Source organism: Falco biarmicus, chromosome 14 (genome assembly GCF_023638135.1).
Source record: "Falco biarmicus isolate bFalBia1 chromosome 14, bFalBia1.pri, whole genome shotgun sequence".
NCBI lineage: Eukaryota > Metazoa > Chordata > Aves > Falconiformes > Falconidae > Falco > Falco biarmicus.
Window position 1 is genome coordinate 9613070 of NC_079301.1, and position 70730 is coordinate 9683799.

The following is a 70730-nucleotide window of genomic DNA, read 5'->3' on the forward strand; positions in this document are numbered from 1 at the left end:
CCAGGGCCTGCTGGAAGCGTGGGGCGGGCACAACAGAGATAGACGGCAGACTTGCAATCAGACAGGTGATGCACAGAGGAAAGGGGCATATCCTGCAACTCACACGTGTCTGCTGAAATTCTGCAGCCTGTGAGAAGCAGCAGCCCAGTGCTCTGAAACAAATTTGGTTATACTAGAGGGTAGCTTCTCCTAGGGGTGGGCACGCTTCATGCAAATGATCGAGGCAGGTCTGAGGCTACGGAGGGATTTTCTTTCACCAAGAAAACAAACGTTTATTCTGTTTAGTTACTTAACAGCGGGGGAAACGCACCGGGGCGGGGTGTGTGTGTGTGCGGGATGACACGCCAGGGCCGTTGCCGAAAGCGCCCGGGGCCGCCGCGGGTGGATGCGCCGTGCCCGGCCCCCGGCTGACACCTGCTGTCGGCCCGCAGCAGCGACCGAGCGCCCCGGCACTCGGTGCGGGTTGGGGCGGGGGGGGGGGGGGCTTGCCATGCAGGGAGCTGGGAGGGGAAGAAAACAGAACAAAGCAAAACCTCTGCGAAAGTACATGACAGGCGAGGTGTAAGGGTACAGGGCAACGCTCATAAGTGAGAATGTCTTTTGTAAGCCCACTTTGCAGGCTTTCAGGCACCTGAAGGAATGCCTGGAGAAATACCTCACACGGCAGGGGGTCCCGTCCCTCCCCACCCCCCGGCGGCCGCTGCCCGTGCCGCAGCCCCGCCCCCCCCCCCCGCCCCTCTCCGCAGGGATCGAATGTCCACCAGGAGCTGCCCAGCGCGCCCCTCGGGAAAACTGCCTCTTAATGGAACTTCAGCCGCGAACGAAACGAAGGATGGCTTCCAGGCTGGCAGGCCCCGACAAGGCCCCGGTGCCGCCGGACTCGGGCAGCAGCTCGGCCCCACAGCAGGCCCAGCGTGGGCCCCGATCGGTGGCGGGGCCTGCGCCCCACCCCCGCGGGCCCGCCCGCCCCCCCGGGCCTAGCTGAGGGACAGCGAGGAGCCGTGCGTGGCCGCACAGCGCGGGGGCCGCCCGCCCGCCCCTGCGCCGCCTTCCCCCCAGCCCGGGCAGCGCTCCGCCATAGCGCCCGCGGGCCGCCGGCCGCCGCCATTGTTGGGCGGGCAGGGAGGACGCCGCGGTGCCACACGCAAAGCCGTCCCCCCCGCCCCCGGGGCCGCCGCGGTGCCACACTCTAACCCGTCCCCCGCGGCGCGGTGACGCAGCCGCGGGCTGGGCCCCGCCTGCGCGGCCGGAGCTCCGCGCCGGAAGTGACCGGAGCGGGCGGCGGAGAGGGGCGCGCCCCCGGGTGCCGCAGCATAACCCTTCCGGGCGGGGGCGGCCCTGCCGGGCGGTTCCCGCGACTGAGGCGCGGCGGGATGGAGTGAGGCGCGGCGGTAAGGAGCGGGATGGAGTGAGGCGCGGCGGTAAGGAGCGGGGTGGCGGGCGGCGGTGGGGCCGGGCCGGGCCCTAACGGCTGTCTCTCCCCCTCAGGACGGCGCGGGAGCAGCGGGGCCTCGCCCTTCTCCTCAGGCGGGCCGGGGCTATGCGAGGGCCGCGCTGCCGCCTGCCCTAGGCCCGGGCCGCGGCGGCGGCGGCGGGCCCGGCGGGGGAGCGGCGAGTGGCTGCGGGGCCCGATGCGGGAGTACAAGGTGGTGGTGCTGGGCAGTGGGGGGGTGGGGAAGTCCGCCCTGACGGTGCAGTTCGTCACCGGGACCTTCATCGAGAAGTACGACCCTACCATCGAGGACTTCTACCGCAAGGAGATTGAGGTGGACTCGTCCCCCTCGGTGCTGGAGATCCTCGACACGGCGGGTACCGAGCAGTTCGCCTCCATGCGCGATCTCTACATCAAAAACGGGCAGGGCTTCATCCTCGTCTACAGCCTGGTCAACCAGCAGTCCTTCCAGGTAACCTCGCCCGGGCCCGGGGCGGGGGCGGCAGCTCGGGCGGGCGGGGAGGCGGCGGCCCCGGCGGTCCCTCTCTGGCCGCAGCCGATCCAGCCCTGGGGAAGGCGCTGGGCCGAGGAGAAAGTTTTAGGCTTATCCACGTGTAAGCCCTTGATCTCTGAAGGGGCAAAAGTGAGAATGCCCCCTCGAAAGTGCGTCTACCAGCCCTGCTTCCTGTTGGAAAACTGCTTGCTTTGCAGGTACTTATCAGGTTGCCACCATTGTTCTCCAACACTGCCTGGGATTTAACAAAGACCCGGTCCCAGTTGCCCGACAGAAATCTTTTGGCAATCCCCTTTCACGAAGAAGTCGGTGGATATTAAAATCGAGACTTCCCTTTTTTCTTTATTCCTAACCCCACCCCCACCCCACCCGCCTTCTTAAAAGGCATATTTCTTTATTTAGTCTTGAAGAGAGTCTTATTGTTCTGCAGTTGTGACTTGCTAAGTAAGCTGTTTTTTGCCCCCTTCCCCCAAAATTTGTTCCTGTCCAGCATAAACTCGATGCTTTCACAGCGTAGGTGGTGTACTGGAGAGGAGAAGCAGGCCATATGCGATAATTTGTGGGTCTGGATTTCATTTCTACTATTAAAACTCTCAAAAGAAATAGAAGTATCTCTCTCAGTAATTGGTCAAAGCTGCCTGTAGAAGTGAGGCTTTATTTGTGAGAATAAGTAGATTTAGCAGCACTGCATGCAGCACAGGGATTTGCAACTACTGCATTGGCTTCAGTTGCTGAGTTGGGTGTATTCCAGCTGCTTGGCAAAGCCTTGCACACCCCCACTGAATCAGTATGTTTGCTTCTGCTGAAGGCTAAACTTTATCTTAGCAGAGGCCTCAGAATAGCACAAGCACAAGCTGAAGACATACTTTCTTTGGAAAACAACAGCAATGACATTGGGATGCTTCTCCCCTCATTTTCATTTATCTTGGGGACCAGTGAGTCCCCATTATTTGAGGGATGGACATACAGTTAGTAATCTATCCTGTTAATATTTAATTTTTCTTGTCTGTCTATAGCATGTTTACTTTGAGGCCTGTAGGTGTAAGCCGTTCTGCAGTTCTTTTACACAGTGGTAACTTCAAATGCTTAAATTGCTTTGTCCCAGAGCTATGCAAGAATTTGTAGAACTTAGTAGTACTGATAGTAACTTAAAACACTCAGGGGGCAGAGGAGGCTGACTCAGCCTTTCAAGTGTAAACTCCCAATGTTAGCTCAGACTTGAATAAATGAATCTCTAGGTAATAAAATCTCTTTACAGCATCTAATTTGGTTACTTACATGTGATTAAATGTGCTCACAATGAATTATTCTAAGCATTCCAGAAGTGAGAAGACTATTTAAATGACTGGCTTTCTCAAGCTGTAAACTAAACACAAGCTTCCTAAATGATTGTGTAATGGATGCTACTACTAATGTTCCAGGTCGCTAGACAATTTTTTTCAGAAAACTGAAATCAACTTTCAAAGCAGCTATACTGTATCTTCCTCTAGCTGAACTGAAAGTATGTCTTAGAGTACAGTAGTAATTTTCTGTTTTATAAATGCATACACATTTATAAAATGTATGCATATATACTAAAATAAAAAATAACTTGTATTAAAAATTGGTAGTAAACTTTCTCTGAGTTCTGAATCTGCATGAATATGAATTTAAGAAGTCTTCTGATGTATTTTGAATGTTCAGTTGCATGTGAGTGTTATTAAAATGTTCTTCTGTAGTGATTGTATAGCAATTTCTTGTGATTACTTACATGTACTAACCAGTGGGATTGTTTGATCAGGACATCAAGCCGATGAGGGACCAGATTGTCCGGGTGAAGAGATACGAGAAAGTTCCTCTGATCCTAGTGGGGAATAAAGTGGATCTGGAGTCGGAGAGGGAGGTCTTATCTGCAGAAGGCAGAGCCCTGGCTCAGGAGTGGGGCTGTCCCTTCATGGAGACATCAGCCAAGAGCAAAACAATGGTGGATGAACTGTTTGCTGAGATCGTCAGGCAAATGAACTATGCCTCCCTGCCTGAAAAACAAGATCAGTGTTGTACAACTTGCATCGTCCAGTGAGAGAAATTAAGAAAAACCTCAATCATGGCCATACAGAGCAGGTTGGTGGAACAGTCATAACTAACCGAGGTGCATAAACATGTTGTTTAAGCAAGCAGATAAAGCGTGACAGGGAGTCTGAAATAAAGTAGTCTAATGTGGAGGTAGCCTTCCTCTGAAAGAGATGGAAGCTTGTGTGTTTGGTTTCACATGATTACTCGACTCAAATGGACTTGTGTTACTTCAGTAGGGTTACTTGGGGAACATTGCATTTACTTGCAGCAATTTTGCAGTGAGACAAAGCGTGTGATCTCATCTGCACTTTCTTTTCACTGTCAGTGCTGTATTTGACATTACGTTATCATTAATAATGTTTTGTGATGCAGTGGGTTTCTTCATTGGTTGTAGTTAGTACCTGAATTATTTTTGAGTAGCGGGAATTACCTTGGAGTTTGATGGGATTATTGTGACCAAGTTTCTCAGTAGTTTTGCAGGGAAGACTTTGAGCTTGTTTAAAAAATAAATAGATCAGTTCTATGGTACAGAAACTGAATGTACTTAAGAGTACGTTTCTGCCTTATCAGTGAAATAAGTTTGAAAGAGAACCACCCTGAGTTGTGAGGAGTGGCTTGAAGTCCTCATGTACTAGTCAAGGATGTGTACAAAGTGCTCTTCATCTGAAATCACCAGAGCAGAGAACACGCTGTAAAATGGCTTCCCAATGCACAACTCTTTCCTTTCCTGGTGACTCATAAGAGGTGTGGCAAGAGCGCAGTGTTCAGAGGGGCCCCTGTAAAGCTCCCCCTGTCTCGGGTATTGCTTTGATTTTTATTTTTTTTTCCTCAAGGCTAGCTGCTCTTGGCCCTTCACACACATGGCGGTCTTTTTTGGTACCTTTTTCACCTGATTTTATAAATGGTTCTGTTCCTCCCCTGCACACTGCAGCGCTGTCATTCCTGTGCAAGGTGGTTCTAGACATCCCCCCCCCCCCCCCCCCCCCGTTTGAATTTCTAGCCATTGCAGGTCTGGTTACAAAATCGGCTTGAATCCATCTTACTGAGAAGTGCTCTTCTACATCATTGGCACGCTCTGTGTGCAGCTAGCTGGTCCATCAGACCTTCAGTTGTCTTTTGGACTTGCCTTGACAAATAACTCGATGTGATCTTCGAGGGCAAGTGCAGAGATGAGGGAGGACATGAAAATTCACGGGAAAGAACTCTTCTTCTTGACAGCTACACTGATTGAGGCTTAGGCTCTGACTGCCATGCTAGTAACTCTTGCTTGAGTCAAAGGAGCTTTTTGTGTCTGAGTGACAAGAGGGAAAATAGGTTATTACTGGAAGCTTTGGACCATGTATCCTCTTTAATCTTGAGTGCAAGGTCAGAGAGTGAAGTTTCAAAGCTTGGCTTTGAGATTGTTATCAAGTGCTTTGTGGATGTAAAGTTTTCGGTACTCATGACCCTAGCACTGTCATACTAAAGATAATACATGATGGTTTTATCTCCAGTTCTGTGAAATTAGGAAAGGCTGCTGTCACCTAAGGGGTACGTCTAAGTTCAAGATTTGCTCGCTGAAAGGCAAGCCAACTACTTGTATTGGAGCAGAGAGAAATACAAATGAAGTCTTTCCTTGTACACTAACACCTGCAGAGCCTTTTAGGATTATAGGAAGGAGTAAATCAAAGCAGTTATTGCTTTTTTAACAGAGTGCTGCAGGGTTAATATCTTAAATTATATATAGTAATGCAGTGTTTCAGCTATTTCTGAGGCATTGCACAAATAAGAGTTTGTGGACTTGAAGTGTCATATCAGAGATGGCAGTAACCCCTGGGTTACTAGTGGTTCAACTTGTGCAGGTGGCTGTCTCCAGCTCCGACAAAATCAGGCCTTTTATCCATGAAACTCACACTTCCAGAATTGGTTACTTATAAGGGAGGGTTCTTTGTAGCCTGTCCTATTATGAATTTAGCATTAAATTTCAAGTTTAATCTTAAAAAGTGACACTGGGGCAGGAGGCAGGGCTATATACGTATTATTCCTTTGAATCATAACTTGCATCTAGATTTGATGAGTTTCCTAAGCATGCTCTTTCTTCAGGAGAAACATCTGTATTCTTATGCCTTTGTGACCTCTTGAGATAGAGGATCCTAAGCTTTTGTAATACAGATTGCCTTTCATTCTGCCTAGCTCATAGTGTCACATCAAGCCTCCAGCAGCAAAATACTTCCTTGCTTCTAGGAGATGTTGCTTCTGCCCAGTGTAGTCTTGACACCTGTGCCAAACAAGTCAGTCTTTCCTGCCTGAGCAGCTTTCTATTCAGTCCGGGTCTCACCATGTCTGGAGCTTCTATTACTTGTCCTGGCTCTTTCCAGGCTTCATGCTCCGTATTTTTCACTTCAGCCTCACACGGTTGGGATATTTTCTTCTTCCTGGCTCCCACTCTGTACTTGTTCTTTGACTGAGTAGGTGTAGGGTCTCATTAACTTTATGATAAGCTTTTGCTGCCTGATAATTTCTGTCTGATGTGCTCTAGTGTAGGAGAGCTGACGGTGTCTTGTGATAGCTGTAATCAGCTTTGTATTCTTCTGCTTATCTGTGATCCAGGGAACAATTGCTGCTTCTCAGACATCGCTTTAGCAGTGACCCCATCCTAGGTAAAGTGAAACTGAGGAAGTGGAACCAGCTGTCTGAAAACCTGTGTGTAGGAAATGGGCCTGAACTGTAACTCTGTCCTAGCATAACTGTTGTCACCTCTGAGTTCTGTGACCTGTCTGCATCCAGGAGGAGTTTTAGGTCCAGATCAATTAGTTCAGAATGAAGTACACGAAACAGTTTGTGTCAAGTTCTGATGGAGAAACCAATGAGAGGGATGGGGGATGGATTATATGCTGGACCTGGTTCTAAGGCATCTGAAGCATTTAGGGCTGTTTCCAGGTCAGTTTTAACTAGCAAGTACCACTTACTTTTTTGGTACTGATACCTCAGCTTATCTGTCAAGTATGATGTTGTGTAGGTTCTTTCACAACACTTTTGAGTAGCAGTTGCTTAAATTTACTGTTCCAGTCAGTTGCTGTGGGTGAAATGAAGGATAGAACATAACTACATAATTGAGATAACCCATGGTTCCTTTTAAAAATGTGTGTTGTTCTTGCATCCTGTCCCCTCGCCCACCTTCCCTGCTTCTGCAGTGGTTTCTGTCATTTCATTATTACACTCAGAGATGTGAGATTTCCAGTAGCTGCTCTCTGTTCCTTGCTCTAGTGTTTCTCTTGATATTTCAATATCACAATATTTCGTATTTTAAATCTTCTTTAAAGTATGGCACCTGTTACAGTGTTGCTGCGTTAAAGGTTTTCTGTAGAGGTACTAATGGGATTGGGAAAATCTTAATATTGGGGTGAAAGACTGACGCTGACTAGTGATTTCTGTCCCCTTTATGAGTAACTGATATTAGCAAGTGCTGAAGGAAGAGTACTCTTCTCTGGAGATAAAACCTGAAAGTGTACCGTCTTCTGGTCTGTGTGGCTATGTAACACAGACAAATTTGCTTTACTAAGTTGTCTAACATCCCCTTCTCTCCTGCCTGTTCAAAGAAGAGACTAGACAGCTATAGAAATTTCATAGGCAGGTGAAGCGGATAAGGTATATATGGTGCTAATTGTAGTAACTAAGCACAGATTAAATGGAAAGATGACAAATTGGAATTGGGAGGTCCCTAACCTGGAAATATAAGGATGCTAGAAGAGCATGTGGAGGAAAATACTATTACTTGCTTTCTCTGTTCATACTATCCCCAGCCACAGCACTGGATACTATATTTAGGTGGAGTTTTGGGATGAATGTGACTGGTAGGATGAGGGGCCTGCACTGTAAATGGTTTGCCTCTCCTGTGCTCTAAGCAAAGATAAAACACGTATTAAGCAGGTCTAATCCATCCCCATTAAAAGCTAGATGTTTGTTTGCTGTTTTGACAATACAGGGACTCTCCCCATCTAAAATTTGTGGACTGGCAATGGGGTTGGGGGGATGGGGGCGGAACGAATGACAAGGTGACATGGCACATGCTCACCCGACTGGGGGAGAATTGCTGTTGGTTGGAAAACATACAAACAAGCAAGCAAAACCTGGCTGTTGGCTCTTGTCAGTGGAGGAGTACTGCTCCTGAATGTTGGGGGTGGCCAGTTCTCAGGCAAGAAGGGGAACCCTATGTCAGAGCATTCTGTTGTGCCAAACTGTTCATTGAGCACATGCCAACAGCTAAAAAGAAGTGGTACAGTGGGAAGTGTAAGGTCCTGACTTCTCTGAAGAAATGACTTTAAGAATAGAGAAAACTCACCAAAATCCCGGAAAAGCCAAGGATTAAGCTTCAGTGAAGTGCATACATGTGCATGTGAAGGATAGGTTTGTACAGACACTGAGCTTCGACTGAGGCTTTTAGGATGTCTCTGCAGATGAATCTTGTGAAGGGCAAGGAAGTTATCAGAAATAAGAAGGTGTGTTGGTCCCTTTGGTTACATTTCTGTGTTTTGATTGAGAACAGTGGCGTACGGTTCTCCCTACTGATGCTGTCTGAGTGCTAAGGGGTTTTCTTGGTAGTAATTTAGAGGATCTGAATGCTGAGAGCCCAGATGTCAAAACTGAATTAGTTGGGTCATTTACCTGTTATTAGAACTTGTGCGGAATGCCACTGCTTCACGTTACGGGCTGATATGGTGCCTCCTCACCACCAGTGCAAAGCCTAGTGTATGTCTGTCTGTACAGGAAAACTTGAATTTCCTAGCTGTTTCGGATCTTTAGAAGCAATTTAGTATCCCACAGGGGCAACTGTTACAAAGTTCATAGCAGTAAGTTGTTTGCCTGCTTGTCTCTTGTATTACCAGAATCAGAGGAGGGGAACTTAAAAATGCTGCTGTGTAGAGCAGTGCTTTGGAGCTCAGTATGGAAAACCAGGTGTTCCACGCTGTGGGAGAAGCAGAGTTCACTTGGAATGTGTATTGAATATGGCTTTCATTAGTTATTTTGTTTAAATTGCAGATAAAACTCAGAGGAAACTTGCACAGATGCTGCTTTGGAGAACTTTCAGCCCAGGTTGCAGAGCTGAGCCTTGGTAAACCTGTCTCTATTACAGCACATTGCCATACATCTAAGTGCATAAGGTTGGTGGCCTCCAGGATCCACACACCTTAATCAGAATGCTTAGCATGTTTACCATAAGTTTAAAAATCTGTTCTTTATCTATCAGTCCTTTTATAGCTTTCTAAGTTCATATAATGGCTAATATGCAAGAGTTCATTTTTAATATTTTAATTGATTTCTTTAATCAATTTCTGAACTTGTATTTATTAAATACTTAAACTCAGTATTACCTACTCAATGCCTTTTAAAAGAAGAGAGTTTTAATGGAGAATAAATTGAGCCTTAAACAAATGGTTACTTCTGTATATTACCTCGCATCAGTGCTTATTTCTGTTTGCAAAGTTTTCTCCTCCAATGTAGTTGGTCATTCTTTGAGACTTTTTGTTTACGTGTGACAGTGTCATGAAAAGATACTGAAGGCACCTCTGTTGTATGGATGTAGTATCCCTTTTCTTGGCAAATGCAGCTGTGACATTGTGTTTTTGTAACTGGTCTGATCTGACTGTAGGGATTACTTGGAACGGGATGTGAAGTCCTCAGCTGATACTTCTTTTCTTGCAATCGTGGGTTTCTTAAACTCATTCAGTCAAAAATGACAATTGTAGCATTGAAAAATGGCGGCATGCTTTTCCTTCTACTGAGTTTCTAAACTTGCTTGTTTACAAATAGCTTCTTTACACCTTTGAAAAGGGATAATGTATCCTTCAAAATGGGCTGTATGTCTAGTCCATCAGCTCAGCTTTGCCTGGCACATTAAGAGACATCTAGTAGACTTCTGCACATGTAAATCTAATGCAAATAAGATCACTTTACATTTTATAGTTCCTAATATTTGTCTTTCTGAATAATATTTTAAAGCAATATTTGTTAAAGTTTTTCTTGCACTGTCACAAATTGCTTTTTAGTTTGTTTTTTTCCCTAATAAACAAGTTTAATATTAGAGACAAGTTGGTGTAACAAGGGGAAAAGCACCAGGTTTCAGTGATACTAACTGCAAGCGTGCTTTAAACAGCCATTGCCTTCCTTATTGTTTACCTGATCAACATTTTCTGTGAATACTTGAAAATTTTAACAATAACGCAGGTATAAAGAGCAGAATGAAAATGTACAAAGAACAGATGAAATCTTTTTGTTCAGTTTTATTAACATGTTGCATACATGAGAGCTTTTTCTAGCAGTGGTTTAAAATGTGTCATTTTTTTTGCAGAAACTTAATAACTGCAGCTCACCTACTGCACCAAAGTTCTAGGTTTTTAGGAGCCCAGCTTTAGTCATTTGAACATGCTTCTAGAAATGTACATTCTTTCCCTGTAATAGCTAAATAACTTTGAGAAAAGCTCCAGTAAAAGCAGTGATGGATATATGAGGTTAAGCAGTTGAAAACTCACGAATTGTATTGTGGATGATGGCATTTAAAACAATAAAAGATCACCGGTACAGTATCTCAACATTAATGTGTTTTATTGGTAATGATGCAGGCTGGCTTTACAGTGTTAGTGGAAATAAAGGTTCTGAGTCTACATTCAGTGTTGAATTTGAATCCTGAGAAGAAGAGGACACCAGGTTTTCTGCTTGGGTATTGAAACACCTGATTTATTTTCCTGTGGGGTTACTTGAATTTTTTTTCCCCCCCTGTTTGTACAAACTTTATAAACAGGCTGAGGCTAATACTTAGGTTTGCACTTTAATATCAGAATTAAACCAAACCTTGTATTCAAAGTAGATAATTTTTTTTGTGATGGTTGTTGATCTTTTTTGTAGGTTGTAAGGAAGTAATAGGAAATAAAAGTAATTCATAAAGATCTTAGTTTTCCTTTGTCTAAGGGGGAAAAAGTTGGTTAATATTAATCAGTGGTTCATTCCTATGGGTAGTTATCAAACCAGTGTTCATTGTCATTGACCTCAGCGCAAAAAAAAAAAAAAAAAGAGAAAAAAAAAAAAAACCCTTAAACTTGAACTAGCTTAGAGTGACAGGACTGGGAAAACGAGAGATGGTTTCTTCAGCACACTTTGGGGGGAAAAAGGGACCAAAAGTTATTTTAGGCTTCCTCAATAGATTGCATGTGAAGTTGCTTATTAGAGTAAGAGGCTAATAATAAATGCAATATGTATTGTCTTTACTATGGCATCTGTTTAGGAGTTGTTCAAATCACTGCAGTAGGGCTCTACAAATAAAAATGTAACCTAACATCATGTATCTAATGTACTGTATCTTTATCAGTGATAGGTGAAATCTGGAATAACAAGTGCAAAAATGGAACAATTACCTATAATGCTTTGTAAAAATTTTTTCCAGTAGAATTCATTCTTGTCATTTTGTAAGACAACCCTACAGTCCACCTGTTTGTAACTTTTTTAATAAAATAGATACCTGTATTACCAAACTGGGGTGACTAGTCTGTGTTCAATTTCATCTTCTAAAGTGAACTAACAAGCTGCTTTTTTTGTTGTTGTTGTTTTGAGATACTGTTTATTCTAAACCTAGTTACCACATCTGAGTTGTCGTGAGTGACGACTTCTGGCTTGGGGAAACAGGGTGTAAAACTGTGCCCAGACTGGGTGTAAAGCTTGCAGTCTCAGGTACTCTGGAAGTAAGGGGAGCAAGGACCATGCATTATCTTCCTGTGCAAGGCAGGGAGTCCTCTGAGCTGGGGAGCCTGATCAAAGCAGCAATGGTACCTCTACTCGGATGGTACGATGAAGCTTTGTTCAAAAGAAGTACCTCTGTTTGTCTTCTCAAAGTCTTTAATGTTCTTATTTTTTCATGTAGGCTTTTGTGTGTTTGAAGATGGCTTTGAGTCCTGACATCTTGCAGCGTGTCTGTAGCTGCTCTCCACCGTAGTAATCCGGGACTGGCATCTCTCCACCGCACTAGCAGAGTAAGTGTTCTGTTCTTGGAGCTCTGCTGCAGGAGAGACAGAAGATTTTTCTAAAAAACCTTCCAGCTAACCAAACTGCCCAAAGCTATTTGATAATAATTATCTTAAATGCTCAGTAAAAGCCTTGAGTTTGCAAAGTCGGTAATTGTCATCTGGGCTCTGTAACAAAAAGTGCATCTTCCTCAGAACTTAGTCTTGGTACTGACCTTTAATACAGCATTTGCAACTAAAGCCGTGTATTAATGCAAAATGTGATTTCAAGTTTAGAAAATCTTGCTACCTTAGTACCTTCAGTCCTCAGTGATGTCTCAACAGGCAAAACCACCTGGCGTGCTTACTGCCCCTCCTTCAGCTAAAGCAGCGTTAGCCTTATCTTGTAGGCAGGTTTCTATGCTGTTCCTTCTTTGAGCTCACGCTTCCTTTACTGAGACGGAGGGCTAGCTTTCGTCTTGAGGGGAAAATGACACAGAAGGACAGACTGCCCTTGTAAGTGATCTTGGACAAAATGTGTGCTTCCCTTAACCTCACTGAGAGGCTGGGGGTGAAGCATGCCCTGTTCTGACTGGTGTCAGTGAGTGTGGTAGCTGACACGTTAGGACTGGTCTGAGTCTTGATTTCTCGTGCTATTTAAAAGAAGTCATAATGGAGCAATAACATTCCTGGTTCCTTTATGGGACTCGGTGTCGCTACGCAAGCTGCTTCCTGCTCCCACTTGGAGGCTGGGAAGTGAATGGTACAGCTAGTAAGTCCCTTTGACTTTACACGGCTGGTTTGTTTCAAAGTGCCAGTACAGTGTTGTCTGGGTTGGGAGTTTTAAGGAAGCATGTAAGATTTATGTTTAAGGCCGTTACCTTTCAAAAGTCTTGGTGCTGAGCGAGCTCTGCTGCTGCTGTACAAATAGTTGAGTAGTGTCCTTGGTAAAATAGGTGTGACAATGTCGAGGTGCTTTAAATCAATGAAACCCTGTCTGTAAACCCACAGAAAAGAGCTAGCCTGGATTTAAGTTTGTCGTGGTTTAACCCTGGCCAGCAACTAAGCCCCAAGCGGCTGCTTGTTCGCTCCCCCCACAGGGGGATGGGGTTGAGAACTGGAAGAGTAAATGTGAGAAAACTCATGGGTTGAGATGAAGACAGTTTAATAGGTAAAGCAAAAGCTGTATGTGCAAGCAAAACAAAACGAGGAGTTCATTCACTGCTTCCCATCAGCAGGCAGGAGTTCAGCCTGCTGTTAAAGTGCACGGGCCCTGCAGAAAGCTCCCCAGTGTCCCACCACCCAGCGCAGTCAGAGGACAGGTGTGTCCCCAGTGTGTCTGGAGCTCAGGAGCGAGCTGCAGCACAGAGCAGAGGGCTCCTCCCTACCCCGCTCCCCCACCCAGCACGGGTGGCACGTAACTGGATTGTGGAGGAGGCAGAGCTGGGGCTGGCTGTGCGGGGTGTGAACCACCGACCGCGCAGACGCAGAGCCTGGTGGGGACAGCCCTGGGAGGAAGGACACGAGATGCCCTGCGTGGGTGGTGGGTGAGCTGCCGGCCACACCTCACGTGAAGCAGGATGCTGTTCTCTGCCCTAATAGGCTTGGCGGTAATTACAGTTTGAAACTAAGTGGAAGTGTCTAGTCTTAATTAAAATGAGATACGGGTTCTGAAACAAGATGTGTTGACCTGTTTGAGTTATCTCTGCTGAAAAGTCAGCAGTCCTGCTAGCTTGGGTTGCTGGTAGGCACTTCGGTTTGGTGAGTCACTGCTTGCTCACTCTGGAGCTTGCAGCTGGAGGAAGTGCGTGTAGAGCTACTGTAGCTGCAGGCGAGCTCTGTCAAGAGGTGAGGTGGCCCTCTGCTCTGTGAAAGTGAAATAATGTGCCTTTTAGGGTTTGGTTTTTTTTAAGTAGGGACATCTATCTCTGCCTGGTCAATACAGCTGCAAGGAGCCGAGAAGATGGACTTCCAGCTGTAAGTCAGCCACGGTGTTCAATTCAAAGGTCACATCCTACCTGTAGTAGTTTGTTGGTTCTGCTGAGGGCAGCATTGAGCTTGCGATGGCTTGGCTGTTAGCTATCCCCGCTACTAGCGATGATACAATTCCATTACAAGATCGTAGGGGATAAGATTCGTTGTTCTCCATGAAAACTATTTAGTACGGGATCAAGTTGCTTGCCTCTGGTGCTCTCTTTCAAAGGTTCTCTTCAAGTCCCTCCAAAAAGTCTGGAGCAATAGTTTCATTAACTGCAGTGATTGATGGGAAAGAGTCTCTCATTTTGCAGGAACCTACAAAATACTCGCTCCCAGGCAGGCTTTGCTGTTTGGTTTGCGGTGTGTCCATGCTCCTCGGTGTTCTGCTGGTTCTGAGTGTGCTATGACAGCTTTCTAACAGTGACTGACTTCCTCCAAATCATATTTCCCGTGATTAGGCTCACACGGAATTTAAGGCTCCGAGTTGCTGCTCGTTACTGGGTGACCTCAATTGTTCTTGCCTCGGAATAAAAGTGGTACTTGTAGCACTTCCCTCCTGGGGCATAATGTGGAAAGCTGTGTTAAAGATGAGGAGGGACTTCCCTGGAATGAGATGCACCAGCATTGTAGCATAATTTTGAAATTGGCCTTCTTGCATGTAAATAAATAAGTAGGCTAAAACCTAAAGAACAAAGTTATGTTTTCAGATTTATGAAGAGCGTTAGTAAATTTCATACATTTGTGATGCTATAATGTAAGTGGTTCAGACTTAGATTTCTTATGCTTCTGCTAAAAGGTGTAATTGATAAATGACTGCAGCTCAGTAAACCAAACAGACCATCAGCTTTCTGGGAAATTTCTGGCTCTTCAAGTTAATTTTTTTTCTTTTTTCCTGCCTCTAGGCTGACTAGTTCATCCAGTTTTATGTCCTTAGAAAATCTGCTTTGACGTTAGATTTAAATTATCTGGTCAGCCCAGAAAAGAGAAAATATGTTTGCTGTTTGTGCCATTCCTTAAGGGCTACTTGTCTTTTTGGGAACTGGCAGATAGGATGATTAATCATCAGCTTGGGATTCACCCTAGTGCTGTAATAGACCTTAGACTTTTGTTCTTAAAAGCAAATTAATTATGGTCGTGTAATCAGCAACAGCATGGCTGCTATGGGAAAATAAGAAATAAACTGAATTTTCAGCAAAGCTGATTTATGTTGTAAAAAAGAGAAAGCTGCTCGCAGAGCACAGCTGAAGTGCTGGAGCAAGCTGCAGATATGTGGAGGTGGCGGAAAATTTTCAGAGATGACATCAGGTAACTGCTGCTGAGGAAGGAGCACGTGTGGTGTCTGTAGTTCCTGCCTCCGTACATGGGGTGGTCGTGTGTGACCCCCTGAAGTCCGTTGCAGCCCCGTGTCTCTGCGACCGCTGTCACGTTACTGATCCTGGCATTGATTTCCATTTGTTGTTCCGGGAGTTAGCATGGACCTGCCAAATGCCCTACATCTAATTTCAGTAATGCAGGTGTATTTTTTTATGGGTTAGAAGAAAGATTCTTAGCTTCAGGGCCTATGGTCAGAAGTACTTGGAATCCAGCTGTTCTTTTCCTTTTAGCTATCTAAGCTGTTTCTCTGTTAGTTGTCAGCACGGTATCTCAGGCCATCTGATTTTTTTCATCTTGGGGTCCAAATCACTAACTTAGGAAGGTTTTATGAATGTACCTCTGAAACTTTGGGACAGTCATGATGTGGGAATGTTTCCTGTTCTTTGAAACACATCTGCCTCGTAGCCACTACCATCTGCCAGAAGACCCTGGGAGAGGAACCATGAGACGGGGATTACCTTGGATCACTACGGAAGTACCAAGGTCCCAGCTTCAGGTGGATGCTACTCTGTTGCCCTCCACTGCCTGCTATGAAGAATGGCTTTGACACAATTTTAGCTCTGCTTTGAGCTATATACTTGGTATTTGGCGGGCTTTGGTAGGACTGAAGTGCGGTAAGGGTCTTTTAAGGAAGAATGAAAGGTAAAGAAGGGAGTGGGAGAAGAGAGGCTACCTGGGTGGGAAACATGTTAACAAAACTTGGGATGAAGATCCATGTGGTGAGACAGGTCTGATCCATCGGCCTGGAGGTACCTGGATAACACGTGCCTTTCTGTGCCTAGATGTAATGAAGGGCTTACTCAACCAGAGCTAGTTGTCTTGAGCCAAGAGGGAAACCACATCTGCCATGAAAATAAGCAGTATAGTTCCTTAGAACTCCATCCTTTCCACTAGGATTCAGTCTCTTCACCCAGCTTTGCAGACTCAATTTGGCAGATTCCTCAGACGAAGCCTTTGGCTGTGGGATCCTTCCTGATGATGCTCAGCAAAGGTTTTCACCATCCTGGCCTTTAATTCCCTTCTGAAGAGGTGCTGCTGCTTCTAGTCTCGTAACCCTCTGTTGCCAGAGCTGTGTGAGCAGAGGAGCAGGCACTGCCCACCAGTCGTTCATATTTCTGCGGTGTGGTATGTGGGGTCCGTGGTGATTTCGCTTGGGGCACGACCTAGGGAAGACCTGCCCGTGACTCACGGAGAGCTGTAGCGAGGGGGGTTGATCGGTCTGACTCCCGGACAGCGCTTGCGAGGACAGAGAGCCTGGGCATCTGGAGACCTCGTCACAGGACTGCTGGATTACTGGTAAGCTGGCAATCCTTTTAGCTTGTTAGTGTGGGGGTGTGCAAGTGAACCTGGGACAGTTCATGCTTGAAACAACTTAAGGACAGCATAGACAAGTCCTGTGCTTTGCACTTCCACGTAGATGCAGTGAGGTGCGTCTTCCTAGCTAGAAATGACCGAATGCCAAGAGGTGCCTGCGTCTTTGGAGGCACCAGCGCTCCTTTGACTTGGTGTGTTCACAAGGCTTTCTTTTTCTGTATAAATTGCTTTCTCGTGTCTTTGAAGCGATCTGTTGGAATTAAGCATCACAGAGTGCTTTTTATATAGCTGTGCCAACACCAGAGTGCAACGGGCGTATTAAAAATGAGATAATGTGTTCTGGATGATATCAGACTATTATTTAGTTTCTTGTGTAGCTTGTTCTGGCATTTGCATTTGCTTACAGCAAACTGCCTTCTTCAGTGCCAGGTATTAGTTCTTACATAGCATATAAAATATGAAAAAGGAAGAAAAGTCAACCATATACACCGAAGCACGCCAGGTTGTGTTGCTGCTGTTCCTGAACCTCTCCTCCCTGCGAACTGGTCTCCGGTGTGTGTCGTTGGGCACAACCTCCAGGAGAGGGAGCGTGGAAGCAAGGATCGGGCTCGCGTGGCCGCAGCATCCCTCAGCCGCGGGGCTCTGCTCCATCCCTCAGCCGCGGGGCTCTGCTCCATCCCTGCAGATCAAACACGGTGCTGCACAGGTTGAAAACAGGAGAGAAATGGGGGGGCGGGAATCAGATTTCAGTATTTCGGTAGTGTGGTGTGAGTATATCTTAATAGGACTTCAAAGAAAAATTGGCACTTCTGTTTAATTTGTCTGTCAGTGTCTGGAATTGCAATCGCGTTTGGAGTCTTTCATGCGTAATCGAGGTTATTTGCGATTTCCTACTCGGTTATTACAGGTAGGTAAAAAGAACCATTTACCTCAGCTGCTGAAGCTGAGGTAAAACTATAATCACAAGAGCAAGATTTGATATGACTGCTTCCTTGACCACTGGAAAGTGTTACTAAACAAAAAAATAATAATACTAATGCAGGGTGAGTCAGGTGATTGACTTTTAATTTGGCTTACTGCTTAAACTCAGCTAAACCTATTTCTTTTATTATTAGTGCAATTGGGTCCCCGTGCTTCCCACTATGCCACGGCCACGCTCTGCTCCCACACATGTGCCTGCAAGTTGTGCTGGACTGGGGTCTGTTGGTTTTGCTGGGATGCCTGCGGGCGGGAGAGCTGCCCACGCAGCAACCGAGCTGCTCCCAAAACCCCCATCGCTGTCGATCTGGTAATCCTCACCGGCTGAGCAGCAATGCAAATAATTTGTATAGCTAGCATGTAATCGTGTCATCGCCTGTCCTGGACCCACCCGGTGTGAGACTGTCAGACAACGCAACTCATCTTTAAACTTGTCTTAATCCCCAGTCTAACGCTGGGGATGTTCACCTTCGCTCCTGCCAGCGTTCACGCGCAGAAGCTCGCCCCTCCTGTCGGTCTCATCATTTTGCAGAGTTATTAATGCTGATGAACGCCAGGGTGTCTGTGGAGCTGCTCTCGGGGAATAGTATTTGTGATGTTGTGTTGCTGTAAGTACGGCTCTCGGTGGGAATGTGAGCGAGGAGGAGAAGCACCACTGCAGGATGTTTATGGGTAGGACTGGGGCAAACTGGAGAGGAAAAATGCTGCTGCTTCATGTTACCTTTTGGTATCAAAACAAAATGCTGGTCAGAGAGCTCTTACCCCGCAGTTGGATGCTAATGGGCAAAACCCACCTAAACAGAAATAAAAAATGCATTAATTTTCATTTTCCCAGCAATTACAAGTAAGTAGTTTCAGCAGAGCGATGTCAGACTTTTGCTGATGTTCGGCAGGCAAAACTTGATGCAAATGCAGATGTATCGTTGCTTATTATATTCAATAAATAGAATGGTTCTGAGGCAGAAGTTTTTAGAAGAGCAGGATGTGGTGAGTCAGCTATAACTGTTGAGATATGCTCGAGATATAATGTGTCTCGTGAAGTCAGTGAAAAATGATAGTCATTGTTAAAGGTTTAAAGGCAGGTCCAAGTGTGCCTGGGCTGTCCCTGACAGACGTGTGTCTGAGTCACCCCTGGATTTACAGCCTGTTCCAGTATTTCTCCTGCCTCACAGCTTAAGGGTCTTTCCTAGGACCTAACTCAGATCTTCCCTGCAATTTCTAGCAATTTCTTTGTTTTCCCCATAGCTTGGGAACTGCTGATCCGTCCTCCTGGAATAGCCCTGCATGGATCAGGAGACTATTGTCGTTCCCTCCTTCTTCTCTTTTTAAGCCAAACTCAGTACTTTCAGGCTCTTTTTTTTTTTTTTTTTTTTTTTTTTTTGAAAATACTTCTTATGTGTCATATTTTATAAAAACTTAAAGCAACTAGAATGTAAGCCAGGGCTGTAGCTGAGAGTGAAACAGTTCCTTCTGGTGTGGCAGCAGGAATGTTGTAAGTACCCTATTCTGGAAAGAATTTTCCCTGTTTTGCAGTATTCATGCCGTGCCTTAGATGTAGTACCCAGCGGACGATGCTCCTGTTGTCTGCCTAGCGTGTTCAGAAGGGCTTTGGCTCTGCCCTGATCCTGCTCCCGGCGCCGGCAGGCGAGCAGCCGTGGTGTTTGCTGGCCCTGCAGTCGGGAGGGTTATGGCTGGGTGAGGAGTGAACGTGGATGTTCCCCTGGCAGCCCCGGCTGAGGAAGAGGAGGTCTAAGCTGCATGTATGAAAGGCCACCACAGACCAAAGGCCACCGAGGTGAGTCCCAGTCTCCAGCAGCTGCCAGTAACAAATGTTTTGAGTGTGGAAAACAAGGTGAGTGCTTCTCCTTCTCAGCAATGAGCCAGGTGCCGGTTCTTGCCTTTTGGTCTATGGTGTTTAATAACCCCTGGCAGATCTCTATTCCGTAACTTTATCTATCTTATTTTCCTTTACTCTAAACTGAATCTGAAGATAAGCACGCAGAGCTGCAGCAACAGTGGTGCAAGGCAGCACATCGCATCTCGTCTCTGCCAGAATTTGCTCTCCCAGAGCCTGCTCCTCTCTCAGGAGTGACTTCAGGAGGGACTGAGGGGGGTTGGGGCATTTCGTCCCCTATCCCCAGGGCCCAGAGTGAGCCTTTTTGGAGGATGGTGGCTGAACTTGCTGCCCAGTGCTGGCGGCTCAGCTTTTCGGGAGGCTCTGCAGAATGCAGCCGTGGTGGCTCAGCATCGGCCCTGCAGGTGCCCCTGCTTCCCGGGCCAACAGGGGAGCAAAGGAGCAAACCCTAAGGACCAGTGTGGAAGTTCACCTTGGAAAAAAGAGGGGATGGGGTCTGGGAGGAAGGAGGCTTCTTGTTTCTTGCTCTACTCAGTCCATCCTGGCAACCACCGGAGTATTTGAGAGGCTGAAGAAGACTCTGAATCAGTGCAATACCATCCAGCCTAATGTGGGGTTGGATGCACTCGGTGGACTGAAGTCCTTCCAGGGAGAGCTGGCGGGATGCAGGATGCTGGTAGCAGGGTCCAGGGTATTTAAAATTAAGGGCTCAGCTGGCTGAGCAAACAGCCCTGAGCTAGTGTGTGGGGACGTGGGGTTTTCGGGTGTGGAATCAGAATGAGGTTGTCCGAAAGGCTTGTGAGACTTCACCAAGTTGCCAGACCAGGGTGTGAGCTGGGAATTAGCAGCAGGTCCTCCCCTGCCTCCCCAGGAAGAAGTTCCACCTGGCCTCAGGTTCAGGTGGGAACATTTCCCAGTCTCTGGTGGAGTACATCGGTGCATCTGTCCATCCCGCACACAGCTGCCTAGTGGACAGGACCTTATCTGCCCTCCTCGGGGAGCGAGCACAGCTGGTCTCCCTGCACCTTAACCAGACCAGAGAAAAGGCGATGCTCGCTGTCGGTGACTCGGGCAGGAACACCACCCAGCCCTTCTTCCCTGACCCTGCGGTGCAAAGCGTGGGCTCCCTTTGCTCCTCACATTGCTCATCACCCGCTGTAAAAGCTCAGCGTTTATCCCAGCCCCATTAGTGCCACCCTTGCAGAGCTGCTGCACAGCCTTTCGCCTATTAATACACTCATCATTCACCGGGGGAAAACATCCCTTAACTCAGTGGTGGTATTTAAACCAGGGGAGGTATCAATTCAGTGGGTTTTAACTTGGTTTTAGGCGTTCAGTTCCCTCACTCCAGCCTCCGCTCCACATCTGTGACTGCAGCCTTCTCCATCCAGCTGAGAGGGAAATTATGTGTGCAAGAGGAGTCAGGGCTCCCTTCCCGGCGCACCGCTCACATCGCTAGGTCTGCCGCGCCTGCCGCACGCTCAGCCACATGCTCGAGGATGCTGCACCTGAAAGTCCAGTTTCTGGATGACTCCCAGAAGATCTTTGTAGTTGATGTAAGTGGGTATCATATTCTTATTGGGGGATTTTTTGTGCTAATTATTGAAGTCAATGCTACTCTGAAGGATTGTATGGGCTCTGATAGCTTCTGCGTTTTAGCTTTTTTTAAAAAAAAAACAAACAAACAACAACAAACAACAAAAAAAGGAAAATGAGCCTGAAATCCAAACCAAGAGGTTATAGTGCTGATTGCTAAGTGTCTTTCAGCACCAACACACTCCCACTCTTCCTTGTTATTGGCATTGTTTATAACGAAGGAGGAATGGCTTTTACTTATCTGGTATTGCCTTTTGGAAGTCAGCTAATATGAAGTGATGTTCTTGACAAGTGTCGAGTTCTTCTCTCATTTGTCTGTGTGCCAGTATAAGTGTTCAACAAGGAAGAAAAATCTGGGAACAGAATAAAAATAGCATATTTAACCAAATTACTCCAGGTGAGAAACATCTGCATGTGTCTCTTCCTGGGCATTCAGCTGAAAAAGAAAACTCTGTGGGTTTAAGAATAGTGAGGGGAAAAAGCTCACGGTATCTTATTTTCTGCATGACAGTGTCCCACAACATGCTGTCATTAATAATTCACATTTAATAAATGTTAGCTCTGAAATAAGTTTTAGATGTTAAGTATTAATATCTATGGTGTTAGCTTTATATATGTATATAGATAACTGAAACTAGATTTATCTTGACTATGTGTTAAAAACATCTTTTTACAAGTGTGATTGAACATTTACTGTTGGTTAGCATTTGGTAATCACAGTAGCTAATTGAATTAGCTAATTCAAGTAGATCAGTTCTAGCACTTACCTGCGTTTTGTGTTTAATATGAAAGAGCTTTTTTTCCAGTTCTATTACATTTCCTAGACTCCTGGTTTTATAGCACAGCCTGAGAATTGCTCAGTCTTGATGCATGGCTCCTATTCTTTGCAATAGCATTTTGCACAAAAGAGGATTGTAAAGCAATGCCATCCCTTGGCACAGTATGAAAGTTTTTTAGTTTAGTTTAATTAACGTATCCTAGAGCTGGTATCCACTTAAAAATGAGACTAGTTGTTTTAAAGTGCCTTTTTTTATTTATTTCATATTGATTAGATCAGGGCGTAATGAGAGACGATTTCAAAGCTGCTGCTGGTACAATGTTGCTGCGGTTTTTTCCATCTCTGCTTTCTCATTTGCCCAAAACACTTAGGGCGCTATAGCTCTGCACGACACGTTGCAGCAAATAGCTTCCATTAGGGGAACTCCTGGTCATTTCCTTTTTTCGCATGGAATGGTATTGGAAAGCCCTTTTAGGCATTTGATGCATTTGATGCTGTATGGGTATGCTAAATGAATAGTTGAATTAGTGACTTCTCCATTATAAAAGGACCGCTTTGGGCTAAGTTTTGAGCAGATATTTCAAGCCACTCTCCCTAAACCCCTCCTGACTTTGGAAAGCTCTTTTGAATGTGTCGTACTTGAGTATAATGGGAGGGAAAATGACAAAAGAGAGAACACAGCAGGCCTGGCTCTCCCTCCGCCTCACGCTTGGCGTATGCGTCTGTACCTGCCTCATGTGTGTATCGCAGCCGCCGGCACGTGCCATGAGGTCTCATTGCCAGTCCGGCTTTGCCCAGGAATGAGCTCCTCTCCCAGTGCAGGGTGCTGGCCTGGAAAGCCTTTTGCCTTCATCTGCATCCTCGCCGACAGCCGGGACCCGGCACCCTCTCTGTGGCTGCTGAGCTCCCGGGATTTCCTCCATCTGGGTGCTGGAGGCGGTTCCCAGGATGGCAGCCGGCAAGCCAGGTCTGAGCTCCCAGCTCAGGGGGTGGTGGGGGCCTGGCACATCTCTGAATGTCCCCTGTTGTGCCCTCCCTGCTGAACACCCCAGGGCTGAGCCATGGCACAGACGGGATCTTGCCGGGATGCTGCCCACCCTGGCAGTGAGCCCTGTGCCTTGCACTGGGAGGGCACCGGGGTCCCTTGCCCGGGTGCCTGGGTACAGGGACAGTCACAGGTCACTCTCTAATGGGTTTCTTGCGCTGAGAGGAGATATTGCAAAGCTGCCTCCCTTCTTCCTTCCCTGAATACCTAGAGCTGTGACCTGGCATGTGCTGTCACCAACAGAGTCGCTCTCCTCTCTGGAAAGGGTTTAAGCAAAGCAGCCTGAGCCTGGGCAGCTCCAGAGCCTCCCAGAGCAGCACCGAAAGGACAAAGCACTTTGCAGCCTGCGCAGACAAAGCCAGGGCATCTCTGCTCCTGGAATTTGCTACAGGGCAAGATTCAGCGGGAAGGAAAAAAAAATAGAAGAAAAAGACAAGCCAAGCAAGTACAGAAAATCTAATTGCTGGAGCTGAATGAAGGACAAAGTCTCCCATGGTCTCATCTCCCTTAGGACGAGTTAAGGTGGGGATTCATTGACAGGAGGTACGCAGAGCTGGCTGCACACCAGCTGGTGGCTTTTGGTGCATGGCATTGCGTGCCAGCTGCAACCACGCAGAAGACACCAGCATGCCTGGCATGGGAGGCATCTCCCAAGGTGCTGGAGAAAGATCACACCAAATCCCACAGGCTGTCGCTCCCCGCTAAACCTCAGACCTGGGTGCAGCAGCCTGTGCTGCAGGGAATGCTGCAGAAGCATGGCTTTGCTGTTGGAGCGCAAGTGCTGCCAGGGTGTCCTTTGCGGAGGGGTGTGCGCGTCCCCGTGTGTCCTGTAGGCTGCTGTCTGCCGCTGGATGTGCCTCTTGCTTTCTTACACTGCTTAAAGTCCCAGCACTTCCACCGAGGAGAGGAGGGGCAAGCGCAGCCTCTCCTTGCCACCCTCTTCTACACAGGGGTTTCTGCCTGTGGGTGTGAACCTGGCCCTGCGACATCATCGAAGGCACATTTTGCATCAGACGTGGGGCAGCCAGCCCCACACCTCATGCTCCTGCCTTGCACCGCACTGTTCCAACACAGCGCCCGCTGCTCTCACCGTGCAGGGCTCCTGCTGCCCAAGCGCGACTGAAGGCAGCGCGGGCCGGGCCCTGGGTACCACAAACGCAGGATGGGACCCACAAGCAGCGCTCTGCGAGGGGAAAGGCCCCGCGTTTAAACCAGCCCCTGCATCAGCAGGGCCGTGTCTGCCCAGCGAGCAGGTTTTCCTGGGGATGGGGCCACCCGGCTCCGGCGGTGCCTGCCGCGGGCAGTGCTGGGTTGGAGGAAAGCGGGTTGCTCCCAGCAGACATGCGGTGGGTAATAACCCAGTAAGAAATGCTTGTCTTTCCTGGCTGCCTGACAAAGGCCAAGGCCTTTCATGCTAGAAAATTCTAGCTTGGAAATAAACATTTATAATTGTTTTAATTACCCTTGTGATCTAGTAATTTTGAGGAGAACCGGGAGTGCTGCAGAGCGAATGCTGTTATTACGCTATCACTTTTCAGCAGTCCTTCACCTCAGAGCCAGCAATTTCATCCCAGGAGAAGCCGTGCAAGGTGGTTATTAGTGTGCATCACCACCAGCAGCCGGGTCCCTCCCATCCCTGCCAGGAGCAGCTGCTGGCACAGGCAGCCGCAGCCTGCCCTCACCCCTGTCACCCGAAACGCCATAGTTTAGCAGCTGTCTAACCCAGCGCCTCTGCTCTGCCTTGCTTTAGCACTAACCCACGCTCAGTTTTGGTCTGCTCTTCACGAGCTGATAAAGGAGTAGCAGGGGTTTTGTTGGGGTGGGTGACTGCCAGGTTCGTTTCTGGTGCTTTCTGGAGCATTTTCCAAAGTAGGAGCCTCCTGGATAGCTCCCCAGCCGTGTTACGCAGCACAGCAACAAGTCAAGCAAAACACTCTCCGAGTGTTTCTGTTTACTGGGAATAAATACAGCTTGGCCTCCCTTATCAGCATGTAGAGCCACTTAATTAATATTACTAAAGCACACGGATGACCCAGGGCCCAGGATCTCCGCAGGGTCCTGTTGCTGTTCATTACCATTGCCCATAATAGCAGCTTGTCCCCAGCAATCCGGTCGCCGGCTGTCGGGGCACACAGGCTTGCTGCACAGGTTTGAGGCGTGCTCCCGTTTGCTCGTAATTTGCCATGGCCGTCCCTCATTCAGATGATGCTCGTCCTGGGGATCGTTCACTGGCTTGCCAGGCATAGGGCTGCCCAGACAGTGATGGTTGCAGAAGGTGGGCCAAAAGCAAGATTTCTTTCCTCTTCTTTATTTTTCTGGTTTACATTCCTTAATACAGAAGCGATGAGAAGGCATTCGCCATTTCAAAAGTTTCAAAATTAGATTGTGTTTTGCTCCTGTAGGTATTTACTTAAATTATGCTTTCCAAGCATAATTTATGCTTTATTTAAAATATGATTTCCAAGAGCCGAGGTAAGGGGAGCACAGCATGTAGTCGTCCTGTCCCACATGCTGAAGCCAACAACATTTATTAAGATGCTGCTGCAGCATGATCAGGAAATATCCCACAGCTCCCCTTGGGATGAAGGCAGGGAGCTCAGCCTTCTCCCCTATCCCACTGAAATCCCATCGCCACTGCTGTCAGCACTGCCTAACCCTTTGCTTCTGCGGTGTGTTTGTTTGCTAGCAAAAATCCTGCGGAAAAGGGCTGTTCAACCTCACCTGCAGCCACCTCAACCTTGTGGAGAAGGAGTATTTTGGGCTGGAGTTCCGCAGCCAGGCTGGGAACCACGTGAGTGGGGCTCGTGGTGTGGGGCTCGTGGCGTGGGGCCCCCACACTGCACCGTGCCATGTCCTCGCAGCAGCCGTCTGCACGGGTGGGGGCACGCCAGCACCTCCCTGAAAATGACACATGGGAAATGTCAATGGCAAGTTTTGCCGTGGTGCCAAAAACGCCTCAAACATGGATGCTACGAGGGGGGGGGTCACCAGCTGGTTGGCAAAGCCCGTTTGCAGCCACGTGGGGTTTCTCCATGGCCGTTTGTGCAGGGTGCCCAGCGGGACAGCTTGCTGCAGCCGAGCTGGCCGGCGTTTTTGTGCTGCGTTCCAGCATAACGCTGCTGCTTTTATTCCGTCTTGTGCCGTTTACTCACCCGGTTCTTTGCTTTCTCTTTCAGGTCTGGTTGGAACCGCTAAAACCCATAACAAAGCAAGTTAAAAGTAAGTATTTCAAGAATAAAATTCTGAATCGCTACCAGTGACAGACTAGCGCAGACACGTTTGTGCAGTGTTCTTGCTTGGGGATGGGGGCTCTGGTTTTTTACCTGAGCTCATTTTCTAGTGTGAGGCCGGATTGTTTGCAAAGACCCCGCAGCCTGTATAAAACCCTGTAGGAACACCCCTGCCTTTGCAATCTGCTACCTGCACCATTTTAGGCTTGAGCCGTTAATAGCCTGACAGCTTGGCCGAGGCGCAGGGGCGGCTGCGTGCGTGCGCGTGCGTCGCTGCGCTGGCAGGGCGGTGGGCATCCCTCCCTGCATGCCCTCCCTCCCCCTTGGCAGCTCTCAGCAGCCCAAGCGCCTGCGTGAAGCAGGGGTAGCCCTGTGCCTCGCAGGCTCGGCTGCTCCTCGCCAGCCCCCCAGCCCCCCCGCCACTGCACGGAGATGCTGCGGAGCCTGACCTGAATTCAGGCTCAGCATCCCCTGTCGTGACCGATGTTAACACAGTGCCCCTTTCAGCCTATGCCCGTTTCCACCCCCACGATGAACCAAATGATATTTTCCCCGAAGACACGGCGACTAAGAGGTAGCTGAGAGCACGAGGCCGTGCCCCCAGTATTTGCAGTGGGCAGGCTGCAGTACAGTGTTTGCACAAATTTCCCCGTAAGGGGGGGAGAACGTGTGAAGAGCCTCCCCTTCCTAGGTGCACCAGAAATGGGGTTGTTTCAGGCACCAATTTCTTTTTCCATGTCCCTTCTGGCCTGTCCCTCCAGGAGCTCCTGAGCCGTCCCATGGTGTCCTGGGACAGTCAGTGCCTACAAAATTGCTTCCCTCCCTCCATGTTCTTTGCCTTGGGCTTGGCCGCTTGCTCTCACTCATCCCACAAAAATTCTTTGCCCAAACAGCCTCCCACGGAGCTGTTGCATCCCAAGTGCTTGGATGGCTGAGTTTAATGCACAGCCCCGCTGGTGGCAATTACACCGGGGCTCTGGCCACACTCCAGACACGTACCCCCGGCACTGCTCCACGGAACTCCCCTCCTAGCAGAGGTCTTTGTGACTTAAAGGATTGCTGGGGCATGTTCTCTTTAGTATTATTTAAGTGTCCAACCCCCTGTTTGCTTCCAGTGGTAACACTGGGGGTCTGGGCAGGCTGGTTTTTGGGAGCAGGCTGCAGTCCATGATGTTCAGGGTTTCCATCCCTGCTTTGTAAGGGTCCAGGGTAGTTTACTTTGTAAGGAGACAGCATGTGTGAAGAGAGTTGTAAATGTTCCCAATAGACACGTAAAAGAAAACTTATGAAGATGTTGTGTTTTAAGATCCTAAGGAGGTTCTTTTCAAATTTATGGTGAAATTTTTCCCAGTGGACCCCGGCCATCTGAGAGAAGAGCTGACCAGGTACAGTACTTGTTCTGTTACTTTTTTACCATGCAGTCCTGTATTTTTGCAGTTGTTAAGCATGTATTTAATTCCTTATCTTCATCCACCCGAACATGTCTGTGAGCAGTGGTTATTCTAAGTATTGAAAGAGCTCTGTACTTTGTAAAACAAAACCCAAGAGAATGTCTTTTCTTGATCCTCTGTTTTTAAACAAAATCCACTTGAAGGATCAGCCGTCTTAAGAGGCTGCAATTTTACTGCCAAACGCTTTAGCAGTTGGGCATGGAGTCTGACCGCTCAGTCTAGCTCCTGCCTCAAGCTGTGTTCTGAAAGAACTAAATTTTATTTTTAAAAATGACATTGTTAGCCCTTATGTTTTAGAGAAAGCACTGCGAACAGGAACTAGGAAGAAAAATAAGACAGTGCTTCTGTAGAATGTTAGCCCTGAGAGATGCAAATGCCCTCCAAAGCATATAGGAATGTTAACTCTGAAACCTACTAACGGGCATCTCAATGGCAGGGGCGTACTGTTCATAGTGGTGCCCAGCTACAGCCTTCTGCAGGGGCTGCGTGCTCCTCCTGTGACCCCATGGGCCAGCATCCCTTGGGCTGAGACACGGGCAAGCGCAGGGAGAGGTGCAGGGACAGCCTGCTCCCCTTGCAGCAGAGCCCTCGCGGCTCAGCCCGGCGCCCGGCAGTCTGCTGAGGCCGGCTCCCTGCCAGGACATGCTCCTGTCCCCCTCCACAGGTACCTCTTCACCCTCCAGATCAAGAAGGACCTGGCGCTGGGGCGGCTGCCTTGCAGCGACAAGAGCGCGGCGCTGCTTGTCTCCCACCTGCTGCAGTGTAAGGGCAGGCGAGTGCCTGCAGGGACTGTGCCCCTTCCCCAGGGACCCCGCGCTCCCTGGGGCTTTGGCTCTGTAGCCGGGGTTCCCCCTGCGGTCCCCTCTCCATCCTAACCCACGCTCCCCCGTATGCCCTGCAGCCGAGCTGGGGGACTTCCATGAGGAGACAGACCAGCAGCACCTGGCAACCCACAGGTACCTGCCCAACCAAGAGTACCTGGACAACAAGATCATGCACTACCACCGGAGACACAGGTAAGGGCTGGGCTGTGCCGAGACCACCCACCCAAAGCACCGGCCGGACACCTGCCAGTGGGACTGGTCCCATTAGCAGGCACGGCCGGCGATGGGGCGGGTGTGATGCCAGCAGGCGCATGGCTGAAATGGCATTTTTTCAGCCCATTTCAGCACTTGCCTTCTCACTCTTGTTGCCTCCTGCTGCACTTGTGGCTCCAGAGGGAAGACACCGGCCGAGTCAGACATTCAGCTGCTGGACGTGGCCAGGAAGCTGGAGATGTACGGGATTCGCCCGCACCCCGCCAGCGATGGCGAGGGGACACAGATCAACCTGGCTGTGACACACATGGGCGTGCTGGTCCTGCGGGTGAGCCCGGGGCTCAGGGTGGGCGGACAGCACCTGGGCAGGGTGCCCTCTCCCCACGGGCATCCCCTCCAGTTGCGGGGGGACCTTTGTCCCCTCTGTGTGCTACAAACCCTCCCAAATCCTACGAGGAGTGTGCCCCAGGAGATGTGCAGGTGATGCTCCGGGATGTGGCTGCAGGGCTCAGCCCACCACCCCCACCAGTACCCACTGTGTGCCGCCGTGCCCACCCCCGCTCTGTTGGCCCTTGTTGCCATGAGTGCGGCGGTGTAAGCACCGCAGGTTACACGGCTGCATCACATGTGTTCACCGTATAATCTTCCAGCAAAAATAGCCACCTCACGTCTGTGCAATTACATAATGCTGTAATCACGGTGTAGCTGCAGAATAAATACAAACTTCCTCGCAGCCGGCGTGAAGCAGTGCTTGCCTCCCACACTGGCTAATTCCAACCTGGGAACATCTTGCCAGAGCAGGGAAAAAAAAAAATGTCCTAGCTGTGGGTCTGCTGTTCATAATTAGTGCTGCCAGACCCAGTTATTTATTCAGAGCCATAAACACCCCTCACGTGTGATTAAGGCATCTGTGAGCCCATTAAAACCTGGGCTCTCCCAGAAAGCTCAGAGGGTCTCAGTGCCACAGCATGGAGTGACACAATTTTACCTGGTCCTGCTGCCACACCAGTGTTGTGGGACCGCATCTAAATTGCTACTGTAATACGTATCAATTGATAGGTAATGATAATGAGGGGTAAGGTATGCCTGCAGCCTGCTTAAGCTGAGTTTAGAGGTATGGGAGTGAGCTGCCGTGCTTCCCAGCAAAGGAGAGGAGGGGTTTTATTTCTTCTGGGGGAGTCAATTCTGCATTAACTCATGTGACCTTCGAGCTGGGACAGACAGGACCCTGCCTTGACTTCTGTGAGATTTGTCTTGGGATCCTGCAGTTTTACAAATAGCGTCAGTAGGCAGAGTTAAGCCCTGAACCTCCATCTCTGCTTTTAGGACCAGCTAATGGAGAAGAGAGCCAAACAGCAAAGCCCAGCACCCCTTCCCCAGACCCCAGCAGCACTGAGAGCTGCAGCAGAGAATCACGCGGTGTCCTGCGAGCTCAGGTCCTGGCCCATGGCATTTCTGAATTCCTGGCATGCCCTGTCCTGCCATAACCTCTGTGTCCCTTCTTGCAGGGCAATACAAAGATCAACACGTTCAACTGGTCCAAAATTCGCAAACTGAGTTTCAAGAGGAAGCATTTTCTCATCAAGCTCCACGCCAACGTCTCTGTAAGTACCATGCTGCAGGCAGCTGCCAGGCTCAGGAGCGGGCAGCTGCGGATCGAAGGTCGGCCACGCACAGTCTCTCTGATTTTGAATGAAATCCATTCCTGCTGCTCATGGCTGATGCTCCTTCCCCCTCGAACGTGGCACGTGCCACTCCTGTGTCCCCACCATGGTGCCGCTGCACTGCCTGGAGCCACCAGCAGCCCGGTGTGAGATTTTGGGGGGTCAGGAGGGCAAACAGCAGAGCCTGGCTCCGCACCCTGAGACCGGCTGGCTTGTCTCTGGCCGTGCAGGAGCTGTGCAAGGACACGCTGGAGTTCACCATGGTGAGCCGGGACACCTGCAAGGCTTTCTGGAAGACATGCGTGGAGTACCATGCCTTCTTCAGGCTGTCTGAAGAGCCCAAGTCAAAGCCCAAAGCCCTTCTGTGCAGCAAGGGCTCCAGTTTCCGCTACAGGTAAAGTCCCGGGGGAAAACCCAGCTGCTGGGGCCGGGAAGGGCGTGGGGACAGCCCTGAGCTTCCCCTTGGTGTTGGCCCCGGCTGGATGGGGGTGGGGGGTGGGGGTGATGCCCACCAGCTGCTTTTCCTGGAGAGACCATTGCTTCGGTCCTGCTATGCCCCCTCCCCTCACCCGGGGCACGGGGGTCCCCCCAGGGCTGGGGCTGGGGGTGTTGCTCACACTCTCCCTCTGTGCTGCAGCGGGAGGACGCAGCGGCAGCTGCTGGAGCATGGGAGGAAGGCAAAGATGAAGAGCCTGCCCTTCGAGAGGTACCGGGGGGCACGGAGAGGGGCAGTGCCCAGGTGGGGGCAGGGCACAGGACCCTCCTGGCCACGCACCCACCCACCCACCCTCTTGGTCTTGCAGGAAGCACTACACATCCCGCTACGACGAGAGGCAGTGCCGCTCCTCCCCAGACCTTCTGACGGACGTCTCGAAGCAGGTATGTCCCCGTGGGGTCCGCGATAGGCAGGGCCGTGCCCGGGGGGTGTCTTGGCATTGCAGCCCAAGCCAGACCCTCAGCTCTGGGGGCTCGTTGCCAGCCCCACTCTGTCCCCCCGCCCAGCTGGGGGTCTGGGTGCCCACCCTCTGCCCCTGCTCAGGTGGAGGAGCTGCGCCTGGCCTACGGCGGCCGGGGGTCCTACCACGCCAACGGGGTGCACGCCTCCGAGCCCACGCTGGACAGCCGGCGCCGGAGCTCCACCGTGGAAGTGACGTTTGCCACCGAGCTGGAGCGCTCCAAGCCCGAAGCATCGCCCGCCTTCCTGCCCCACTCCAAAAGCTCGTCCGCCTTCCCCCTGCTCTACGCCGAGCTGGAGCTGGAGCGGGCGTGGGAGCCCACCGACCACTTCGGCGCCAGAAACCCTTTGACATCCTTTCGGCCCCACCACCAGTTTGCCGGGAACAGTAAAAGCACCTCGGTGGGCAACATGCAGGAGGTGACTGCCCGGCCGCTGGTGTACACAGACGTGCCGTGTCCCCCGCCCGCGGCTGCCCTGCCCCCACAGGTCCTCTTCTACCTGGACAGGCCCCCACAGCCCCCGTGCCATGCACTGGCACCCGGCGAAGACGCGGCAGGACCAGTGGGTGGATGTGGCCCTGTGGCAGCAAAGCCCCCCAGGCAGAGCCCGAGCGGCACCTGGACCGGGGAGTTCCATCGCGCGGCTGCGTGCACGGCAGCAGGCACGAGCATGGCCCCAGTGCAGGAGAGCAGGTCGCTGGCTCGCTCCTTTGATTACGGCCTTCAGGAGCAGCCTCCCAAGCGGTCTTGGAGCCAGTCGGACATGAAAACCATCCGCTTCCCCTACGGCTCCGAGTTCCGGCCCCTGGGGCCGTGCCCTGCCCTGAGCAGCCGGAAAGCAGGCGTGTTTTGGCACGTGCCGGCCCAGCAAGGGCTGGTGCCGGGGCTGCGGCGTTCCACCGAGCGCTACCTGGGCAGCAGCACCGAGTCCAGCGACTCCGACTCCGACCTCCTGGCCGCTGACTACTGCTCCCTCTACGGCCGGGTGCTGCGGTCACCCATGGCCCGGGTGCGGCTGTCCTCTGGCAGCCTCCAGCTGGATGAAGAGGACGAGGAGGCGTCCTTCGCCACCAGTGCTGCTGAAGAGAGGACTTGCAGAGGGGCCTCCAGGTATTTCACCTAGGTGCCTGACACCAGCCGGAGGGAGCAGAGGTGGCCAGGGTGACAACCTTGCTTGCAGGGCCGCTTACCGCTTGGAAAACATGGATGGGTTTTTTAGTGCCAGGGCTCTTAGCTACAGAGGATGTGCTAATGGACAACAAGGGAGCATTCAGAAGTCGTACTCGACTCCTGCACCATGCTTGGAAGCCGGTGCATCTCCGCCACCACACACAAGGGGCCAGGGTTCTCCTAGAGCCCTGCAAGGACCTCATGTCCTGCCCAAGCTGGTGGCTGCTGGCCATGCTTGGAGTTCAACCATTGGAATCTTCATCAAGCAAAGGAGGGAGAAAAAAGAAAAAGAGGTATCTCATGGAAGGGTTTAAACATCTGTTTTTTCACAGCTGCAGGGAAGCACAGTGGTGGGAAAGGTTTTTGAGGTCTGTTTGGAGAGGAGCAGGATTTTCAGGAGAGGCTGCTCTGGGAGCTGAACGCTGTGGACACGGCCAGTGCCCCAGCATGGAGCCCCCCTCCTCCATCCTGCCTCTCCTCCCTCCAGCACCTGCCCCTTGAGGACAAGGTCATATGTGTGGGGTGCTGCTTGTGATGCTTTAAGCCACGGAGCAAGCAAACTGCTCTGCTTTCTTGCTGGCCAGTTTAGCGCATTACCTGTCCCTAAGAAACATCTCAGCCGTGCTTGTAAATCATTTAGCAGCATCCCACAGCAAGCTCTGGCAAATAGGTTAATAAATGATACTGTGTAGCTCTGCTTTTCTCAGGCCCGTTAGCTTTATTTTCTGGCCTCCACAGCCCTGCTACCTCAGTGCCCTGCTTAAATCTTGGTCCCCCAGATCAGGCCTCAGTTAAGCAGCATGGGGAAGAAGTTCTCAAGGAAGGGGCAGGAAAGAAACAGGCAGCTGGTGCTCACCCTTGGCATTAGGAAGTCTGCTGGAACCATGGTGCTTCGCAGCTTCCCTGTTTGCTACAGGTGTGCACCCTTGTTTTTACCAGGGCTGTTTCTAGCTATAAAGAAGGAGCAGGAGACGGGACTGCTCATCATCCACGGTGTGGATGGTTTATCTATTGCTCCCTAGAAGGGAAAAGGTATAAAGACACTTCCTGGCAGTTGTTTTTATAACAAGAACTTATTATTACCCTAAACCTACTCAGAAAAATGGAGAATGATGACACCTCTGTAAGATTTTAGGGGAGGATCTTATTACCTTTCTTTAAGAACAACCCTGTACGCATCTGTAGGACATGACTGTAAGGCGTGGGACAGCCCATTAAATCTACAGTTGAGAAACAACCGCGGCCTGCTAGAATGGATTTCAGAAACAAGGAAGCTGGGACAGAGACAGAAAATAGGTTAAAATGTAAAAAGAACTTGGCTTACGGGTACTGCTCACCCTGCGCATCGCTGTCCTTTGTTTTAGAAGCTGGGCAATAAAAATCAGTTGCTCCCACCAGAGTTTTGGGTTGCTCCTTCTGCCCTGTGCAGCCTGGACCCCCCAGCCCACCTTTCCCTGCACCCCCAGCTCCCCGGCAGCTCTCACTGCTCCATGGAGCTGCTGGGCTGGCTTCCCTCTCACACAGCTGCTTGCCAGCTCCCTCTGTGCCCTCACTGTCTCAGCAACTGGAAAGACTCACCAAGATCCCTGAATGCTGCTGAAAACAACCACATTCTTGGTTAGCTGCCCAAAGAAACGCATTAGATCAACAAGAGAGCACACTGTAAGGTTTGCTTTTGCTCCTGGTTACCCTGTGCTGAGGAAGCTGTCAGCTACAGGGAGCCCACATGCTGCTCTGGCACGTTCCATTAAAAAAAGGGATAACCTTTCTGGTTATAAAGAATTCTTTCTTTCCCTTCCCAAAGCTCTGCACCTTGGGAAGAGCAAGAACCACCACTCACTACAGCATTTAAGCATGGCAGTCTACATGCATGATTTGGTAAGAGGGTTAAAAAACCCAGCAGCATCAAATACAGACTGCGCACACAGCCCTCGGAGAAATGCCCCTTACGGGTCACGCCTACAGCACACAGGCAAACTTGCAATCACTGTTAGCTCCTGAAAGCATGTGGAGACACAGGCAAAGCCTGGCCCAGGTCAGCTTTACCTTGAGCATATCCCAGAACAGGCACACAGTCCCACACCAACAGGGATCAGCATACAGCCACACCACCCGATCTCCAGGAGCTGCCACCTCCGGCATTCAGGACTACACTGGGAAAACAATATTGAAAAGGAGAAACAAGAACTTAGGAACTATTTTGGGGTTTTTTCCATTGACTAGAGAGCACAGCGTGTGCACTGTGCCTTAGCACATCCTACACGATGGTCAACAACAGCAGAGGAACAAAGCAGCTTGTAAGTGACAGAAATTAATGTCACCAAGCTAGATTCATTCACTGCATGAACCGGCTTTCTTGGGACCGGCTGAAATAGAGGAACAATCGCAGTAAGCAGTGGTTTACATGTCAAGGAACAACTGAAAGCACCCTTGAGTGAGTCCTTTTCCCCATGGTTCCCACTCAGTCTTAATCACCCAGGAGAGGCAAGAACATCTATTGTGTTTCACTAGGGAAGAAAACGAGGATGAAGAAAGGACATGGAATGACCTGGTCTGCTGAGGGTGAAAGACAGGTACCCAGAAACTGTAAACTTTCATGGCCCTTACACAAGCAAGGATTATGAAAGGGGGCACAGCAGCATTACAGTGTCAAAACACGAAGCTACTCAGTGCATTTAGACTGAAGTAACAGGTTCACATTAGCTTTATCTGAAAGTGATGTATCTTATCTTAAAATTCAGACGCACGATGTTCAGCACCTGTTTCGGTAGAAGTGCGCGCGTTAGGATACAAAAAGAAGCAAAATGTACACAGTATACAAAGAACTTCAGTTTGGAGAAGCACTAAGACAGGTTTCAGTGTATTCACCTCATCTCTGTATTAAGTGTTACTACATTTATTGGCAAAATGTGAAATAAGACAAGCCAACATACATACCACTAAAACTTTGCAAAGAAAATAATTTTATTCCAGTGTTAAGTCATAAAACAGCGTGATAAAAATCAGACCTTTAACAATTGCTAAACTTTGTGCGAACACATTAAGAACCTAGGTACTCTCCTATTCAGCTACAGACATTCAACTGAATGCAAGAACAGGTGGTTACGTTACTACATGCTTACTGTACGGAGTCATACTACAGGAGTCAGAGACCACGGGTTTTAAGAATGGTTACACTGCTAAAGGACTCACCTACCCAAGAACAAATACATTTCTCTATTCTGCGATTCAGACTACTTTGACAAGACTACTTCAGTATCAATTCTTCTCAATCTACAGTGGGAAGCCTAGCGAACCAAACAAGCGAGAAGATGGTGCCTGCATGAATATTTCGATATATCTTTCCGTTAGCTATCTGCCAGCAACAGAATACTGCTGATTAAGTTACACAGTTCATCAATAACTAACACACGGTGGGGAAAAAAGACAACTGTTCTCTGGAAACCAGTAATACAGATAGCCATTCTTAGGAGTTATAGTCATATATAGTTATGACGCACAGAGATTTTAGGTGCGGAAATACCATATGCAGTACAATAAAAAAAACTTCCTGAATGGACTGTGCTGCAAGAGAAAAAGGCTGTATTATACACACACGGATGAGTTTTTCCCCACGCTGTCCTACGAGGTAGGTATACATCCCACCCATTTCACCGGAAAAGAAGAGGCACCATAGGTTCAGCAACTTGTTGAAGTCATATCACAAACAGGACAAGTTCCAATTTCCCAATTAATTCACTAACCCTACCTACCCAGAATCATTTACAGAGTTGCATAGATTAAAGACCCTGTGTCAACAGGATAGAGCCACCAGTTACAAAATTGGGAGGAATTCCCATCACCTCTCCCCTCGGTCTCCCACATAAAATGAATGCCTTAAGGGAAGCGACATGTAAGTAAAAACATTTTTAATTCTGAGAAATCTGGATGGAGTTCTTTAAAATGAGATCTGGGCTGAGACTGCTGAAGGGAAAGCCGAGGTAACTGTGGCACAGGCATCTTTCTACCTCCCCTCCACAATGACAAGTTCACAATGACATCAGAGTGTTCCGACACCTCTACCATGTTGTCACTAGCCACGCCTGTTCATCTGAGCACACAGATCCTGAAGGCTCCTCTTTAGGAATGGAATCAAACTGACCCCTGGGGTTGCTCCATCCATTCCCTGTGGCGTAGCAACTAGTAGGTGTCCTCCAGACAAGAACAGCATGGGGTGGGGGCCCAAACTTTTTCAAAGCAACCATGCGACTCTGTGCCAGGAACACCTTTCTTGAAGTAGAACACAAGTTTGTAAGAGGCATATCCACACCTCTGCACAGCTACTAAAATCCAAAACAGAACAACAGAACAAGCTCATGAAAGTTTACAGAACTTAAATATTTATTTTTAAACCATTTAACCCCCCCAAAACACTGAAATAAGCTTCATCTATAAACAGATTTACAAGACTAACAACTACAGAAGCTAGAGGAACACTACAATTTGTTTCTGTGATGCAGTTATTTTGTAAAGCTTCAGATCAACTGTATTTACAACTTTTGCTGCTTTTACATTTATAAAAATATTTATTTAATCCATAACATTGTTTTCAAAAACTATTTCCAGACTTTTTTTCTCAGATATAAATTCTAATTGAATTTCAGTTATATAGCAGATGAAAGTTTTAAACAGAAACATTTTTTTAAAATTAAAACAAGGAGTTAAAAGTAATTTTTTTACAGTGTAGGCACCATTGAAAATAATTGTCCTTGGCATATCTAACCACCATCTCTCACAAGTGTCCTTTATATAAAAACGATGTAATGGCAACATTTGACTAAAAATGCAGTATTTACTTGCACACCATTACTTTTTCAATATTTGGCAGATATATTTCAGATTCTTTAAAATGACTTTTGTGCAAAAACAAAATGTGCAGGTCTGAACCATAAAATAAACACACCCAGCTTTTATCAAAAATAAATTTACACCAACAGTTCCACAACTAAGTATTGAAAAACAATCCCAGTTCAAAACTTCAGCATAATATACATACTGGGTTGAAAAAGGGAAAAAAAAACCCCAAAAGAGAAGATATTACCCAACTAGCAGTACCATAAATATATAACTGAAAGCAACTTTATAGTCTTACCTACTTCTTATGAAAAAAAAAAAAAAAAAAAATCACTCCGTACTGCACAGTACTACCTTTTTGTGAAAGAATATCTATAACTCCGTTATTTGCATATTAACTGGTAAATACATATTTAAAATACACTTTCAGAAAATTATAAACAAATTATGCTGATGTACTGTATTTAACGTACTTAAGAACAAAAATGTGTATAAATATCTTACAGGAGAAACAACACCACCACACAGAACGCTGGTGTTACACTTATACCTGCTTGTGAGGTATGTATCATGTGACGCTCGGCTTCTCTGGCTCCCTTCCACCCAGGCATGTATACTCAGAGGAAAAAAATTAAATTAAGTTAAACTGGACTTCAGGTTTTGTCCATTATTGCCAAAAGCCCCACCCCCTCAACTGTATTGCTCTAAATTTTCCTACCATGATGATATAAGATTGAATTACTACTTCAAAACCTGTTCTAAAAGGTAATACATATACTGTACATCAGGATACACCTGTTGCTACATATCACCTGCAAACTATTGACATATTGCTCTCAAATATATTTAATCATAGAGCTGCCTAAAATACTGTACCAATTTAGAATTATAATAGATACTGTTGCAGGTTTTTCAGGGCACGATAACTATATGCTGGTTGAAGCAGGTGCTACAGCAATACCCTTGCCACTACATTACATGTTTTGAATACGCTTGTGAGAAAGCTATTTTCTCTGAAGCTTGTTAGTGATTTACAAAAGTTTAACTCATGAATACAAAAGACCTGTACATCCCCATGTACAGGAACAAAATAGCATCAAAACATACTGTACTTGCACTTTCTATTAACTAAAGTAATGGTTATTTCTAAAAGCAAAACTGCACCTCAACATTTATCAGATTAAACAGGTGAAACTACAATATTAAAAGTTGTTCTTTACAAAATAATTTCCTGAAAATATAAAACCATGTGCACTGCCACAAAATAGTTGAGTAGGTTCTTTCAAATCCTCAATCACCATCAATATGTTGCAAAGATCCAAAAGGCACAAGGAGCTCATGAGCTAAGCACTGCCAAGCTTGAAGTAGTTTTGGTGGGTTTCACTGGGTCCATACGAAACAGCAGTCAATTATGTGAAGTTTCTTAGGATGAGTCATTAACAGAAAATCTATGGATAAAAAAATGCAAGTAAGAATTTTGTTAATTATATTGTTTCAGCTTGGCTAACAGCACATAACTGTTTGCATCATTAAACTCATATATGCCTTCATCTCAACAGTTTATAGGAATAAAACCCCATCAGAAGTGACATTCTAAAAAAAAAAAATAAAAAAATTGCTACAAAGAGAAGTTAAACGATCGTCCTGCTCCCTTACTGGCTACAAATATGCTTACAACAAAACAGCAGGCTAAATTAAAGGAAGCAAGGTATAACAACTACAGTAAAATTGCAGCACTAGACCAAACAGATACAGTAATTGTTACCATTAGTTTTAGTCTCAAACAGAAGTGTTACTTCTAACTACCAAAGCTCAAAGTTTAAAAGCACGGGGCACAGAAGATATTTCACTTAGTGCTAAAGCACTCAGATTTACCCAACATAGGCTGTTCAGTGTCAGCTAGCCTTGCCTGTGCATAAGTTCTTACTATAAAATTTTTCTTTTAATTTATTTTTTTTTTAAAACAATGAATACAAAAAAATTCCTGAACTTACTTCTGAAATTTCTCCATAAGTTTCTTCACCATTTTATCTGTGATCCCTGGACACGTTGCTTCTGCCACATTGATGCTTTTCTCAAGTTCTTCAATTGCTTTCTTTCTGCTAGCATTATTTGTGTCCTGCTGTTTGAGCTGGGTAGCAAACCAAAACAGATAAAACTTATAAAAGTTATCAGGCATTGGGTAATATTTTCCAAGAAGTTTTTTAAGTCAAAAGGCTTACCTCAGCAAACACAGGCGTGATTATCATAGTTAAACAACTCAGGGTTTTAACAAGATCCTGATCCTGAAAGTTAACAAATAAGGATTACATTAGCATATTCCTATACAACATATACAGTGAATTTAACACAGCACGTGATTTTGGAAGTTCAGTTAAATTCAACAAAGCACTTGAAATATGTTACAAAACCAATCAAGGCCCAATATATCAAACACTATGTGATATGGAAACAGATGCCTGATGACATATCTGAAACAATATCATATATCATCAGAAAAACAGTTCAGTTTTTCCTCTCTAACATTACACACGTCTTGAAAATTCACATCTCTATGAACAGATACTGATCTATTAGTATGCGGTGTATTTCGCACTGAAGGCTGACATGGGCATAGGAAGTATCACTAACAAGCATCATCTCTTGAACTACAAAAATATAGTTACTTCTTATGAAAAGTGAGTAATTGCTAAGTTTACCACTATCTTCCTTAAACTGGCTTCAAAACCAGCACTTAGAAAGAACTCTTCAGACTGCACATACCGTCCCATTCTGTAGCTTCTTTGCATCTGGCTTCTTTCGAACTGTTGTAAAGCTCCACTCAGGATGAGAGTTATTTTCTTTGTTACTGGACTCCCTGAAGGAAAGGGATACGATGTACATAATACTAGCCACAACATAACACTCGGCAAGCATAGGTAACCCAAATACATTATAAATCTCTATGGATTAGTTCCACATTCCTTAAAATAAGGAAACTGGGTATCGAAGCATTAACTGAACTTTAAAGAAAAACAACTTGAAAGGCTGAATAAACTGAAATACCATCAAAGCAAAGAGAAGATGTTATCTACACATAAAGCCTACCTTCTCCCATGGCATCCCATTTAAAGTTACCGGATAGCCAGAAACGCAAGAGACTTACAGAATGTATGTTCCACAGGCATTGTACAAACTTCTTCACACACCTCACCCTTGCTCTGCAATGTTTCTAATTGTGATTCATTGGTTTTGGTACAACCACTAGCCTCAGACTAGGCAATACACAGAACTTAAACAGAACTGAAATTGAGTTCAGAGAGAGAAAGCTTAAAGAGATAATGAGCGCACAACTTATGTATTAGACTTTAGGGTCATAAAGGGGTTTTCTTGAAAGAAGCCAATGAAAAACATACGGAACAGAGACAGATGTACAGAAGAGGTGTTAATTACAAAGAGAAACTGCAACAAACCTACTTCAGTAACATTATTTAAAAAAGAAAAAAGAAAAGCCAAAAGGAGACTAAACTGAAAAGAAACTTACGAATCTGAACCATCGGAATCACTTTCATCACTACTATGTCCCTCTGCTTTCCATCTCTTAAACCTATCAATCAGTTCTGTCAGATATGAAGTCTTCTTGGCATTTTTCATAATGAATTTGTGCTTCAGAAGTTCTTTTGCAGTGGGACGCTGAAAGAAACACTTTAAATATTTAAAGTTATGCTAACATTTCATGATTTTAAATGTTAATAAGGGAGATTTAGTAAGACAACTGACTCCTAAAGCTAACTCATAAAGTATCAGGAAATTACTGAAACAGGAAGTCAAGAAAACCAGTAATCCACATTTACAAGCACTCTAAAAATATGATCAAGTCACACACAGACTATACTCCTTATCCTTCTATGCTAGAAGGTACACACCCAGGAAAATGACTAATCAAAATTGTCCAATGCAACGTTTCCTTGTAAGCAGAATTCAGACAGGCAGAAAAAGTTCTGCCGGAGGGGGGAAAAAAAAAAAGAAAGAAAAAAAAAAAAAAAAAAGATTCTCTCCTCTGTTAAAGTTTCTCTTCTGACATTATCCTAGGTTTGAGTGCATTTTAGGAAGCTGTCCCTGCCACCATAATTTCTTTCAGCATTCTCCCTCCTCCCTTCAGTATTTTAAACAAAAGACACCAGGATGGAGACACAGCTATTAAAAAGCACCACTACCGTTTACAGTGGAAAGTACACTCTCTAAAATTATTTCAACTATGACATGCTACACCAGCAAAATACTTCACAAGCATGAGAGAGTAGAAAACAAAACCAAAACGTCTATATATACACACACACACATACATATATCTCTCTACTCACAAATGTTGGGTCCTTATTCAGACACGCATCAATGAATTCTTTAAAAGGTTTACTGAATTCTCCTAATAACGTCGGAGGATTGTTTTTCGGTATGAGAAATAGAACTCTCATCGGATGCATATCAGAGTTGGGAGGCTCCCCTTTGGCTAGTTCAATAGCAGTGATTCCCAATGACCAGATGTCAGCCTGAGAAGGGAAAAGTTACTTTTAGTTCAAAATTTAGTTCAAAATATTGTGACTAAGCATTTAATAACTGAAATCTTCACATATACTTCATCTATCTATAAAATTATTTTTGCTCTAAGTAGACAATGCACAAAGATTCCTTTCTAATACTTGAAGGCTATAATTCCCAAAGGCCTGGCTGACTTAGTCTTTAAAGACAAACATCTACAACATCACTTTTATTGCACACTTGCTGTTGCAACACTGTCAGCAAACGCACCTAAATGCACATGCTTTTGGAAAAACCTTCAGAAACGTTAATCTCCCTCTGATTTTTTTCTACATAATGAATTACACATTGCCACTAATTTCCTATGCCCAATTCAGATTTTTGTCTGGGTAGAAAAACTGCATGCCGACGGTACTTTTTAAAACTGTAGATGCACTGAGGTATCCAACCTTTTTAGAAACCTCACTCTAAAGGAACAAAGCAGAAAGCTGAATGAAATCCAGCAGGTGATCATTTCTTTCCTAACAGCCTGCTTGATGAATTTAGCTAGAAGATGATCAACTAGTTAGACCTGAAATACCAAGTTCACAGTGTAAGTTTTTGAAGAATAATGAAGTGGTATTTATTTTAGCTAAAGGTAAGCATTATAAAAAATTCTGTCTTTCTACCAAAATACCTTATGAACTATAAAATTATTTCCCAATTTAGAGATTTTTCCCAAGTGAAATATACACTACTTGCATCTTCTTAGATGAGCTACAATAGCTATTAAGGTCACTAAAGATGCTTCACATTAAAAAGTGGCTGGCAATGGTTGACTACGCTTGGCACAGAAGTCACAAATTGAAGTTGCCCATAGAGTAAACAAGAGTTACAGTTTGCAACTCTCCAATATTCCTTTCCTATTCACAAGAACTAAAATACCTGCACTTAATATTGAAGAATTAAACTAGTTCACTGTTTATTACTGAAATATCATAACCAACAACTACATGTTGGAGCAAAATGTCTTGAAAGAAGAGATAGGGCTTGTAAATCTCTACCACTGCGAAGATGTATGAATTTATTTTTTATTTTCTGTCATTTTGAAGTAGGGACAGAAGGAGAAAGGTTAGAATTCAGTCCAGGTGCCAAAATACGCGTCAGTATTAGTCTAGAAATTGACGTGTATCCTGTCCAAAACCCTTCTTCTGTCCTATCAAAGGCTTGCATCTTCTGTGCTTTCCCACCAGCCTTTTGGCATAGAAAGAAAAGGGAGAGGGCACTGCTCTCACAACATATTGAGGCGATATGGAAGGCAGAAGATTAGGTTGCTGGGAGAACATAAATGAGGGGTGATACAGCTGATTTATACACAGGGCAAGCAGAGACAAATTATTCTCAATTCAACCGGACTACACGCATTTTCAAAGCAGGGTAGAGCCCTTTTCCAAAATGCCCTGGGGAGCACGTTACAGTTGCACCACTGAAACCCTAAACATGAGAACTACAACATACGTCTTTCTTATCAGCAAGAACCCTTGTGACATGTACAAAAATGCCATCAAGTCTGAAGGATCTTGGGAAAGTCTCCTGAAGTGTGAATATCTTCAAGACATCTCAGATATTCAACAGTCTTTTCTTTATGTGCACATCACAAGAACAGTTACAGTTGAGAAAAAAATTGTATGAAAGTATTACTTTGCGTATACCAAGATTTTTAGATTTCTTGCTATCTAAAGTTGCATCCACAGGGTGTAGAAAACCCAATGCCAGCAAAATACACTGCCATTTCACTAGCCATACATAGGTCATCTTGTAGGTATACACACGGGAGAAGAGGGGACTGTTCCCTCTTATTGTCACTTCTAGCAGCAGTTCCCAACCATCAGAACAACATGGCAGAGGTCTGCTTTTCTACTGTTAGTTCACATAAGGAAGCTCTCCTTTGCAATCGGTCATCCATCAACAGCTCCCATGACAAAGAAATGTACAAGGTACTGTAATGCTACCACAGCTACCCATCAAGTAAATTTTTTTGCTCCTCAGGATCAGTCACCTGTGCTAAAACCTTCAGCATTACACAGGTCCTCAGAAATACCACTGAAGAAATTATATCCAGAGCTGTTTCTAAAAATCTGAGGAAAGAGTAACATTTCAGCCACCATCTTGGCTTTAAATAAGCTGATAAGTTTTGATGGCATTCTAATTTGTGAAAACTTTACCACTGTTTGAATTAAATGCAAAACATTGAATTGAAATTAAAAACAAACCAACCAACTAACCCACAACACTGAAAGCATCCAGGGAGTTTCTCTGAAAGAATCTTGACTAGAAAGTATCATTTTACTTGCATGCGAGTACAGTGACATATAACTACTGTGTAAGAACAATTCAATTGTACCTTTAATTTTATTATTTGAAATCCACTTTTTTTTCTCCATACTAATAGAGCTAAAACCACAAAAATCAAAGGCATTTCTGTTGGATCTGCAGATACACAGAAAAGGTATTCTACTTTCATACTTACTTTTGAATCATACGCTGACTGCTGAATAACTTCAGGTGCCATCCAAAATGGAGTTCCAACAAAGGTATTCCTCTTAATTTGCGTGTCTGTCAGCTGCCCAGCAACTCCAAAATCAGCAAGCTTAACATCACCTTGCTCTGATAACAAGACATTGGCAGCTGCCACAAGGGAAAAACATAGTATCTCAATTAGAATACTGCTCTTATGATTTTTAAAGGCTTTAACAAAGTAACATTTAAAATGTTATGCACCTTTTATATCCCTGTGAATTTTCTTCTCTGAGTGTAGGTAGTCAAGACCTTTCAAGATTTCCTTTAGCATGGTAGCAATCTGGAACTCGTCAAACGGGCCAGCACGCAGCTTTAGAAAAAAGACACATTAAAATAATTTTAGTCTTGTATCTAATTTTTGCCTTGTTATTGATTTAATTAAATCTTAAACTTGAAAGATTTTTTTAAAGAACTAACAGAATTAATGGAATATTTAATAAAGTATGTCAACATTCTATCAGAAACAGGTGCCAATGGAATGATCATCTTTACATGTCCTCTATTGATAATACATTGAAAATGCTGGTACTTTTCTACTGCATACAGTATGCACTCCCCTCAGCACGCAACGCACGTGAAAAGCTTAACATAAAGTTATAGTTTCTTACAGACAGCAAACACTGCAGACTGAATTTTGCACTTTAGATTAAGCAAATGAAGAAATTCAGTTTATTTCAAAATAAATTAGTCTATTGACTGTGGGGTTTAAAATTTATGATGCATTCTTTTTTCTTGTTCCAGCATTTTTGATACCATGCTTGCTTTTGCATCAAGAACATAATGTGCTACTATAAAGTTGCTAGTATGGAATAAGGGTAAGCTTTGCACATTAGAAAGCTATGTAAATAAAACAGAAGCAATTAAGGTGGGTGATTCTGCTATAAAAAAATATCAACACAGCACTGAAACAGAGAACACCATGAAATTATGGTATGGCAAAGTGAGGTAAATGTGGCAAAACTTAAAGTTTTATTCTTCAGTGGTTTCAATGTCACTAGTAAAGGCTATTTCACAATTTCTGACAACTCCACAATTATTCAAGTGTTAAGAGTACATATGTCACAGCTCATTTCTCAAAAAGACCAAGTTCCAGAGCTACAAAGTACTACATGCTACACGTAATTACTATGCTTTTACATTCCTGTAGCTGAGTTGATGCGATGTAATTTCATTAAGAAGTTTAACTCAATTTGTGAAGCGAAGCACATACTTCAGCTCTTGCAGACAGGACCACTGTTAGCAAATATGTAATTAACACACCATTCTGTAATACTGAAGACATGACATGTTTCCTTCACAATCACACAAACAAAGACTGAGTTGTATTATCTTACAGGAAAGGGTGGGCCTCTACGCTTTACAGCTGAGGCAGAGCTGTACTGAAAGTATGGGGAAACCACATCCATACAGTGAACTGTGCTCTTGTACTCTCTAAGCTACATCCCTCATGAATGCTGCACTATCTTAAGTAAAAGGCACTTTCATGCTTAACTGAAAATACCCGAAAATGGAAAATCCAACACCTTTTAACCAGTTAAAACTAACCGTACTCTGTGGGCACACACTTCATTCATTCCTGAGACCCAATCCCAAAGGAAACATTTTTTTATTCGAGTGTAATGAATTCTACCAGGGGGCGGAGATATGGGAGGGGCTGCCAACATAAAACCCAAAACCCACCACATATGGCAAGAACAGTACTTCTCCTCATACTAAGAAAAAAAAATTGCCTTACATTTGACTGAGAACAAATGGATGCTTCCTAATGCTTAGGGACAAACAGTAAAAACAAAAAAATCAGCATCAATTCAATATAACAGAATTATCATTCAAATTCACACTTTTTGGAGCATTACAATGTAGCAGTGATGTGATTAGCAGTTGCCTCCAGGGACTAGATTATATATAAACAGATATGAAAGCACAATGAAACAAGGTTCACTAGTACTTATAATGCAAAAAAATCATATACTTACAAGATCCAAAGCTGACCCTCCACCCAAATATTCCATTATTATCCATAGTTTTGTGCCCTGTAAAGGAAGGCATGAGGTGTTAGAAGTCCAAGGCTGCCACAGAAAAAAACCCCCATGTATCTGAATAGACTACCTGCATACTATTAGGAGAACACAAATGCAGAGTCCCATTAATCACCAAGTTACAGGTAATTACTTCTTGTATCACACAGCTCCTGTGCAAGTTGTCTAAATATCAATTAAATTTTAACTTCTGTATTTAAAAAAGCAACAAACACCACCACCACTCCTCCCGCCAATCATTTTCCACTGACACCTAAAAAAGTTCACCCAAAGCAACAGAACTTCGAGAAGAAAGTGATTTGGTGGTGGCTTAAGTTTAAACTAAGTGTTTAAATGTAAGGCTGTAGTTCTTACGAAAGACTGTCTTTGCATTACAACTATTTATTCCAGCCTTTTGTGATACAGAAGCATTACAATAGGAAACGTTCTTGTAACATCACCATACCTCTCATCTCAGGAAAGTACTTAGAACTTACTTTAATTTTGAGCAAGTGAGGGAGTATGAACACGCTTCAAAGACAACAGAAATGTAAAGCCTAATGGAGGCAGCTGCTAAGTGCCTCTTCAGCTACACGGTAACTGGGCAAGTGTGTATCTAACATGCCTGCAAGTGTCAACTTGAAGTTGTCAGATCCATCAAAAAGTGAGAACTGATAGCCCTTGAATATGCTTGTACCTAAGGACTTACAGCCTACCACAAAACATGCTTGCTACCCTAGGGGCAGCTCCAATTTTCAGGTACAAAGCTGCGCAACCACCAGCCAGGAGAAACTGCACTGCCAGGCCTGGAACCCTACAAAAGTGCTCAGGTTTCTGAAGTTTTCCAATCAGAGATTTGAAATCAGCCATTAAAAGGTCGAAGATAAGAGCAACGTAGTTCAATAAAAAGTATGACTTAAGGCACCTATCTTAGGATTATATTTTTTAAAATTATTTCTAGTAATATTGCAAAGTTCATGTACACTTTCACTATGGGCTATATGTGAGTTTCTGTTTTCTTTGTGGAGATGTCTCTACTAGAATACTAGAACTGACAAATACTTCTAACACTGGTTTTTAGATGCTGACTTTGCCCTTGGTATGTAGCTGGTTCACACACAAAACTCGAAAGATTTGGTATCAGATCTACAGAGTGTATGTTTCAAAACTGGGATCTTCTGCTATTTGCTCGCCAGAGTCCCCTCACATTTCAGAAGAAACCAAAATATTAATCTATGGGCTACTATTCTAAGTAATTCTGCAAATAAAAACATTTCTTGATTTCAAATAAAAACCATTACTAAAAATACTCAACTGAACCAGACCTGTTGAAGTACCACACATGCTGTTTAAATTTCCAACAGATATTTACTAGTGCTAGTTCCTTGTAACAGAGCACAAGCTTATCGACAGAAGTATTTTTTAAAGCCTCCTACATTCTACATTGCATGGTTTCCCACCCTATTGCCTGACTAGTGACAGAAATTTAAAGAAAACTCAACATGCAAATAAAGGTGCAGTTTCTGAAAGCGCCACATCCAATTATCTTAACAAAGTCGGCTCTATTAGATTTATACCAAATTTAAAAAACACACCATTTATGAGAGTCTATTCCAATATTATGAGATCAGCAGGGAAGGGCTGGCTAATTTTAGCAGTTTTTACAAAGCCCAACTTTGTCAGCTGAGGAGACCTGCAAGGAACTCCAGTTTAAGGCAAACATTGTGGTTACCGGACATGTTTGGAGGATTTGACTATTATTTAAAAACAGTATAGGGTGAAAATGAGTAAGTACCCTGTTTCTGAAATAATGTCTCAAAGAAACTGCTACTATCCACTGTAACCGGGTGTGGATATTTTCTAGACAGGCATGAACAACCTTTTTCCTAGCTATTTTTGGTCCATCAAGTATAAATAGACAATGTAGAATAAACAGTATCTTTAGATTGTCTCAGAGCTTTGCTGCACAAAGTGCTGTATAATTCTGATGGAAGTCTCCGGACACTACTACAAGAGTTCTCGATATCAAATCTGAAAAACTAATAACTTCAGGCTTGTTTTAAGTGCAAAAGAAAAGAGCAAGCCCAGGTGGCTGTAATATTTACAAGGATAGATATTTAAACTCCTCGGCTAAATGGCACAAATAGGGAAAACAAGCATAAAATTTCAGTCATGAGAAGATCTATCTCTATGGGATTCACATGTAAAGTACAGCTCAAGTATTTTATCAAGCTTCACAAACTGGTGTAACCAAAACATGCCAGAACTAAGGTAACTTTTAATACCTTTAATCTTTATCAATCCTGAACTGATAAGGTAGTAATACATTTCGACAAGCCATTACGCTTGAGGAGAACACTCATTTTAGCTGTCTAACCTAACTCACACTGCTGCATTGCTATGCACTATCACTTTCAAGGGTACTCTCCGCAACGAATGTTTTATTTATTGAGATGTGATGTTAACTGCAATCAAAGTGCAATATGGGATGAGGAGGCAAGATCCTGACCTTCCACAAATGAGAACATCTACAGACATCTACGTCAGGATTTAAAGTTATCTTATAGCTACAAAAGTTGCATTAATACAGCTGTAAGCTTGTACATTTCTACAGGCATTTGTGAAACACACGATATGAAGTTGGAACATTTTACCACCGTACACAAATGTGTTTATTATGGTGCATTCTTTGACGATATATTTGTACATCACCTACCAGTATGTTTAGAAAACAGTTCTGCTCTTGCCAGATACCCAATGAAAATTCGAGAAGAAAATTACTAATACCTAAGCTCCAAGATTAATTCAATGGGAAACTCCCATTCAAACTCCAAAATTCAAGACATACAGGTAACCCAAATTACAAAGATGTTGGGGTTTTGCACCTTTTTGTATCACTAACTGAAAACTGCCATCAGCTTTATTCCAAGAACCTCAAGTAAGTAGACCTTGCCACTCTGTACTAACAATAAGGTTTTTCAAGAGTAAAATATCCGGTAACAGACAAATAACATTGCACTGCTAGGTAAAAATATTAAGGGACTGTCCATATTTTTAAAATCACATGTACAAGTCAGATGTACAAGCTGTAGCTAATGAGCAGCTAGGCTGCAAACATAAGAGTATCTCACATGGCATCAGCTGAGCTGACTAAGTTACAAATTAGTAAGTCAAGTAATGAAATAAAGACACTCTTCCCTTCCCCCTTTCAGCAGCAGGAGCATCTGGAAGAGCCTGCATGTAGCTGGTAAGCCCTGGGCTCCCTGAGACTGAGCGACTCCATCCGGTTCAGCCACAAGCCTAGCTTTGCATCCTAAAGTGCAAGGAAACTGTAAAGCTGAAGAATGTGTAGAAGAGGCTGTACAAAAATAAAATCTCTCATCTGAAATGCTTGCAATCAGAAAACCCTCACAGTTAACATCTCTTCTTTTGTGTTTTAGTCATAAACAACTTTTAAGTATCAAATATGCTATCTCACCGGAGATAAAAGTGAAAGTGACTACAAATTGATGACAAGAGCCATCTGCTTATTCAAAGCTTACTTAAAATCGGTTTAAAAACAAGAATAAGTTACAACAGAAGATATTCTGTTACAGTTCAAGTGGATGAACTCAGGCACATATGAAAAACCTGAAGCTAGCACATGGTCTCAGCTGCAATTTCTTCAAAATAAAACCTATCAGATTGTAAGATTTAAACAAGATCTAGATTACTCAACTAAGGAATACCAACAGGTGTTGTAGGCACCCTGAATGCCTTTGCACTGAGGGTTTGCTTCGGTATAATCAGGAAAATATGAATTCTCTTTGATTTAAGCACTGCAAAAATAATTAAAAAAAAAACATTTCTAATGGCACTCCCTAGAGCTTCAGAGAAACTTACATGTAGGATTAATATATTTTAGTAAATTATTTATATTCCATAAACATGATCTTAGAGATGGCAGACTGGCTCAACTGTTTTGTTTTCCTATAAAGAAAGATGCAAAGGAAAAAAAAATTCTCTATATTTTTTAAATACCTTCTACTCACTGTATGCTTATGCTTTTTTAGCCACTATCTTAAACTATTTCTAGGAATATTTTCAGTGATCTTTATATATAAAGCCAAGTATTCACCAGCAAACCTATGGGACCACTTTGAACGCGACCTTCACACTAGTCATATCCATAGGAAACTGCTATTAATCTCTGCAGCCTAGGACTTTGTTTTGCAAGAAGTAAGATGTCTTAATTTTCAGAATTTTACTTTAGCGTGCTTTAACCTTTAATTATACAGTCATTTGGTAGACAACTGTGCCTATTCCACTGCTTCCAAGAGATGTCTACAATATATAGAGAAATTAAATCATCAGCAAAGTACTACACAGCTAAATGCTTTGGCTGACACCCATTCTTAGAATAATAGCTAATAAAAACTTAAAAGCTATAGTGATTAAGTAAAAAAAAATAAAAAATAATAGACTGAGATAACTCTCAAAATACCTGTTATTACTAAAATGAAAAGGCAGCATAGAAGAGTCTTTGCACATTTAACAAAGCTAATACACTCTCCCCTGAGGAATCTTAAGCTGAAAGATCTAGTATTAGTAACCAAGGATAAGTCTAGCCCAAGAAAAATGTAGAGCCAAGATACTGCTCAAACAGTACTTTTATTTATTTTTAATTACAGAACTAAAAGTACTCATTTGTGGACATTTTTATTCATTTAGTTGGGGAACAGTAAGCAGTAGAATTCCCATTGTGCTAGTTTGGGATGAAAAACATTCCTGTGAACCATTTTTCAGTTTTTTGGGGTTTAGGTTTTTTTTAAAAAAAATAGGAATTTCTTATATGAATGGGAAAGTAACCAAAATTCCACAAACACCTCCCCAAGCTCCACACACAGAAGTTTTCCTTCCCCAAAAACATTGGAAGTGTGAAAAGCAAAGAGGTCAGCACTAATCTTTCAGAATTCATCCATTTAGAATCGAAATGTAAAGAACTCACACAGCGGTAAAGAAAGTACATTTTTTAAAAAATAAAAATCCCTAACAAGTTGATAGTCTTATAGCACTGACAGAATAACTATACTTAGATATCAAAGAAAAAGGGTAAAAAGTGAAAGACTTGCATGGTAAGGCCAAAGACAAAACTACTGTGATGCACAGGTACTTAGGCAGATTTGCAACGCCATTTTTGCTTCCAATACTTATAATGCTGTAAATAATGAAAAGACTGTTTTCTTTCCCTATTCACAAACAAAAAAAAACCCAAAAAAACCAAACCCCCCCAAAACCAACAAAAAACAAACCCAAGCAAACAAAAACCCACAATAAAACAACCAAACACAAGCAAACAAAAACCCACCAAGAAAAAACACAAGCCAAAAAAAAACCAACAAAAAAAAAAACCCAAACACAAGCAAACACCCCCCCCCCCCGACTTCTAAGATAGCTGTAACTACAGTTAATACTTTAGCTTTTATTACATGGCTTTAGGTTTTTTTAAAAACATCTAAAACACGTATGCACCACAGATCGTTTAAGCCATACTTAAGGTGATTATATCTGGACAGTTTTGCAAGTTGAAAAGACTTACTCAACACTTTTTGATTTTTGCAGGTTTTCATGTTTGTTTGTTTTTAAATTATACCTTAGATAACATTTCACACAGTGGTTACATAACTCTGCTTATGTCAGTTTTACTTTGTCTCAGGCCTACGATTCTGCATAATTACCAGCACATCTCTACACAGTGCAGGGTTCCTTTCCATATCAGAGAAAGGGGTTTGTTTCTACAGGTATGAAGGTTTTTTTTTTCTTCCCCAGAAAGGCCACAAAATTGTGCTAGGGATTGTGGAGCGAGAAGAGAAAACCATTGTCCAAAAGCAACAGCAAGGCAAGAAGAATCCTCTATCAATTCTGTTCATTCCCTAGCCATTTCATGCAAATTCCAGCATCAAAAAGCAGCAGCAAAAGGAGCAAAACAAAGTGAAAAGCTCTGTTCAAAGAAAAACAAAAACCTACTAATAAATGGTCAAGTCGGCATGATAACTCTTCCTCAATTTTGGAATTTTTTCCTAGCGGCATTCAAAACAACTGGGTGCTAGCAAATATTTGTGCAATATTATACATTACCTTTAAATATGATCCATAGTATTTCGTTACATAAGGACTATCACACTGACTTAAAACAGTTATCTCTTGCTGTATATCTTCTATTTCATCTTCTGCTTCCTCAAGGTCTATGATTTTTATAGCAACCACTTGCTGTGTCCGATTATCAATTCCTTTAAACACCTCACCAAAGGAGCCTTTCCCAATACGTTCCAGTTTTGTGAATAGTTCTTCTGGGTCTGCTCTATGGTTCTAGAAAAGAAAAAAAAGAAGGAGGAGAGGGGGGAGATACATGAGTTACTTAATTTACTTCCAAGTTATTGGCCCTCATTACTTCCCAAGAAGCACATCATCCAGATTTATTGTCACTGGAAGGCTCGCATCAGATAGAAGTCAGTGTGCAGGAAATAAATCTAATTCAGCTATTAGTTACCGAATGTACATTATGCAATTATGTCAAAGGTAAATGAGACTCACCAGGGAGGGAGTCGGGTACAAACCTCATTTCAGTTCCTCACATAACAACTCTTTAAAACGAAAGAAAAGAGCTGTTCTTAATATTAATCCTATCTGTGCAGTAATTCAGAAGACTGAGGAATGCAGTTACGGCACAGAAGCACTAACAGCATCACCCAGGCAGAAAAGGCTGGGCTTTCTACCTGGCCAAGAGCCTTAGGCAGACAAAGCATCCTATCAAGCAGTGCAGAGCATCAAACAGTACGGAGCTAGCTGCAAGAGGACTCCACTACCTGGTATTCACTGGCAGATTCTGAGAACTGGTAAGATCAGTCATCTTCAGGGCAGCTAAAAGTGCTGTACAGAAGCAGAGCAGAAGGGGCTGAGAGATGTTCAAAGAAGGAAACAGCAGGCTGGAGCAGAGTACTGAAAGTGGGGTTCTGGTCAGAACTGGCTGGTATCACCCCAGCATGCCTTCAAAAAGGCAGCACAGAGCACCAGGCAGCATAGCACTGCTTGAGGATACCTGGCTTGGAATCTCTGTTGATTAACTACTCTTAAGATCGGCAGACTGATTATTATAGAAATATTTTAAATTTCTCAACTCCTTCAAGTAGTCACAAAGGAAACAAAAAGGAAGCAAATTCTCATTTTCCCTTCAAGATAAAGCATACAATGTGGCCACTTAGAGAAACTTGTGCATCCAAAAACCACAGCAGTGACTACTGAAGGAAACTGATGACTTGCTCCACGGCTTAAGAACACAAACTTCAGACCATACTAAGAAAATTTAAAGGAGAGTGTTTTTTTTAAGAGGTAAGACAGATGTGCTAAGTGAACAGCCCATGCTTTGCAGAGCAACAGAAGTAAACACATTGCTGCTGTCAGAACTGGGCAACTCAGTGCACAAATCAATCCTTGCTCAGCCAACATCTGCCCAAAAAAACCCTCTGATTCAACAGCAACACTTGAAAATATGAAAGATATGCTTTGCTTTGGAACTTTCTTGCACTCCAAAACTCAGAACCAGCAAAAGCAGTGACAGTTTTGGCAAAAGCAGGCATTCAACCCAAGGCACAGATTACCCTACTTAACAAAACACTCAAGTATCAACATGAAACTCCAGAAATCATCTTTATGCTGGCGTTCTTGCAAATGGATGCAAAAATCTTTTCTGGGGAAAAATTAAAAATTACTTTAACCTAGTCCAAAATGGAGTCTCATTTCCCTACTGGGCTCTTATTGTCACTTCTTTCCTTCTACCAGAACCAGAATTTATTCCACAATACGGTGAGACAAATCAAGAAGCAGATTTAGCTAAGAATTAACTGTATGATTTGTCAGGTTTATTTTCAGCTGAATCAGTTCACTGTTCATATATACCAAGCTGCCATTTGTGCTATCACAAGAGGAGGGAACACGAAGTAGTATGGCAGTTTCATACTGATCTGTGGAGTTAAAATTTTTAGATTTTGCAAGTATATAAAACACACATGTGTTCTTGAGCAGTACATTAAAGCAAGAAGAACGAGGAATTTCCCCTTTGCCTATGATGAGCTCATTGCTATCTACTCCTTTAAAAAAAACAAACAAATAAAAAAAAGCAAAACCCCCTGCCTTCAAGAGAAATAATTAGGGAAAAAATGTTGCATTTTCTTCTGTTGATAGATCCAGTGAAAGACTTAAAAGATGAACAAATGCATAATCACAGCAAATGAAAAAAAGAGGGTGAGTACTACTTGGTCTGAAATCTGGGACAATTATTATTGTTACATACATATATATAATCTGGGAAAGAAAATGACTGAAGGCTTCAGGTACTCATAAAGCCTTTAGTTAGACCAAAAAATAACCACCAGTAAATCTTCAAACTTCCCAAAGATAGCCATATTGCCATATACTACTGCATCAGCTCCTGCCACCTTTTCATTGTTAAGACAAAAAAATAAAAAAGTAATTTAAAAAAAACCTGAATTAAAAATCTATTTTCAGATGCGTTTCAAAAAATTATTGTAGGGACAGGTGTGGCAAAAGCAGCAGCATCTGCCACCCAGACTTTTCCTGCCACTAGTTAAGCTGCTGAATTGTTATTTAGCTAGTTAGCTAATGTGTTCCTGAACTACCTTAGTTCCAAAAAATAACAGTTAAGGGTTAGTTCTCCATTTACAATAAATACAGACACATATCCCCAAAAACCAAAAGAGTTTAGGAGAGGACTGGCAAAACTTTTCATTAAGCCTAAAATACTCATCTTCACAGAAACGAACTTCATTTTGAGACGCACCTGGAGTCTGGGATTCCTCAGAAGCATTCACGCTAATAGCTATTGTTGATTTGAGATGAAACCGTTAAACACTTCCAGACAGATAAAGGAAAAGCAGTTTAATCCAGCCCTTCACAATCAAAGAGCAACACTTGGGTTTTGCTTCAGGAGAAACCTTAAGCAGAAAATTCCTCTGGGCTTCTCAGTGGAAATGCACATCACTCGATCCTATGCACCCACTTAACGGTGATCAAGAAAACAAGCCAGGCCTCCAAACTCTCTCCCCCAAGCTACTTCAGGTGAATCAGAGCTTTAAAGGCTATTTTAACTGCCAACAACTCCTAATGCCATTACACGGGAGTGCTGGAGTATAGGGAGGTATCGAGCACGGCTGGACTTGGAGAGGGCAGAACTCCCCGTACATCCCTGGGAAGGTGGAACAGAGGGGCATCAGAGGAGAACAAACTGTGTGGGACTAGAGGAAAAGAGTCACATCTTTCTGTTCTAAGAAAATCCTCTCACAGCAAAGTCAGCTTTACACCTTCTGTTATTCACCAAGGCTGACAAGGGACTGTAGGACACTCCAGGATAAGGGCAAATATTTCTGACCAACTATGGCTAATATTGAGATAATGTCCTCTGCAAAAGCTTCAAACTTAGAACACTGCAGAACTTAAAACATGGCCATAGAACAAAGACTGTGCATTTTGAAACACATTTGCTTTTATCTTTGTCAATTTTCTGTCTATCAGACTATTGTTCTACAGAAATGTTTTTCTACAACTAATTAAAAAAACGCCAACAACTTTAAAAGACTACTTTTTAAACAAAGGTAAATTTTATATAATGCAGTAATGCCTATGGTCTTTCTCCTGGTATAGAAAAGGATGGAGATGTATTTTACATAAATAGAAGTGTGCATGTGTGTACACACACCTGAAATACATACCAATAAATTTTTGCAGCAGTTTCCAGCTAAACTTCTAATATGGTAGAAATGAATATTTCTAACACTATTAACACTCCTGAGCAAAACAATCGTTATTCCCTGTTCTTTCACAGATCTTTCCTTGAACAGGAAAAGGTTTAGAAGCTTTGAAAGTTGCCTGCATCAATAATTGGTTTGTTAGTTGGTTTTTTTTTTTAATAAATGCTGGTTTCTACTGGGAGTCATGGCTGTCGGGCAGCAGATGGTAACAATACAGTAGGCAGTATATGGACTCCATCATCACCTCTCCAAAGATAACATCTATAAGCAGACAAATCAGGAAAAGAATCTATTGCTCTTCCCCTGCAAGCCCATTTCGACAGACAAAAGCTGCAACAAGTATGACAAGCACAGGCACATTCGCATGCCAACTTCAGTCTCTCCTGCATGAACAACAGTACCAGCCCAAGTGTGACGACATCACAAGCCCTCTGCATAGCTTTGGAAGTCCACCATTTCACCAGTCCAGCACAACTATACAGCCTGCACTAGTGTTCAGTAAAATCTCTCCTCCTCTCTTATCCAACCATATGCTATTGCTGTATGTGTTTACATACACATATAGAGTCACAGGATCATAGCATAATTCGGTTTGGAAAGGACCTCAGGAGGTCATCTAGTCCAACTGCCTGCTCAGAAGTCCCAAATAAAAAACATTACAGCATAATTTTTGCCAGCATATCTGCAGTAATTACATCAATTATTCCACCAATACAGCTTATATAAGCGTTTTCTTTTGATTCAAATAAACACAGCTATGCAGTGATGCCCTGGATGCATTCTGCTACAAGACTGACTGTCTGACTCGCCTTCCCACCTCCGACCCTTTTAACATACCTGTTCTCCAAATTCTGCCTTCTTCCTATGAAACAAAGTGAAAGCACACTGAATATCTACCTTCCAAGATTATACAGATATCTAATGACACACACCAGATTAGAAGAAACAGTATGTTAGACTGCTTCAGGATCTGTCAGTGCAGGACAGGTCTTTTACAGAAACAGGTCTTCTAAGAAGGTTCATTAATGAATTTCATTAAAAGGTACCGAGTACAACTGGATGAAAAAACAAAGCTTCAAAGAATCTTGGACAGAGACTGAACTAATAATGCCTTGTCTGTAACAAAATCAAAACCTGGATCCTCTAGGTCCCCCCAAAGCAAATACATTTAACATAGCCTTGTGCAATTTCTGCTACGCAGTCTGTCAATGTGAGAAAACATATCCTGTTGTCTTAACAGTATGTCTAAAACCTGCCCCAGAAATGCTGTTATACTATCTGGATTTTCAAGCATCTCCCAGGCTTTTTTTTAGAACAGAAGTTCCCCTAAAATTGTAGCAGTACTATAGAAGAGCTCACTTACATTGGGAGATGCTACTCAAATATGCATCAGATAAAGGTGGAAAAATTCGCTCAAAAGATTTTATAAAAGGTTGGCAAAAGAAGACCAGAGTGTCTACTCCTATGTTTTATAAGTATCCACTACTATGGCACCCTAATACATGCTGGTATCTTTGGAAGCCATCAGAATTACCTGTGTGTTTAAAAGACCATCATTTCAAGCACTGCACACGAAAATAAAAACCTGATCTTCATAGCCCGGGAGAAGTCAAAGGTAAACTGTAATGAAAAGAGCTATCTCGCAGAAAGTTTGAGGAAAAGAAGAAAGTTATGTTATGGCAAAATATTTAGAACCAAACCAAACACAACCCACCACCAAAAAAACATGCCAGTAATTAATTTGTTGTGCAGTTTCAGTTACGCTAGCATTAAAATGCCAGATGAGAAATGTATGCCAACTTGGTTGCTGAAGCCAGCATGCACTGTACCATTTCTCTTAAATCCCACTGACTGCACTGTGTGAATTATGGCTAACAATAAAATTAAATAGCAATTATGAGGCCTATTTTATTATTTGTGAAATCTCCGAGACATCTTTTATTGTCTTAAGAATGAATACCTGAAATACAATGAGTAAAAAAGACACTTGGAAGTCAACAAAGAAAAGCAGATTAAAAGTCAAGACATTTAATCTATTCTCAGTATTTATCTGACTTACAAAATACTGCATCTGGGTTGAACACATGGAAATCCTAGATAATCTGTCCATTCACAGACATTTATCTATTCTCAGATAATAAAAGTACCTCTAAGTTTTTCTTCTGTCCAGACCCAAGAAAACCCATGACATTAAAAGGGAGTAAGCTTGGTAAACCTGAGAGGCTATGGGACTTAGAGCAATGTCTAAATCAACAGATGCATTCTTCTTAGTTGAATATCTTTCCATACACTACCTGCATGCAGTTTCAGATATTTTACATATATATAAACACACATTATACACCATGCATATTCTATTACAGCAACATACATTCTCATATATTATACATATTTCCACATTTTGCTTCTTTACAAGAAAGGCACCACAGACGGTGATAGATTTTAATTCCTGGAACTCCTCCTCACTTCTCCTTGCTAATCTTATTTAAAAATCCTATTACAATTAAAGTTACTCACACAAACAGTGCCACAGGGGTACATGTGTGCATACATAAAAATTTAAATAGTTTGAAGTTACTGAAGGTACAGTTGTAGATCCATTATTAATTATAAATAATAAGAAAAAAAATGAACCTGCAGACATTCAAAACAGGGGTGTAACCTGTAAACATCTTTTACTCCATCTTGCACACATGCTCACGCTTCTCAGTGACTTTTGCATGTAACTAAACTCTGATGCTACCCTGCAGTCCTGTTCAAGACTCAAATACCAGGATAGTAGATACTTCATTATATTTACTGGAACTGTACGATACATACTCGAGAAGAAATTTTCACAACACCACACTCTGATTTTATAAAGTATCAAACCTTTACATTATCAAGCTTTTCTCCACAATAGGTAGCAAAAACTAGATATGAATTTTGCTGTCCTCGAGACCCGACCTCTGTTATAACCCTTTATGAAACATCTCCCTTATCTGACAAGGCGAAGACTCACTGCCATTTTTAGTGAGAACCTGTGGAACTTCAATACAACAAAAGTAAAAATAAGCAAGCTTTGTTTTCATCAAGTCAGCCATAAGGCAAGCTGCCTGGAAATTCATGTGACTATCAAAACTTTAAAAATCAGCATTCAAACCCACCCCTTCTCAGATTTTTAAGGAAAGAATTACTTTCACCTTCAAGCAATCTCTGACCTGTGGCAGATGCAAGCTGTCAATTGTATGCTGTGCTGAAAATGGAAACCACTGAACTCACTTCCTCTATTCTTAGCCATTCTTTCACTTCGGTAACATAACATGAAGCAACTTCAGAAACAGCATAAATAAGCAAAAAGAAAGAATAACAACACATCTCCTAAAGATTAGCTCTTTGACACAGGCAATTAAAAAAATTTACACCAATTATTTATGAAGAGTATTCTGCATTGAGGAAACAAAGAAAAATTTCTCATGCCAGTGAGCTTCTCTGTAGCTGAATAACCTTAAATTTCAAACGGAGTCCCACTTAGCTTCCATTCTATGTATCAATACCTTTTAACCACCTAGTATCCTTAAAAAAAAAAAAAAAAATCTTAAAACCACTGCACACAGCTGCATATCCATCAGTCTGCTCGCACGTCTGACGAGCATGGCCCACCAAGAGAGTCAGAGGAATTAAAGAGGGAGGGGGGCACAAATTATGTGGCTAGGTCTTTACTATGATTTGAAAAAGACTTAAGCCGCCAAGTGCTTAAATGGAGAAAAAAAAGGCAGTTCAAGAAATCAACAGGGTCTGGTATCCCAAAGTGTTCAAATTCTGTTCTGTATTTTAATAGAGTTCAACAAGCTGATCTTTCAAAACAAATTTAGTCTCCTTTGTTGAATGGGTAATTAATCCACCTCAATGAACTAACTGCCTTCACACCTGAATTAGAAGTCAGAAGACAGAGGACTACAGCAATTTCTCATTGCTGAAGAAGCTTTGGAACCTGTCCATGTCATGAACTGTTTTGAGAAACCTAATCTGCACAGAGATTACAAAAGCCACATCTAATAGGAATATGGAAAAATAACTATTTATGGGCTATAGCCTACTTTTAGCAGTAGGCCTTTCCTTTCAGCAAGCAGCCTGCTTATCAGTACACAAACAATTTTTTTGCCACACCCATTTAAAGGAACAACTACGTCAGAACTCTGCCAGCAATAAACTACATCACTGCAGCATTTTTACCATTTTCCTAATATTTAGAAGTTCAGTATCTACAGTTAAATGGCAACTGCTACATAAATTTTACAGGCCTCCTCGCTGCTCTATCTTTGAAGCCATGTTAGCATTTTCTTCTGTGCAAGTTAGAACTAGATACACAGTTCTCCTCCTTCAAATAAGATTAAACTCATACTATAATCCAGCTAAAACAAAAAATAACATCCAGCTTTTCAATTTGCCAGCCCATAAACTAGAAAGCAGCAACAAGACCTCAAGCTTAACACACATTAAGTATCTTTGCTAAATCTCTCTACTGAAGTAGTTATTACTTCTTTTCAGGCTAAACAAAATTAAAGCGAGGCAGAAAAACACCAGTTGAAAAAGGATGGCTTCAAAACACAATGTGGGTTAAAGAGCAGGCCACAAGTTTATTTACCACAAATAAATCTCCAGGCATAACCACTGCCTGCAATGAACCCCAAGTGGGAACCCAGGGTTAGAGGATGTCACACCATTCCTCTAGCTTTGGTAGGGACCATTTTGAGAAAGAAAGGCAAACACACCCGTCTGTAAAAATCCCAGATTTCTGTACTCTCCCCAAGGCTAGACAACCACATGCTTGCAAACTGTACTCTCCTCTTGAATACTGGCCCTTGATCATATCAATCATACTGGACCTGAAGCTACAAGAAGCGCACAACGAAAAACCAGAAATACAACTCCAAAATGAGCTACAAAGGACACAAGAAACCTACCCTGCCAGAACCAACCTGCCCGTTTCAGGAAACTCCTTTTTCAATTACTTTGCAGCTCATTCATAGCATGGCAAAGCATCTCATTACATAAAAGGCATGGGGAAGGGGGAGGGGAGGAAGAGAAACACCCTGAAAAAAAAATTCAGATTCTTCTTGCCAACTAGGCTAGAATAAAGCTGTGCAGGAATGTAAAAATGTTCTTGCTATGACCGGCTGCCAGATGACACCTTCTTACGCGAGATCAACAGCAAGATCATCTTGCTCCCCTCATATTTCTCTGTATTGATTTACATCAGTAGAAATTAAATCTTTCTTGTTCAGTGTTTTACATTTAGGCACAACACTCATGGTCGTTTCAAGCTGTACAGTGTTTTTATTATTCTGCATTCAGCTCCCAACACAGAAGCCTGCACTGAAATACAACTTGACATCTAGCAAAGCATGGACACCCTCTGATCCAGCCCCCCCAGCCAACATTATTCAAATATTCAGAACATATAACAGTATCCAGTTGAAAGAAAGGCCTGCCAAAGACCAGGGAACAGGAGGGAAACGGGAAGAAAAAAACGCAAACAAACCACATTCTTCAAGACTCAACACATGGTGCTTGACTTCTGGTTCTTGAAAACAGTGAAGCCACCCTGGGCTCTCAGACTCCCCCTTTCACAGCTCAAGTGTGAAACCTGCAGATAACTAACATTTCTCACTCCTTGTTCTCCTTCATCGATGCATACAGAATTCATGTGGAATCAAGACAGATCATGCCACAAAGCTATTCCAGATACACTGCCTCAATCAAGACCATTCGAATCCAGATTTTGGCAAGACAAGCTTGGCTTCACACTTCTAAGAGTCAACTATGCAGTTCTTCAAAGCTTTCTTCATGAAGAAAGATGTAAGCTGAAGGCATGCTCTTTCCCAAGCTATGGACCTAACCAATACAGCCTGTTTCTGCTAAACCACATGCACAAGATAAGAGGAAGAATGAGACTGGCAAGCTCCTGTTACCTTGTCAGTCCCTTTATTAATAGTTTTGCTGAGTTCTTTTTGCCAGATTTATTCAGCTAGCAATCCCTCTGGCAGAATGGATTTTAGTGAATATGGGCACCCTTCCCATGAGATTTAAGTCTCTCCTTCAGAGCTAAGGAGTGTGCCCTGTGATCCCCGTGTAATCAGCAGAACAGACTTGTTCCAGAAGAACTCCTAGAAGTTTAAATTTAAAGAACAAATGACAGTCTTTAAATAGAGTAAAAACTGGTGAGGCAGAAACAAGAAAGAATGTGATATTCAATCATTTGAAGTTAGAAGGAAATAGCAGGATTTGGAACAGTAACTCCTGATACAACAGATACCTCACCAAGTCTTCATTTCTTCAAAGATAACATACATGTAGCCACTAATTACAGCATGCCAGAAAATTATTTGTTACAGAAGAATTTCAAATACAACTTTGTATAGTTCATCTTCAACCCCATCCCTGAACTCCTCTGTCTGTCAATTATTACATTCAGCCCCTAAGAATAAACAAAACACAAAATAATAGTCTCATTACTTTTCAGAGTTTGCAACTCTTTCTTACATCCGAAGGTAATCACCAAAGAGCAAACAAGTGGTACTTTTATTAAAACAGGCTTGAAATTCTTCCTTTCACTTTTAGAGATGACTTAAAACCATATTTTCGGGACACGGAAACAATTAAAACAGAGGCTAATACAGTTGCCTACTTTACTTAGGATGTTTCATAGGTCTCGCAGGACAAATACTGCTGCAGAGGCACATTTAGTCATACATATTATTCATGGTGTGCCACAAAGTTACTATGTATAAAGAAACAATCATCCCCTCAAAATAAGCATCTGAATAAAAACTGTGTTTCATTTTTTAACAACAAATTGCAATGTATTACTGAGCTATGTCTTGCTATATATTCTCCTTTTTTTAAGGAAAAGGACAACAGAAAAATAAAACTTTCACCAGGACTTGTAAAGCTGAGATACTGGAGTTCAAAAACAGCCAAAGTGACTCTTTTCAATGTTAAATTCAACAGAAAAAAACCACAACAGGATAAAGCAACAATTACGTATTTTTAGTTTCAGTCTGGTTTCAGATGTAATGTTTGTATCTTTTGGGGGAAATTACCCTCTGCCCAAAACTGACAATATGATGGTACAGAACAACAGAGAGATTAAGGTGAGAAGACGAGTTTATGTGCTCTCTGCCAGCTTCAGCAGATTTGCCTCTGAATTCCAGGTCAGTGCACTTAATGTGTGTATAAAACTGTAAAAAAATACTAATAAAAAGACTGCTGTCCATTTTTTTTCTTCTAAGCCTAATAAAAGTGTCTGCTGAATTCCAGGTGATTATACCTATACAGCTCCCATGTATCAAACACTTTCCAGAGCTCTCTGTCCTCCTTTGATTAACAGTAAGACAGTACAAGTATGACTGAGCCCTACTTTTCTTAGTCATCAGAGTAACATCAGAACGCACAAGATGGAAGAACCAAATTCACCTAATAAAGCCTGAGCTCAGTTAGCAGACTACTGCTGGGTATGATACATCTTGTACATCAAGCATGACCAGCAAAGGAACGACCGCAGTGCTTGATTCCACAAATATTTTAATGCATATCTGCTTCAAGTAGCAAACAGGCATGTTCTTCACAGGTCTTAAAAATACTATCTTCCTGCAGTCTTGCCTGCACTGTGGCTCAAAGTACAAATCAAGGAACTGAAAATGGACAAGGTATTCATCACCAAAACACTGGAGTCCACCCTAGCTTAATCATAAGAAATCCACTATCTAGGCACTGTGGAAGTCTCCTGGTGCCCTGCAAGTGCTAGACTTTCCAGTTTCCTTTAAGTCATGTCTAAATAATAAAAGTTTAAACCCTTTTCAGACTCACTGTAGAAGCATCTGGATACAGCTCAGCTCCTAGGAGCGGAATAAATTAACAGCTCCTTGAACGGACCTTTCTTCAAAGGTTTAAGCTTCGCTAATGACCACCCTCTATAAACATTTTAAGTATTTGATAGTAATAGACTGCTTGTTCTTAACAGAAGTCATATTCTTGTAACTACAATGCGTAAGGTTTACTAGAAATCTGACACACTTCCAGACTAGCTTTAGGCACCACACACAAAGAGCCCATTTCCACAAGTGCACTAACTTAAAAGAAAATGTGGGGAGGTTTTTTTGAGGTTTGTGACAAAGACCGCTTCCAGAATTAAATGCTACCTCTCCTTTAATCTTTCTATACCCATCCAATAACTAGACGTTAACTGATCTGCCTCTGAGCATCCTACAGGGAGAAACTCTCCAGCTGGCAGGCTCAGGTTGTTCAGCACAGCGAGCAAAGCTCACCTTTACATCCAAATTTGTATTTAATCAAGCAATCCTTCAATTGTGAATCAGAGTACGCCGGCTGACAGGTCACATGCTTCTAGCTGCTCTGCTTTCAGAGGAAATTAGTCTCTTTATTGCAAGATAGTCTGAATGCCAATAAAAACAGATGGACATCATGTTTAAACAACCTTTCTGGCTGCACTCAAGACTACTGTCATACAGGATCAGGAGATATCAACAAAGACATGAGAAAGGAAACAAAAAGTGTTCAGATGAGTAGGATAGCAGAGACAAAAAGAAATAAAGCCCCATAACAGGTTCCAAAGACACATACACTGACCAAAAGAAACACAACTAAGAAGAATCAACGTTTCCATCAGTTAATGAATATTTCACAGACTTTTTTTTTCACAACAGATTAGAACAGGAAAAGGGAAAGTTTATACAAAAAAACTCTACCAGCCAAAAAAGGCACTTACTACTTGAGCAGTGCTCTATCACTGAAGTTTACAGACTAGGTTTGGAAATTCAGGATGCTGACAAACAGGAAAATTTTGTCACTGTCCATCTTAGAAAGGTTAATTGTTATTCACTTATAAGTTAAACAGTTTCCAGCCTCTTGTATCTATGAAGAGGTTTTGGAGTACTGTATGAGATGCTGCCAATAATGTAAGTTCATCAGAAACACATCAATCTGAAATGACTGAAATACTTTAAACTTTCTGATCACTTGAAACAAACATAACCCTCTGAACTATGCATCCTGCCTGCCAAGCAAGAGAAAAGCAGTAGCGTACAACCATTACTAAGGGGTCCAACACCTTCACTCCAGCTCTGTTTTCAATACAGGCCCTGGGTTGGTAAAAGACATCGGTAGGCTCCTACACCACCTCTTTTGGATATGGCTCCCAAGAATGCTCTGTACGAGCTCACTGGATTCCTGGAAGACAGTGCAGTGCCAGTGGACAAGCTTCTCACTGTGAGACCTCAAAGCATTCCAGACTAAGAACTAGTTTGAACATTCTTATCCCAAGGAACAAAGTTACAATGACATTACTGAATAGAAACTCCAACCTCACATTCAAACCCATTGCAAATTGTGCTTCATGTAACCAGGACACCTTAATTGTGCTCACATAGCTCCATCAACCTTTCATTCTTTCCCTCTTGTCTTGGATTCTGTGTAAAATGCAGTAATTTGGAGCGCCATGCTCAGCTTCAGAGCACCCATTTTATGCATTCACCAAGTACTTTAATTTTATTGAATGGGCTTAGAAGTTTGGCAGCTGAGTAAGTTAACATCATACAGTTGGATCAAGTGGAGCCTTTCCAAAGGAGTGAGGAAAACGAATGTGTTTAGGAAGTTGTTTGCACAGGCAAGAATTGTTAGGTATAAAATCTGTTTTTGTTAGGGACACAAGGCAGGTTAAACAGAATGCAACCACTACACAAACAAATGGTTCTGTAACTACTCATAAGGGCAACAGATAATACTACCTCTGGGTCTTCCATCGTTGCCAGGGTACTGAAAGTCAGACTCCCAGTTCACCAAAATAGCTCTATGTGACTTTCTGCAATTTTCCATTCAATTTTTTTTTTCAAGGTAACCTAACCATCTTTGTTCTTAAAAAACTATCTTAAAAAAAGCCAAAAAAGCTTCTGTTATACTTCGGTGATAAACTGTCAGAGTCTTCTTTTTGGAGTGTGGGAATTACATATTATTTCTGCATTTTTTGGTTGGTTTTTTTTTTTTCTTCATAATAAAATGGGAGGGAAAGTGTAAGATCACAATAAAACTGAAAACTTCAAACTTGTAACACATTCTCCAGCAAATTCAGTTTCTAACTGTCATATTCAATAAAATGCTCCCCTCAACACAGACTACAAAACAAGGGGTTTGATATTACAGGCACTTTCCCAGAGTGATAGTTTTAACATAACTATTAGATATTGTTCCATCACAGAATGACCTGTTTACTCCTTCATCAATCGATCACCATGCATTTACTTTAATGCTGAGCGGAAGCAGGGACACTTTCATCATCACTTGGATGATCCTGACTGCAGAGTTTAGATAAGTATAAGGGCTGCTTCTTAAGGTTTTGGTTTTTTTTAACCTCAAGACTACCACACTCCTCTAGAACGTGTTTTGGTGGTGGTGGGGTTTTTTAATTTAAAAAAATGCATTACGACTCTTCTAAAAGAGGAACGAGCAGAATAATATTTACACCAAATTCTATTACTTTGTATACTAGGACTTCCAGGACTTGTGTAGTAGTCTTAGTTAAAAAAGTCACCAAGGGAAGAATGTATCTAAATTCTATGCAGCTGTACATATCTAACACTGAACAAAAATGTTTTGAACATACAGATACATGTTAAGGAGTCTGGGTTAAACTAACAACAAAACTAGTGGAACTAAATATGCTATTACATAAAGTTTATTTGTATAACAATGGAAAACAGAATCTTAAATAAGTTCAAGGTCCTTTTGCGATGATAGGGCAGCTAAGGAAGTCAGGACAGCAATACATTAAGCAGATATAGAAATAAGATACTGACAAACTTGGGAGACTTCTCTTTCAAAATCCAAATACAAACACACTAAAAAAAAAAAAGTCAAGAGGTTATAAATAAAGAAGCTGTGACTAAAGCCTCTACATCTTCTATCACAAAATTTCTTTAGGATGTACCAATACAACAGTAACGCTGACATGTTAATGGGAAAAAAAAAAAAAAAAAAAAAAAAAAAAGGCTGAGAAAACATGGTTTGTATCCTCTTACCACCACCACAAGGTCAGTGGATGATGAAAATTTAACTGATTTCAGAGAGCCTGCAAATTATTAGAAATGAAGCCGGGAAATCAAACCTTGGTATTGTAACTGGCCTAAATCAATACATAAATACCGTTCATACATAAATGCTACACTTTCTAAGCGTCATGAAGGTACCTGACCAAGCGAAATTTTAACTTTATGTTCCAAACCCCCCTGAACTCTTTACTGTACATGTCTCGCATACATAGGGATGTATCATAAAGGCTTCTATGTTATTTCAACTGAAAAAAAACCCTCCAATGTTACACAGGCATGGTCCAGCATTACACAGGCACGGCTACCCCAGAAGTTAGGAGATGGCTCAAAACACTGACTCGGCTGCCAGCGTCAGACAAGCAAAAAAATCAACACTGAAACAAGTTTGGTCCTCAGCTCCTTTACGTTTGATAAAGATCTCTGACCAAACTTATACTAGATCAGCCAGCGGAGTAAGAACGATGAGTCGGAGGCATTCCACCTTTCCTATGAAAATCAGTAACAGATGAGCTTCTCCCGTTTCCCAAGCTGAGACCACAAACATACAGAGATGACGCCGGGTCTCACTCCCAGCCCGAGAGAGATGTAAGTTTCTGACGGAGGCCGGCTCCCGCAGCAGCACCAGACCTGGCGCTCAGCACCTTGCCATTAACCGCCAGGCCCTGGGCGAAGCTGCGCTGCAGGCCCCGCGCCAAGCGCATGTTGGTGGGGAAGTCCTGCAGGAGGTACGCCTGCCAGCGGGCCCGATATGTCATCTACAGCACACCCACACACCCTGCGATTAACTTCATTTCGCCTTTAATCAGTTTTAGAAGCTCTTCCGTGCTCCTGGGTGCAGCGCGGCCAACCCCGAACAAAGGGGGATGGGCGGGAGAGGAAACCCTTCGCCCCCCGGGGGCGGGCTGCAGGTACGCGGCCCCCCCGGGGCACGCCGAGGGAGCGGGGCCCCGCCGGGGCCTCCCGTTACCTCGGAGCACCCCCCTCCCGCGCCCGGCCAGGGCCCCGGCCGGCTCTCCACCCTAGGCCGAGCGAGGCCTCCCCGCGGCCCCTCGGCGGCCAGGCCGCGCCGCCCGCCCCGCTTCGCCCACCCGCGCTCCCCCGGACCCTGCGCCCCAGCAGCGGCCTCCGCCCGGCGGGGCCTCAACAGCCGCTTCCGGGGCCGAGCCCGGGCCCGTCGCCTCCATTTTGGGGCCGGCGCGGCGCGGAGCTCACCTGCATGCCGGGCACTTGCACCGCCACGGGCGAGTGGGCCATGGCGGGCTGCGGCGGCCGGGCGCCGCCCGCTGCTCCCCTCTCTCGGCCTCCCTGCTCCTGGGCGGCGGCGGCGGGGCCTGGAAGGACAAAGCGGCGGGGAGGCGGCTTTAGCGCGGGCCGCGCTCCCTCCTTCCCTCCCCGCGGCCCGCCCTGCCCGGCAGCCCCCGCCCGCCGCCGGCTCACCTCACGGCCGCGGGGCTGGGGCCGAGCTGCGCGACGCGGGCGGGAAGGGGGACCCTAGCGCCGCGCTCCCATGCCCGCCGGGCTCCTAGCAGCGGCCCTGCCGGCTGGCGCCGCTCGCCCTGCCCATGCCCCCCTCCCCGGTCCCGGCGCGGGGGCGGCTGCTCGGGGCCCCCCGGAGAGGCGCGGGGTGGCGGCTCTCGGCGCGGTCGGGGCTGGGCTCAGAGCGCCATGTCGGGCTCCGGCGGCAGGCGGCGGCTGCTGTGCGGCGGCGGCGGCTTCTTCCGTCTCAGCTCCGGCCTCGCGGGGCGGAGCCGCCGCCACCGCCGCCGCACGGGCCCCGGCGTCACTGCCCCCGCCTCCCCGGCCGCCTCTGGGACCGGCGCACGGAGGGAGGGGCGGGGGCGGCCCCCTCGGCGCCGGGACCCTCCGCGCCGGCCGGGGCTGCGGGACGGGGCCGCCCGCGGCGTTGCGCGGCGCCCTGGGCCTGGCGGGCTGCGCCCCTCCGCCGCTGTCACGGGGTCCTGCTCTCCCGGGCACACGGCCACAGCCCCCGCACCCCCGGGCATACGGTCACAGACCCCCATACCCCCGGGCACATTGTCACAGCTCCCCGGACACACGGTCACGGCCTCCGTAGCCCCGGGCACACGGTCACAGCCCCTGTACCCCAAGCAAACTGTCAGAGCCCCTGTACCCCAAGCACAGTGTCACAGCCCCCGTACCCCCCGGGGCACATTGTCACAGCCCTTGTACCCTTGAACACCCTGTCACCACCACACCTGTACCCCTGCACCCCGAAAAATCACAGGTGCTAATAACTGAGTGGCTGTTCCATGGGGTTTATTTGCTTTTGTGACACAGAGCGGGGTGTCCTCTCGGCCCAGGGGTGCTGCTGGCTGCCTGCCGTGGCAGGGTAGTGTGAGCCTGGTAACGGCTGCAGAGGTTCAGCTCCCCGGGTTGGGGTGGCTGGTTGCCTGCCCCCCGAGGAGAACTGTCCCCCCCAGGCCAGCCCCAGCTGCGGCAGGACCCCCCCAGCGCAGGGGTCTGTTGTCCCCCCCCCAGTGGGGTGGGCTGCCCACTGCTTTCTGCCTGGGGAGGAGAAAATAACAAGTGTTTTTTGGGTGACATTTTTCCCATTCGTACATGAGTCACCTATTCGTGTGCGTGATTCACATTCCTATATGCAAAAGTTTTGCCAGTTACTCAAGCAAAGCTTAAACTGACGTCTTCTATGGCATTGCTCTTCCCCTCACCCCCCTGAGCAAGAATGTAGAAATCACACAGGCCCGTCACAAACACCCTCGTGGGTATGTGAGGGCTTCCCCCAAATTCACAGGTTTATAGTCTAGAAGATGCGAGGGACGCTGGAGGTGCTGGATCACTGGCCATACCCGGGGGTGCGTCCCGTTGGAAAGGATGTGACGGCAGGTGGTCTCCCGCCCTTACAGCTCGGAGAAATACCGCACTGTGGCAGGGAACACAAAACACCTCTGTTGAAGGTAACGTGTTAAAATAGGCTGAAGCCAAGAATTCCAAAGTTAGGCAGTCTTTCCATCCTCAGCTCACTCTGGTTTGAAACTCACAGTGTTGTTAGTCAAGGACAGGCTCGTGGCTCATGCTGGAACATTTTCCCCCCCACACCCAATTTGCCAGTTTGTTAAGCCTTTACCGTTACTAAAATATTTACTTTTTTCTGCACCTTTTAAAAACAACATGACTTTAAAAGGCTTCTACGTGATAGTTATACATCTAAGTTACCTAGGAGCCTATAAGGAGTTCATTTTAATGGGTGGAATATTTAAGGCAAGTATTTCCTGAAAGTTTTTATCATATACTTAAATTTAAAAAAATGTTTTTTATTAAGAAACCTTTGGGAACAAAGGAGGATTTCTACTGACAAAAAGCTTCCTTACTTACACGCAGCAGTTCAGTAAACAAATGAATGAACATCCACTTCGTGGAACTTCTGAATCCTGCCTGGTTCATTCTGCTCAAACATACTTAAATCACCTCTCCTTTTACCTTTTAATGATCTTTAGAACATGATCCCTGAAAAAACCCTG

General features: G+C 44.5%; 3 protein-coding genes across 10 annotated transcripts; 2 read left to right on the forward strand and 1 right to left on the reverse strand.

The window, feature by feature from the left end:
• The first annotated feature begins 1222 nt into the window (after positions 1-1222).
• On the forward strand, positions 1223-11503 carry RAP2C (RAP2C, member of RAS oncogene family). Of its 2 annotated transcripts, none has more exons than XM_056359648.1 (4): positions 1223-1421; positions 1489-1904; positions 3727-4046; positions 9018-11503. In XM_056359648.1, exons 2-3 carry the CDS (start codon positions 1632-1634, stop codon positions 4003-4005), a joined length of 552 nt encoding a protein of 183 aa, XP_056215623.1. In that variant the 5' UTR covers positions 1223-1421; positions 1489-1631; the 3' UTR covers positions 4006-4046; positions 9018-11503. The 2 variants fall into 2 exon arrangements, with proteins under 2 accessions (XP_056215623.1, XP_056215622.1); XM_056359647.1 differs by having other exon boundaries at positions 1223-1391.
• A 132-nt stretch (positions 11504-11635) lies between these two features.
• On the forward strand, positions 11636-34580 carry FRMD7 (FERM domain containing 7). Of its 6 annotated transcripts, none has more exons than XM_056359641.1 (14): positions 11636-11998; positions 19145-19406; positions 20796-21022; positions 25572-25676; positions 26062-26104; positions 27422-27500; positions 28231-28328; positions 28468-28582; positions 28784-28931; positions 30112-30207; positions 30498-30661; positions 30905-30973; positions 31071-31146; positions 31307-34579. In XM_056359641.1, exons 2-14 carry the CDS (start codon positions 19370-19372, stop codon positions 32345-32347), a joined length of 2298 nt encoding a protein of 765 aa, XP_056215616.1. In that variant the 5' UTR covers positions 11636-11998; positions 19145-19369; the 3' UTR covers positions 32348-34579. The 6 variants fall into 6 exon arrangements, with proteins under 6 accessions (XP_056215616.1, XP_056215617.1, XP_056215618.1 ...); XM_056359642.1 differs by having other exon boundaries at positions 27467-27500; XM_056359643.1 differs by lacking the exon at positions 30905-30973 and having other exon boundaries at positions 31307-34580.
• Positions 34581-36752: 2172 nt separating this feature from the next.
• On the reverse strand, positions 36753-68966 carry STK26 (serine/threonine kinase 26). Of its 2 annotated transcripts, none has more exons than XM_056359680.1 (12): positions 68668-68966; positions 68443-68561; positions 52440-52670; positions 46281-46337; positions 44506-44614; positions 44255-44412; positions 41571-41756; positions 40751-40911; positions 39991-40084; positions 39450-39512; positions 39222-39358; positions 36753-38675 (listed from the first exon to the last, which is right to left on the reverse strand). In XM_056359680.1, the coding sequence occupies exons 2-12, from the start codon at positions 68482-68484 to the stop codon at positions 38651-38653; spliced, it is 1263 nt and encodes a 420-aa protein (XP_056215655.1). In that variant the 5' UTR covers positions 68485-68561; positions 68668-68966; the 3' UTR covers positions 36753-38650. The 2 variants fall into 2 exon arrangements, with proteins under 2 accessions (XP_056215655.1, XP_056215656.1); XM_056359681.1 differs by having other exon boundaries at positions 40751-40899; positions 68668-68964.
• Positions 68967-70730: the final 1764 nt, after the last annotated feature.

Bases quoted from the DNA above. Each gene is read 5' to 3' on its own strand.
- RAP2C (XM_056359648.1), top strand. From the start codon at position 1,632: ATGCGGGAGTACAAGGTGGTGGTGCTGGGCAGTGGGGGGGTGGGGAAG. The intron at 1,905-3,726 runs GTAACCTCGCCC...TTGTTTGATCAG, and splicing joins TCAACCAGCAGTCCTTCCAG to GACATCAAGCCGATGAGGGA.
- FRMD7 (XM_056359641.1), top strand. From the start codon at position 19,370: ATGTATGAAAGGCCACCACAGACCAAAGGCCACCGAG. The intron at 21,023-25,571 runs GTAAGTGGGTAT...TTTGTTTGCTAG, and splicing joins AGAAGATCTTTGTAGTTGAT to CAAAAATCCTGCGGAAAAGG. The intron at 30,662-30,904 runs GTAAAGTCCCGG...TCTGTGCTGCAG, and splicing joins GGCTCCAGTTTCCGCTACAG to CGGGAGGACGCAGCGGCAGC.
- STK26 (XM_056359680.1), bottom strand. From the start codon at position 68,484: ATGGCCCACTCGCCCGTGGCGGTGCAAGTGCCCGGCATGCAG. The intron at 46,338-52,439 runs GTAATGTATAAT...CTTCCTTTACAG, and splicing joins ACTATGGATCATATTTAAAG to GGCACAAAACTATGGATAAT. The intron at 39,359-39,449 runs GTAAGCCTTTTG...TTTGCTACCCAG, and splicing joins TCACGCCTGTGTTTGCTGAG to CTCAAACAGCAGGACACAAA.